The 71,025-nt window shown below is 41.8% G+C and overlaps 4 protein-coding genes across 4 annotated transcripts in view; all 4 read right to left on the reverse strand.

The window, feature by feature from the left end:
* Nucleotides 1-1,312: 1,312 nt before the first annotated feature.
* Nucleotides 1,313-3,087, reverse strand: LOC103371475 (sperm-associated antigen 6-like). Its single transcript, XM_008300810.1, has 5 exons — nt 3,063-3,087; nt 2,898-2,993; nt 2,656-2,822; nt 1,629-1,812; nt 1,313-1,533 (listed from the first exon to the last, which is right to left on the reverse strand). Exons 1-5 carry the CDS (start codon nt 3,085-3,087, stop codon nt 1,313-1,315), a joined length of 693 nt encoding a protein of 230 aa, XP_008299032.1.
* Nucleotides 3,088-5,469: 2,382 nt separating this feature from the next.
* Nucleotides 5,470-15,250, reverse strand: LOC103371470 (polycomb complex protein BMI-1-A-like). The gene is made up of 10 exons (XM_008300803.1): nt 14,898-15,250; nt 11,275-11,410; nt 10,966-11,062; nt 10,397-10,452; nt 9,725-9,772; nt 9,429-9,537; nt 8,733-8,772; nt 8,326-8,424; nt 8,100-8,180; nt 5,470-6,826 (listed from the first exon to the last, which is right to left on the reverse strand). The coding sequence occupies exons 2-10, from the start codon at nt 11,384-11,386 to the stop codon at nt 6,395-6,397; spliced, it is 1,074 nt and encodes a 357-aa protein (XP_008299025.1). The 5' UTR covers nt 11,387-11,410; nt 14,898-15,250; the 3' UTR covers nt 5,470-6,394.
* A 1,162-nt stretch (nt 15,251-16,412) lies between these two features.
* commd3 (COMM domain containing 3) lies at nt 16,413-20,592 on the reverse strand. The gene is made up of 8 exons (XM_008300802.1): nt 20,418-20,592; nt 19,483-19,594; nt 18,311-18,374; nt 18,202-18,236; nt 17,570-17,630; nt 17,431-17,487; nt 17,287-17,340; nt 16,413-16,630 (listed from the first exon to the last, which is right to left on the reverse strand). The coding sequence occupies exons 1-8, from the start codon at nt 20,554-20,556 to the stop codon at nt 16,571-16,573; spliced, it is 582 nt and encodes a 193-aa protein (XP_008299024.1). The 5' UTR covers nt 20,557-20,592; the 3' UTR covers nt 16,413-16,570.
* Nucleotides 20,593-46,504: 25,912 nt separating this feature from the next.
* Nucleotides 46,505-71,025, reverse strand: part of mllt10 (MLLT10 histone lysine methyltransferase DOT1L cofactor) — a 43,745-nt gene continuing 19,224 nt past the window's right edge. Inside the window, exons 8-20 of the mRNA XM_008300804.1 lie at nt 70,040-70,138; nt 69,428-69,764; nt 68,483-68,701; nt 67,810-68,289; nt 61,864-62,024; nt 57,966-58,083; nt 54,550-54,637; nt 53,170-53,363; nt 51,806-51,955; nt 51,370-51,425; nt 50,807-51,108; nt 49,419-49,512; nt 46,505-49,001 (exon numbers count right to left, since the gene is read on the reverse strand). Of these exons, the coding sequence (XP_008299026.1) occupies nt 48,717-49,001; nt 49,419-49,512; nt 50,807-51,108; nt 51,370-51,425; nt 51,806-51,955; nt 53,170-53,363; nt 54,550-54,637; nt 57,966-58,083; nt 61,864-62,024; nt 67,810-68,289; nt 68,483-68,701; nt 69,428-69,764; nt 70,040-70,138 (2,583 nt within the window). The 3' untranslated portion in view covers nt 46,505-48,716. The remainder of the gene's footprint in view (nt 49,002-49,418; nt 49,513-50,806; nt 51,109-51,369; nt 51,426-51,805; nt 51,956-53,169; nt 53,364-54,549; nt 54,638-57,965; nt 58,084-61,863; nt 62,025-67,809; nt 68,290-68,482; nt 68,702-69,427; nt 69,765-70,039; nt 70,139-71,025) is intronic.

Raw genomic sequence — 71,025 nt, forward strand, 5'->3', positions numbered from 1 at the left:
GATATTTGTAATGGAACACCACATTTCTAGGTGAGCAAAATCATTGGAGTAGATCCACTTAAAATAGATTAAAGTGAATCAGACTTCATGTTTAGTTGCAAATCCTCAAACCTCATCGAGCCTGTGACCCGCTCACATCACCAAACGTTTGCGTTCTTCTTTTGTGATGCTTTTACAGGCTTTCACCTCTTTTGGTTGTTGTTTGGTTTGGGGGGTTACTTGTGTATCAGATCCAGATGTAAATACAGGGAAATAAAAGCTGAAATGTTGAATTCTTGTCTCATATTCATCATTTTATGTCAAACCCAAATATTTTCAGTTTACAGCAAAAGTAAAGGACTTGGCCTCACTGTTCTAATACCTTTAGATGTTGTAATATCACTATTTTCTCCTGGTAGTTTGGTCAACCACACTTAAATTGCACTTTTTTTGGGGTTAAAAACAGAAAAAAAATCTATGCAGCCAATGTTCATATATAACAGTTGAGTTTTGAATTAAGAGTAAATAAGACAGAAGATTTTCATGAAGAGGCGTCACTTTTTGTTCAAATTTCAACGCTTTTTTTTCTCTCTCTCCTTTCTAAGACTGACAGAAACTTGACATTGGTTTGCTTTTAGGATCCATAAAACATCACCAACATTTTGTGATGCACAAAATACGCCCACTTGGCAGATTTTATTAAGTTTTACCTTTAAAAAGTTCAAATACTGTAACTGTGATTTGTACAAAAATACAAATCAGTATTTTCTAGCCTAAATTGAAGCCAAATTCTTCTTTGTGATGAAGAATAACTTTGAGTGTGTATTTTAAAATAAAATCCAGCTGAAAATATTTTTCCTCATCAGTTCAATTAATTTGTATATTCCAATTGTATCCCATGTAATTTAGACAGAAAAGAGTTAGTAAAATTTTAAATGGAAATGAGATAAATACACAAAAAATAATCCCTTTAATATACATATATTTAGAAACCGTCTCTTTTGAGTGTTTTTGTTAGAAGGAATATTTTCACAGCTCTGCTCCAGTGTGGTGTTAACATCAGTCACAGATGACACATGATGAAAACTAAATGCAGTGTAATCATGAATATTTACTCTCCCTGTCTTGGATTCTGATCATTTTTCTTTGCTTGGCAAGAAGCTTTCATAAGGGCCTTTAAACACTTGACAAAGAAAAGAGAAATAGGTTGTAAACATCATGATTCTAAGGTAATAAAATGAGGCTGGTGTGTCTGATTCATGCTGTTGCACATCACAGGCTGAGTTAAACCAGCAGCTGCTGCTTTTGAACAGACCTGACATGAAAACAGTCATCAGGCCGTCCCCACCTTGAGTTTGGCGTCTGGGTTGAGGATCATCTGCGCCAGGTGTGCGATGGCACCGGTGTCCACCACAGTCTGGGCCAACTCGGGCGTGTGTTTGGAGATGTCGCTGAGGGTGGAGGCCGCGATGCGTTTCAGGGCTATCTCAGGCTCCAGGAGACACAGCACCAGCAGGGGGACAGCACCGGCATCCACGACCGACTGAGACAGCACTGCAGGGGAACATGAGGACGAGGTGTTTAAAAAAAATATCCTATCATGCCAAGAAAACAAGAAAAATCAGAACTCGTCAGCGTGTGCTCCTTACATGCGTTGTGTCGTGCGATGTAGCCCAGAGCCCAGGTGGCAGCCTCCTTCACCCCGGGGTCAAACTCCTCCAGGCAGAGCACCAGAGCGTCCACACCCCCGCAGGCCACCACAGCCTGGGACAGCTCAGGGGAGTGTTTGGCAACCGCACGCAGCACGAACGCAGCAGCCTTCTTGTAGAACCTCTGCACACAAACACACACACTGGTCATCTCGAGAAGCCTACTAAAAAGATTGTGAGCCTTGTAGTTTACTGAACATCTCACGTACTCAAGTTTTTTTGCACCAAACGAGCAAATTTGTTTTAGAAGCTGTGAGGGTTTGTGCAGTCATAAATAAACTATGTGGCAAAACAGAGATGTGTGTGTTGTTCTGTGCCTCTAATCTAACTTGTATTTTGGGGCAATTAGATTCTAGAAAAGCCTAATTCTCAAGGTTATAGCAGTTCTAAAAAGTCATGAGGTATCACACTGATAAATGTGTTTTTAAAAAGGCTTAAAGTCTCCAGGATCCCAAACAGACCCTGTGTGTGAGGGTCAGGACCCCACTTTAAAAGCTGCAAAACTCAAACTCTGATCTTTTCCCACAGTGGAGATTTTTCACCATAAATGATTTTTTAAAATGTTCACAGTAAACACTTAATTCCTCACATATTTGACAAATTGAATAGATTTGAAGATCAAGACATGCCTCTTCAATAACGAGAAGTAAAACCTCGCCTCCTTCCTTTCTGAGCCTCTGAGTGGGCTGAGAGGGAGAGACGGGGGAGAGAAAACAAAGGCCTGGTTGCTCTCGTGGTAAAGGGCTCTTAGGTTTTCAAGTAGCCCCCAGGCGAACTGCCAACTTAGCCCAACACACATTCTCACATTGAGGCGGTGGATGGAGGAGGAGGAGGGGGGGGATGCTGACCCTGAGATCCTGCAGGGTGACAGCCTCTGACTGTCTTTTTTTCCCCCCCCATCCACACAGCAGCCTCAAGAGACGGACGGAGGAAACCCTGTCAGTGGTGAACAGTGTGTGACGCTCACATTCTGCGAGGCCAGAGACTGGACCAGCTGAGGCAGGATGTCCTCCTTCACCACGGCCTCGGCCAGGTCGTCGCTGTGGTCCGCCAGGCGACCCAGAGCCAGGGCTGCAGTCTGCTGGACGCTGGGAACCACGTCCAGCAGCAAGGGACGCAGCATGGACATGACGCCTGGAGGAAGGGGTGAGGAGAGGTGAGGATGGGGAAACACCAGACGCTCAAGCTGATTAAAATCTGACTTCTTACCTGCATTTCTGAGGATTTCTATGTTCTGTGGTCTGGCTGCCAGATCAGCTACAGTCTGCACGAACTGCATCCTGGATTTCTGGTACTGCTCAAAAACTAGTCAACACAACAGAGTGAGCTCAAAGCTGCTTATACCTGTGAATAAAAACAGCTGATAAAACTCACCTTGAACGATCTGTCGTTGACTCATCGTGGCTCTGATGGAAGAGTCCTCCTCTCAAGTGCAAATTTAATCGCTAATCCCCCAAAAATGTGTTGGTTTCACCGCAAGGATTCAACGCAGCGCTTCTGTTAGGGAGCGTTGTTGTCAAGTGTTGCTATGGCAACAGCAGGCTCGGAGATCGTCTATCCTGAAGGTGACTCACTCGGATTTTTTTTCTCGGAACCGATTCGCACCTCACAGGTGTTTTCAAAAAACGCGTTCAGAGTGAGAGCTCTGTGCGCGTTCTGATCTCTGTTTGCGCCGTTTTTTGCTAAAAGACAAACATATTGCGGTTTTTTTTTTTTTATCTTTACCGAACATAATTTAGAGGAAAGCAGAAACGAGATAATCGATTGTTTTGTTTTTCCATTTTAAAAAAAAAAAAAGGAAAAAAGCCCTATTTGTACATATTAACAGCTGTCGCGGTGAAGCTTTTAATTTGAAAAACTGTTTTAAAAATATGTTTTAATTAATCGTTCACCTCCCTCGTGTAGATAAAGTTTGACTAACTCTATTAATTATTGCTTTTATTTCCGCATCATCACAATCTGCACTTCTTTTTTTTTTTTACTCACATGTTATTTTTCACACATGTAGCTGTGCACAATAGTTTAAAACACATTTTTCTTTCTTTAACCTGCTGCTCTGTGAAATGTATGTGTGATTTAGAGCTTTAAGAGCTAAAAGAGGGGGAAAAAAAGAAGTCAGATTTCTTGTGTGTGAACGCATATTTGACCAAAAAAGCTTCTTCTGATCCTGAATTTTAAACTTTTGCTTGCCTTTGTCCTCACATGACCTGCCTGCATCAGCTCATGTTATGTCGCGAATTCCGTTCAAAAAAAAAAAATTAAAAGTGACATGAACGAAATGTCATCGTTGTCGTAAAACGTTTCTGAAATGCGATCATTCCAGACCTGATTGTTCTCTTTTTTTCTCCGCTGGCAGCCCATTGAAGTGTTAAAAATAAACAGTGGAGTAAGCAGGAGGCGACGCAGGCCTCGTAATATAGGCAATAAATCAAAGATGACATAAATGTGGTTTAATAAAGTGAGAAAAAATGACAGCAGTAAGTGCCAATGACAAAATAAAACAATAAAACCACTGAGATGACGCTGCAGCATTTAGTTTCTAAAAGATATTTAAGATAAGCAGAAGCTTTGTCAATGATTTGGCTTCTTTTTTTTGGCATAGTTTCTGCACCTGGTGGCAAGTGTCTAAAACGTTTTAAAATATATGTCAGTAAAAGAGAAAAAAAAACATCTTAAGTTTATTTCCTGTAAATAAGAAGCTTTTTTTAATTATTATTTTTCAAAGGAAATTTAAAAGCAAGATTTCACCGCAGAGAAAATGATCACATTAAATTGAAATCAGCCACTTTGTTATTCAGTTCTGGCTCCAAACACCGTTTAAATCAGCGTAATAAATACGAAATAAGCGATATATTTCGTTTCCTTTCTTCATAAAGAAATGCAGTCTGTATGATCTGTGTGACAAAATATATAAAATGCAAACCCTCGTTTGATCCGGTTCATTCTTCCATCTGTTCAGGACAGTATGATCAATGTGAGCGTTTATCCTGCTGCTGCCTCATTCACTCATTCACATTAAATCTGATTTGGTTGAGACAGCTAGATTTGATTAAAGAATCTTTTGGGTGAGTTGGGGCGATTTGTTTATTTATTTATTTTATATTTAATTTTGTTTTTTAATTAACAATGAATTAAATTTTTTAAAATAAATAAATAAATAAAATCACTTCAAAATAAAAATTCCAAAAAATGTGCTTGTCATGATTTAATCGATTACTTGTAATTTATTGGCTTATTAGTCTAGTTTAAGAATACATTTAAATCCTTTTTTTTAACGTGACGATTTAAAATCAGAACAAGACTGCACAAAGTACGCAGAGAAAGAAATTAATAATTATGTCGTATTTTGATTTTTTTTAAATAATCAAAAATAAATCAATCACTGTCTGGCTAAAAAAAGAATTTAAATGTGTATTTTTTTAATTAATATTCCATTAAAAATGCTGCATTTCCCTGCAGTAAAACGCCATTACTCATGCGCCAAATGAATCCAAAATTAAAAAATGAATGAATAAATAAATAAACAATGCTTCCGTCTTAATTGAATGCATTCAGAAGCATGATTTGATCACGGGCCAGATCTCCTCCTCCTCCTCCCCGCTCGGAGCTGGCCTCCTTAACTCAGTTATCAGCTGATTCAGACAGACATCTGGCGCTTTTGCACCGTCTGCACACCACAATCATTCCTTTATCTGTCAATGCAAAAAAAAAAAAAAAGAAAAGAAAGAAAACAGCAGAGTGACCGATGAGCTTCCACAATAAAAGAAAAGAAAATCCTCCATAAGTGTAAAATGTTTTTATTTAGATGTTTTATACTGTGCAACAGTAACAATACAATAAGTTGTCCATACAATCGAGCGATACAAATACGGAAAACAGAGACATCAAAACATCTGTCATTGAGCATGAAATGAAGCCGAACAGGAGCCCAAGTCATTCCCTCGGAACAAAAGGGGGAATAAGAGAATAACATCATCGCTGATTAAATATGCATTTTTGTTTCTATTTACACGCGGATTCTCTAAAACGGCGCATAAACACGTGGAGGATGAACGATCTCATCCACCGCAGCTACAAGAAAGTTTGTTGTTTTCCAGTAAAGTTGATTTTTTTTTCTTAATCCTCCATAGGTTTTTCCCCTGTGAAGTCAACAGCGCTATACAAACTCTTCTTTTTTTTCTTTACCTCCCACTTTCCATGCCTGGAACAAAAACTTGTCAAAAAAAAAAAAGAAGACACTTCTGTTGGCGCCGACCCTCTTTCAGAAAAGAAAAAAAGGTGCGCATGCGTGTTTCAAACTACGAAAATATCCCAACACACAGAGGATCCTGATGAAACACGTTAAAAGTCACCTTCAGTCACTTCTGTAAAATAAAGATGTAGCCTTTAAAAAAAAAAATGGGATAAATGTTTGTCCGTTTTCCAACCTTCTGGTGTTTTTTCCCCCTTCAACATCTGCTTTCATATTTAAAATAAAAAATAAAAAATAAAAACTCCCACCCGAACCTCCTCGTTCCTTTTTTTTCCGTTTGAAATGTCTCTGATTCCACTACGTTTAAACTTACAAATGATGGCATAATATTTATAACAACAAATGGAGAGAGAAAGAGAGAGAACATTGTCTACACAATGGAACTACGTTGGCATGAAAACAGTATTAGCTGAGCGGGTGTCTGGCGTTGGCGGCTCCGGTTCGAGGCCCCGCGTCATCCGGAGGAGGTCGACGAGCCGTTCAGAGAGACCTTGCGGGGTTTTCCGGCTCCGCTGCCGAACTGGGTGAAGGGCCGGCTGGGTGTCTGGGCGGTGGTGGTGGTGGTGGTGGTGGCGGCGGCGGCTGCTGCTGCTGCTGCTGGAGTCCCGTTCACGGTGCCGCCGCCGCCGCTGCTGCTGCTGCTGTTGTTGTTGTTGCCGCCGGGCGCGTGCGGAAGCTGCGGGTGCGGGGACTGCGCAGGCGTACCGGGGCTCGGCAGCGACGAGGACGTGGACGGAGCCCCGGCGGGACTTCCGGCTTTGTCGCTGGCAGAGTCGCTCTCCGGACCGGACCGGCTGGCGCTGTTCTGGCCCTCCTGCTGCGCATGGCTCACCTTCATCTTCTTACAGTTGGGTCGGACCCGGTACTTTAACGGCAACGGGCCGTTCTGCGGAGGGAAAGGGATTGAATTAAAAATGATGAGAGGCGTCTGGTCACAATAAACACAAGAGCTTCAGTAAAACTTGTTGTTGTTGTTCTTGAACAGGTTTCACAGCTCATCCAAAAGCTCTGGAAGAAACCCAAATACCCTAAAAATAAAACAAGTTTAACCTAGTCTAGATATTATTTAGATAATGTTTGACCCAGTTCAAATAAAACTAAATCAGCTCCAGACATAATGAACCTAACCCAAAATAATATTTGACAAAAATGCATTTGTTTCTTAGTCCCAAAACCTTCATGTCTGATCAAATGAAGCCTAAATTTACCATTTGTTGTAAAATAAACAGCAAAATAAAGAATACACTGTGCAAAAAACAACTCCTAAATGTCTTAGGAAATACAAAAATCAAATACATTTTCAGGTCAGCTGGATGTTTCTTATATAGGAAACTGTACAGATGAATTTATTAAATTAGAAGATTTAACCCAAATTCTCTGAGCTTTCTCCTTCCGTCAGCCTCCTGTCTGTCTGTCTTTTAAACATTTTTCTAAACTAAATGAAATAAAATGACCACACAACATTAGAGCTGCAGTGATTAATCAGATAGTTGGCAGCTATTAAATTAAATGAAAAATATATTTGATAATTGATTAAAGTCTGGGTAATTTTTGAGAGGAAAAAAAATCCTCTGATTCCAGCTTCTTAAAACTGAATGTTTTCTGACTTCCTTCCTTCCCTGACAGTAAACTGAATATCTTCCCATTGTGGACAAAACAAGACTTTTGATATCTTGGGTTTTGGGAAACACTAATTGACATTTTTCACAGTTTTCTGACATTTTATAGACCAAAGAACAAACTGATTATTTGAAAGGAAAAAAAAAAAGCAGAAATGAAATGAATCTGCAGGCTTACAAAATACAAACCTGTGTTTAACAGTCACTCTGCTTTGTAAAACTATTGAACTGAATAAAATGTAGGGTCTTTGTTGACACATTGGTGGCTTAAGGCACAAAAATAAAATTCTGTCATTTCCAGATACACATTCAAAATGTTAAGTTTCTTTCATTATTATTTGCTGGCTGATTTTTGTTATGTCAGTTTGTATTATAAATGGAACTATATTAAATGTCGCCTCCAGCTGATGAAGATGAACGCGATTATTATTGACAGTGTAGAAATGCTTGAACACATCTCATTGAATGAGCAATACAAGGACATTTAAAATTAAGGACAATTAGATAAAACACCAGAATTTGTCTGAAAAGATCTCTTACCCTTCTCCAAGTGTAGATATAAGCTATATCCATTAACGTGTAGTAATCTTTGAGCGGTTCATCTTCATACATGACTTCAACCTAGAGAGCAAAAGAACTTTAGATAGAAGAAAATCTGCGAATACATTTGCATTTAATTCAGAATTTAAAATAAAAATCATTATGTAAGATTTGAAAGATTTAAATGCTAGCGTCCATCCAGACATCAGTCCATACAGACACAGACCTGGTAGGTGTTTGGGATGTCCATTTTGCTGCGCAGAAACTTCCTCAGATGCATGACTGTCATGGCTGCTGGACACTGCAGGTACCTCTTGTTAGCCACCTGCACATCAAATTAAATATTACAAAATGATGTCTATGTATTTGAATAAAACAATACACAGTGACTAAAAAAAAAGAAAAATCATTTTCAGAGCACGTAGGTTGGTCCACCTTAAATGCAGAGAAAGAATATTTGCTTTGCAAAAACGGTGGAGCTGTTTAGCAAGAGGAAGTAAAGCAGTGTTTTGGATAAACACATGTCACAATATGCATCCGCTGGTAGGATGTTTCATGCTTTTGTGGTTGGTAACAAGACAAAAATACTGACAGCGGCACAGAAGAGAATGTGAGCAAATCAACATGTGGTACCTGATCTTTCGAATGCTTGTCCTCCACTGCTACTCCCAGTCTGCACAGAGGAGACATGGGGACAATATTAGGAACCATTCAGCTCTGTCATATTTACATATTCACCATGAGTCAAAACCAGAACAGAAAAAAAAAATCAGAATCTCAATAAAATAAACAAAATAATTTACAGATGCTTTTTTTTCCTTCCTAAAGAGTTGCAAATAGTATTTAACATGGAATCCAAAAGATCTGTCAGCATCTGTAGCATGCTTGTAAATAATAGAATACAAGGATGGAAAGCTGATATCTTGACATGATTTTACAATCAGTGATCTGTGGGTGTAACAGAGGTGATACTAAAACAAGACGACAGGAGAAAAGTCCATTTTTAAACCTGATAAAATGTGTCACACCCATGTATTATATCTTCAGGCAAATGTTTGATGCTGACAGGAAAGTAAAAGGTTCACAACACCATCATTTACACTGGGTTGGATCATTTTTTATACTTTATCACATCTTTAATATCCAGATTCTTTTGGACCACATAACATTACTTAATAACACTGCATAACCCATGTTTTTAGCCTTAATGAAAACCGACTACATTTCCTAAAAACAACCCCTGTAAATGAATTAAATGTTGTTTTCAGGTCTGCTGTGAAGGATTTAAACAGAAATATGCAGAATCAGTCATTGTTCAAAGAAGCCTACCTGCTCTGATCAAAGAACTCAATAGAGAGGCTGATGATCTCATCATCTGTGATTATTCTCTTGTCCTCGTCGGCCACCTCGCCACGATCCTCATTTGATCCGTTAGAAGCTGTAGACAGAAAAACACACACAGATGAGCTAGAGTGAATACACAAACAGGAGTCTACAAATAATAAATATTTCTGACAAAAAACAGCTTTCATCCAAAAGAAATAGAGCATTCGTTCTCCTCTCCATCGAAGTGCCAAAACAGAAATCCAATACCAGTAATATCAATCCATGCCTTTCTGACTCACCATCTACCGGGTGCTCCGCATAGAAGTCTCTCCTCCTCTTCATTTCATCTGAAGACATTCAGAAAGGCGAGTTATTATGAGTCTGCTCACTTTCATTTCTCACAAACACAACATTCTGAATGCAGCAGAGATGGTGATCAGCAATAAATCTGAACTAAATTCTTGAGTTAATTCAACACATTTCAAGTCAAATCAAGTTAATTTTATTTGTATAGTGCAGCTAACAACATATGCAGTGCTCAACATAGTAAGACCTTACAAATTTGACAACATTATCCTACATATAGAGCAAACAAGCCTTAAAACCTGTCACATAATCTGCTTATATTGGGTCAGAACTTTCTGCATTTTAGGAAAGTTTTGAAACAAGAGGCTGAGTGGAAACAAGTCATCTCAGCTCACAGCAGTGCATTTACAACAGATTTTAAACTGATAACTGGTTGATATGACGCAAAACAATGCATCATTTCTTAACATAATTATTTAGAAATATCTGCACTGTTTCCAGAGGGGTAACGAATTTATTTTTGGTCATGTTTTCTGTGTCAGGACAGTTGCTGCGGTTTTCCACCTCTGCCAAATATATGAACGAAACAAAACGTGTCAAACGAAAACCAGAGAAAGCTGAGTCAGACTGAAAATACACGTGTGACTCGACCGTGGTGCTCTTACTTTTGAAGAGGCCGGGGACCAGCTTGTACACGATGTCCTGTAAAGTTTTGTCAGACCTGAAGAGAGGATGAGAAACGTCAGTCGCATCACAAATACAGGACATTTTCAGCTGAAACTAGGAAAAAAAAAAAAAAAAGGACAGTGTAGTTGGTCGCCTGGATGAGAAGGAAAATCAGCTTAAAGTGTGTTGAGGGTAGATGTTCTGTAACATGGATTTCTAACATTTTGGCACATAATCAGACATGACAAGCTGGTATTTAAGGTTTGTTGAAATCTAAAATATATCACACAAGTGATCTAGTGTTTGAGAATTTTACATGAATGGCTGATTCAGTGGGGAAGCAAAAGGGCAAACCCAGAAAGAGACATTATTAACACTGCTGCTGAGAATTACAAATGCAGAAAAATTTATTTACTATGGATTAGAAAGAACATAAAGAAACACACACACATGTCCTATTAATTTGAGCTATCATGAGGCACAACAAAAAGGCTGAAAGAAAATATTTAAAGGAAACAGAGAGAAATTAAACTAGTTTGGCTGAAAATTCAATTTGCACAGTTCTCACCTAATGTTGAGCAGTGGCTTGGTTTTATGCACTTGTACATCACAGATGGGACAGTATTTGCTGGTTTCCAGGTAGCGCACAATGCACATCTTGCAAACTGCAAACCATAGAAGAAGGAGAAAAAAAAATCTGTCAATATCAGATGTCATCTGAAAGGATATCCTGAAGAATCTAAAGCTGCAGTCTGTTCAAATCAAAGGTGAAGGGAAGCATGCAAGAAAAACTCCTGAAGGCTTCAACCTGCTGCAGCATATTCTGCACAACTCCGAGTTCACTTTTCCAGCCTGCAATGAATAAAGCTTTGCTCACATGAGTGGAGACATTCGATGATGGTGGTGGCGTCTATGAAGTATCCTCCGCACAGGACGCACATGAGGTGAGGGTTGAGCTCGGTGATCTTTATCCTGGTCGTCCGATGCATGTTGAGGGAACGAAAACAACAATCCTGCGTGGAAAAGAGGGAACATGTCACAACAGTGCACGCAAGGGCGCAATCAGCCGCGGAGGTTTGTGTGACAGCGCAAGAGGGACCATTTGGAGGATAAAAAAAAAAAAATAAGAAAGAAAGAAGCTACTGTTTGTTTGACTGCGTTAAAGCAACACCATCTTTTATGCTAATTCGAATAAATAAGCAGAGAGGGAAAAGCTTCCCGGCGCTGGATTGAGAGGCTCCGCAGTCACCTGACCGAGGCGCAGCGAATAATCATAAATCAATCGCTTCCCCTGAGATCGATGGAGCTCTGCGCTCCTCTCCATCGCTTCAACATCGTTCAACACATGGCGACACCAGAGGAACGGCGCAGCTTTTCACAACAACAACAAGAAGAAAAGAAAAAAAGGAGGGAGACGAGCTTAGATCAAAAGGATCCAAAAAAAAAAAAGAGCCATGGCGCGGAAACATTTGGAGAGTTTACAGTTTAGAACGGCGCTTTAGTCCAGCTTTGGTTTAAACTGGAGCGCAGATGTGGAGATAGAAAGACACGGTGGAATTAAATCCAGCAGCAAAACACTGAACACAGGCAGCTGTTACTTATATTAGATTTGATTCTGTGGCCACGGCTCCGCTTTTCGGTGTCCACGGGTGTGTGGCGCCCCGGGGTGACTGCGGGTGAAAAGAGGGGAGGAGGATGATACGAGTCCCAGTCGCTGCGTCAGGTGTGCCACACAGGCTTACGGGGGGAAACCTGAGCGTTTCTATGGCAACTCCTTTTGCTTTTAGCCCACATGGCTGGTCGCCAGTGACCAGAACAGGACTGGATGTCTAAACCAAAACAACAGCACGGCGAGCTGCCGGTGAGCAGAGCGAGGAACGAGGAGGGGACCCGAGTCTCTCCGTCCCTCCGCGCACACAGACAGCCGCTGGACTGCCAGGCTGCCGACAGCACGGCTGCCATTTTGTGGAGGAAAAAAAAAAAAAAAAAAAGAGAGAAAGCCCGTATCGGTTCAACGGGCTGCGGGGTTTCCTTTCGAAAAAGGGGGCAAAAATCCAGCCCCGACGCGTTTACGTGAGCTTTTCCAGATCTTTACGGAGTGTGTGTGCGCGCGTCCGAGTCGAGCTTTATTCCGCTTCGCCTTTGCGCCGTGTGTGTGTTTTTTTTTTCATGGCGTGTGCGCGATAATCAGCACCGTGCAGCACCAACATGGCCAGACAGCAGCGACTGCGCCGAAGTTGAAGCGCACACTGGATCATAGTATTTTATTGTGCGCCATTCTCAACCGAAGCAGCGCTACGGATCATCGACACCAGATTATATACTTTGTGTTTGTGGAGGATGTTTCGGTTTAACTGAGACCGAAGCACTAAAGCTCAGTCCTCGGATGCCAAAGTAGCTCACTCTGGGTTTTTTTGTTTTTTTAAACATTTGATTGAAATTTTATGAGCGACGAAGCAAATTGATGTTGGAGAACAATGACTGTAGAAGAAGAAAACAGGCAGTTAGAGGCATCATTTGGAGGAATTTGGCAAAAAAAAAGAAAGTGCCAGTGATTAAAAGTCTATATAGCCTGGAGAGCGGACATGAGGAGGTGACCCTCTTTAAAGGCTGGATGACAGCCAGCCTTGTCCAGCTCTGGACCCACACTGTTACTTTATGGAGCCACAGTCGGCACCATGCCCGAGTCCCGGCTGGTCTCAATGGTCCAACCGACCCCTCTCTCCTGGCCGCTTCTCAGGCAGGTTTGGACAGAGCCTCCGTTCAAAGGATGCCTCACACATGGATAATGATGGATAATGTCTACATACGCCTGTTGCGCCATTAATCGATTGACCTGTGTTTGGACAACTGCTCTCCCTTCTGTCCTGTGGGAGACTTTTAAGTCAATCAGTGCACAAATCCAAATAAAGTTCATTCATTCATATTGGGAACGAATATTGCACCAAGCGATCCTGCTCCCGTTCACACCACCGAACCTTCAGGCTCCTCTTCGTTAAAAATGCGCAAAGAGGCTTAATTATGGAGTCGGTGTTGGTGACACATCATCAATTAATTCTCAGCAGCTACTGAATCTTCCATTTTCCCAATAAAGCAACATCAAATAGAGAGATTCCCCCTCGCTTCTTGAGGTGACCCTCACTTGTGCCAAACTCATTTATCCCCCCCCCTCCCCTCCACCCCAAACGAGACCACTTCCTCTTGTAAAGGTTCCCCTCCTCTTTTACATGTAGACCAACAGCAGCTGGAAATAACCCAATTAAAATCGGCGATGGGAAAAACCAAGAAGAGCTCACATTTAGAAAATGGTGATTTTAAAAAGCGACTGAAAGCTTAATGGAGTCAAAAACAAAGGGAGAAGTTTAAATCCGGTGTGTTGGATGGTTTCTCTTTACGCATCCAGTGTGTGTGTGTGGCTCCAGTGTCAGACCTGAGAGGCTGTCAACTTGCAAAAAAAAAAAAAAGAAGAAGAAGAGGGGAAAAAAAACCTCGAGTGGGGGTAAATACATTAATTTTAACCCATTACCCACACGCAGGGTCCCCAGCAGCATTCATGAGGAGAAATGATAATTTTTTTCCCTCCAGAGAGAAAGCCTGCGTCTCCTGTGTCACCAAATTCAGAGCTACGCTTCGGCTGCAAACATTTCGCAGCATAAACGTGAAAATCCTGAAATCCACGATGAGCTTAAATGTGAACAAACAAGCAGTGTGTTCCAGCCGCAGCTCGTGTGAATTTAAGTGAATTTAAGGCTCCTTGCTGAGACACAGCCACCCCTTTGTATCCTGGCCGACGTGTCACCAACGTAGATTTTTTTTAATTTCTCCCAAAAATCCCCCGTCCCTCTCAATCAGCACAATCAGACACCAAACCATAAACAGCCACAGTGTCTGTTGAACCGCGATCCACTGTTTCCAAAGCAGCCAGTCATGAAACATTTATGCACAATTGAAATGGTTCGCCTCCCTGTCACGTCCATGGGAGCGACCCAAGTTAAGTTAATAAATCCAACATGCGGTCACCCACACCGAAAACCAACACAACACCCGAATCCCAACACCCCAAACATCCCAACTCTATAATATGAAGTCGCTGCGTGGAAACACGGCCACAGAAGGACCGTTTGGAGCACTTGCTGCTGGTAACATCTCAGTCAACCCAGCCTGGTTCGCCTCAGATCTTCCACTTTACATAAATCCAAACGACGCAACGCGAGCGCTGAGCGCGATCAACTTAAACAGACAGATTCCTGAACGCCCCACGGTGCTACGGTGAGGTTCCCCGAACCCGAACGGGCGTTTAGAACCGAGCGGGGAACATGTTTTGCAGGAAAAAAGTGGTGCGCAGACACACACGGAGCTCCACGTCGGTGATCGCTGCAGCCACCGTTGAAAGCTCCACATCCACCGCTGGATCGCTACGTACAAAAAAGCACAAAAGCGCCACCTTCAAACGTCGCCTTCTGCCCCCGTTAGTTAGAGACGATATCGAAGAAGACCTACCTGGAGGCTCGGCTGGGGATCGGTGGGTCTTGAGGCGGATAGACAATGAAAGTTGGGAGGCGATCAGCAGAAAATGAATAGGAGCCGAGCCGCCATCTTGAAGCAGGCTGCAGACGCTGTCAGTGGCGGAGAGCGCACGGCGGACCGGAGCGCATTTCAGATGTGCGAATAAAACTCCGCGTTTCCTCGCCGCTTGCGCGCTGCGTGCGTATCCGATCCGCGGCTCCGGAACAGCCCAACACCTTCGGCTTCGGCTCGGTAGGGCTCCCACTTCGGCACCGATAACTTTGCCTCCAAAATATCCGCTTCGCCCCCAGTAAAATGCAGCAGTGTGTGTGTGCTCCGTGGAAACTGACACCGTCCCCAAAATGGCTTGTAGTTCGACCGCCCCGCTTTGGTCACGTGATCCCTTGCTTAAGGGTGCCTTGGAATTACTGTCGGTGTAGCTGGTTCTCCTCATCTACTACGCATGATAGAAAATAACAGAAATTACACACATAACCTGGGGAGAGGTTTGAAACTGCGGAATCTTACGAAGCTCTCGGTAGTTTTGCGCTTTGGAGTGGAGCTGAAATGGCACCAAGTGGCTGCTTAAGGGCGCATAAAAATTACTGTCGGTGTATTCTGGTGTTTCTAATGTATGACGCATGATTTAAAATAACACACATTCACCTAGTTTGAAACACTTTTCAGCAAAACAAGACGGAATATGGCCCAATATGCACATGAGGCTGGATCAAATGGCACGAGTGATCGGGGGGGTGTACAGAAAGTAGGCTACTAATGGTGCGCCCTCGTCTCTGATGTTAAAAATAACAGCAGCACACGCGCTCACACACACGTTCAGACCGTCAATTCTTTCAATATAACATCAAGTCCACCGAAGCACCAGGCAGCTGCTTTATTAATCTCTGGGTGATTGTTGCTTTCAAGACACTCGGTTAAAATCCGCCCGTGTGACAAATGGCTCTGGTGTCAAACCTTTGTCATGTCAGGCTGTCCTGACATCTGCAGAAGAAGAAGAAGAAGAAGAAGAAAAATGCGCCACAACTTCCACTTGATGAATTGGAGCCTTTATCCTTCACCCAGCGCCGCTGAAAATGAAGGCATCTCGGATGTTTATGGAATCCGAGCCGCCGTGCTGCTGCAGCTTTTTTCAACTTTTGAAGCTGAGGTGGATGCAGAAGGATTCTTAAGGGAAGGGAGCGAAATTCTTACAGAGCGATTTGGAAAAGAGTAGATATGGCTTTTTAAAAATAGGGTGGTCCAGAAAAAGCAAAGCAGCGTCTCTTGTTGCAACAAATGCGGCAGGAAACTAAATACACTGCTGTCATGCAACTATGGCAAAAATCCTATTCAGGCTTCGTCGTGTTTACAAAGCCCCCCTCTCTGACACGAACCTTCAATGTGACAAGGACGTCAAGAAGGTTTATTAAAATACTTTTCCACCAAAAAAATAAATAAATAAATAAAATCTTACAAACACTGTTTCGAACATATGAGGCTTTGGAATCATTCAAGGAACAAGGCAGCTTTATTATTTTTTTTGTTCAGCAAAGAACAGAGACAAACATGTCAATCTCAGGTACAAAACAAGTTAGAAAGAGATGCGTAACGCCGCTGGAAACGGGATGAGTTCAGTGCTTTGTAGGGGAGGAAACTGGACACCAGCATCACATCTGACTGGCTTTCTCCACACTCTTGGCAGCGTCTTTCAACTTCCCCACCAAATCCTGAAAACAAGCAAACACTGATCATTTCAATTGGAGGACAAAAAAATAAAACCGATGGAGATCACCTAAAATGTCAAATGAAAAATATATCATCGGGAGCATTACGCGTGAGAATTAGACAAAATTAGAAGGCGTTAAGTATTTGGATTCAGACTAAAAGAAGAATATTTCGTGAGTCTGATTGCATCCCACATTATTTTATCTCATCACTGGTTTAAAACTAAGCCGCCCACAGAAACTTTCTCATTTTTAAACACAACAGAGATGTTGCATGAACATTTTTATCATTTAATATTTTCATGCATCACCATCAATCCGATATCAGTCACGACATGTTCCAGTTATTTTATATTGAAGTTCTGGCTGCAGTTAGATGCCCGAATCTGCACTGTTGCGCAGATGCAGCAATGAAAATCACATTCATGCGCAAAATCTTCCCTGCAGCTCCTTCATATTGCAGACACAATAAAGCGATTTAACATATGCATTTTGTTTAGAAGTTGAAGATGGGAATTTCCCCACAGCGATCAGTTCAGTGAGTACACATTTTTTCCATTTGCTGTCCAATGAGGAGGCTGGATGTGGTGCGTAAAAGCTGCGAGATTCTAAAGGTTATCGACAAATAAGCAGCATCCCAAAAAAAAAGTCCTCCATACCTGCAGCTGCTCCATTGTGCAGGTGAAGTTGATATCTTCCGAGCATCCTTCTTTCTAACAAAAGGAACAAACAAGATCATTGTTTTTTTTTTTCTTTCATCAGATATAAAACAGAAAAGAAGAATAAAAGTGCGGCTGCGTTACCTCGCTGTTCAGTGATATCGAGTAGAAAGGCTCGTTGACCTTATCGACCTGTCCGTTCTGTCGGGGGGGAGGGACAACACGTTAGATTCACGCAACGAATCCGGCAAGAAAACAAGACAACCTGATGTGCATCTATAACCTTCATGTGGTATTGGAGACGCCATGAGACGTCGTTGATCTGAGCCGGACGCCTTCCTATGCTGAGAGAGAAAGAGAGAAAAGACAAGGTTGCTTTGGGGAAGAAGAGAAAACGAGCAAGGACGCAGGAGAGCTTTGTGTCTCCCAAGTTTTGCGCATGATTAAAATAGTGCGTGTGGTTTAGAAGGCTTTCTCTCTCTCTCCCACAAAGAGCGTTTGTTAATGGCACGTCATAAAGCAGCACTTATATTGCAATTAATCACTCTCCACAAAGACCCTCCCTGCTCATTAACAAGCTGAAGCAACAACTTGCCACCTCTTCCTCCCATTTTTGTGGATGCAGGCTCATTCTTTGAACTAGTTGAGCTCAAATATTCACTAATGCTGAGCCCAGTTTTTTAAATTTTCCCCTTGTCATCTGGTGTCCTAAAAGTACTACAATAAAAAATAAAAAATAAAATCGTCGATATCCACTTTATAGGCTAATAAATCTGCAGTGTTAAAATTTGTAACTTCATAAAAAATAAAATCTCACTGATATTCTAGTTTTTCAGTGAGAACATCATTCCAAAACTTTATCCAAATTCAAAGTAACACCACAACCATCTCCATCACATCCCATTCCAACCTTACCTTGCTAATAGATGTTCCACTTCTTTTTTATATTTCTGGAAAACAAACAACAGAGCATCAAATATTTGTGGGCAAGTTAGAAAACTATACAACATGGTTTGAAATGTACCTGATATATGCTACAGAATATCTCTATCCTCTCTGCACTGAATGTGAGCTCTTCCAGGCTGGAGCTGTGAGGGGCAAGAAAGAAGAGAACAACACTTGAATCAGCAGCTGATTTCAACAAAAATGCATCTTCTTGAGTCAGAGTTTCATATCTTGTCATCGGTATTTCAGAGGCAACCACACATTTTTGCCCTTCAACTCAAAAAGAAGCACACAAGGGAACTAATTCTTCACAGTCATTTGTAATTCCCCTTTGAATGGAGTTTTAGAATGTAGAGAACAACCAAAAATGGGGGTTTAAAGGGAGAAAACAAGAGGAAAAAGACATGCATCTGCAGAAATGTAAAGGAAGTGTAGCTGCTTTTTTTTTTTTAAATCAAATTCACACCTTCAGTACCCTTGAAGGTTCACCCTTCACATCCTGAACACACAACTATGATGGTAATCAGAATAACACCCTCTCCTCTCTAATGATACAGAAAATACGACAGAAAGGGTGAGAAGCTTTCTAAATAATTTGGAAAAAAGAAGCTAACCACTCATCCTGCTCCCACGAAAACTTCACATGACTGGACGGTTGCAAAAGTTGCGTAATAATGCCAATTTGCGCAAACTGACAGTAAGTAGGCCAACAGAACTGCAAGTGCACAAGCAGAACATCTGGGACAGAGGCTACACAGGCAGCAGAACACAACCACAGCATGCTTTATTAGAAACACCGTGACCTCCTGCTGCAGAGTTTGTTTACAGGGAGAGAAGCACATAGAGGAGGAGGTTCTAGAATTTTGTGCACTTATTCTGGTGAAAGTTTGTGCTTTTTCTGCGTCAATTAGTGTCTTTGTGAGAAGGAAAATGCAGGATTCAGACACATGGAGTTGCAATGTTTTCTTTCAGATTGCAGAATTTTAGGTGCTGTTTTTGCACTTTTTTTTTTTTTTTGCCTTTCTTGTACTTCCAGAAGAAAATAAGACAACATGTCGCATATTAAATTTATTGCTGCAATCTTGGATGGCTTCATGCTCTCTCGGGAGACGCAGCCACATACTTTTCTTACATGCAACGTAGCTAGAAACATGCTGAGCAACATGCTGTCATTCGCCTTTACATTTTTAGAAATGCCACAGCATGTGCAAGGGTCGCAGAGGAAACCATCCTCCGTCGGATGTCACCTACCTTATCGTAGACTTGTCTGCGTTTTGTTTCACCGCTTCCAGGATGAAGGTGGTGGCTGCTGTGTGAATCTGCTTCAGCAAGATCTGGTCGATCTGCTTCAGCTCGGGCTGATCTGAAATCATAAAATACAAAACATGAGGAGGAGGAGGATGCCGTCTCGGAGTTCGCTCCAACATTCCATCTCGACACAACGTTTTTGGTTTGCGTGAATAAATGATGGAGGCTTCTGCGATCCATACTTGGGGTTTCTCCAGATTGACGCGCAGAATGGAAATCAATGACGATTTGCATGTGAATGGGGCCCCTCAGCTGCATCAGCCGGGGGTCCTTTGTTTGTTTGTCTAGTGAACACTTCACTTTCTAAATAATTCTGCCATTAAAATGAGCTGGAATGCTGCAGAAGTTGGACAACGCGCGGTCATGTGGAGGCGACCAGGACGGAGCAGGAGGGAGCTTATAGCGCGTAAAGTAGCCAAGTGTGCTTACATTTTTTTTCTTTTTTAATTTTTGCATGATTTATATTTATAAGTCATGGAGAGGTGCTGTTGATGCTGGATTCACAGATCTGCGTAAAGAAGCAACCCGCGGTGGAAATAGCGTAACATCTAATGTGCAGAGCGGACTCGGTGCCAGTTTAAATGACAAAAGGTATCCCGAGTGGCCGTGTGACCGCCGCTGAATGCAAAGCAGGCAGCAGAAAAGCCTAAGATCGCCTTCACGCAGCTGATGGGCGGCTGTCTGTTCGGCTGCGTCGCCTCATTAAAGATCTTCGTAATAAAAACGCGGGGGGATCCCGGCTGTAGCGCCGCCAAGAAACCCGCAAAAAAAACAAAAAAACGTCGACGCGGCTCCGATCCACATCGAGGGAAAGGCGGAAGCACCAGCGGCGGCGCAGACAAAAGCAGCGGCGGAGAAAAGGGAGGCGGTAAGCTCACCGAGGACCGCCGGGTCTCCGTGAGAGGACAGCAGGCTCCGGTGAGACGCGTCGATCAGCGCCTGGAAGCTGCTCTGGTCGAAGGCGGAAGCGTCGGCGAGAGCCTGCAGCCCTCTCTGCACGGACTCAGACAACTCCATTTTGCAAAAAGGGTGACCCACGACACCAGACCACGTGACGGATCAGCTGATGTGGAGAGGCAGAGCGAGGAGCTGAGGCGATCAGACGGGGGGGAGAGAGAGAGAGAGCGAGAGAGAGAAGGGGGGGGGGTGGCACATGTCTCCAGATCACCGGGGATCCATGAAGAAGAGACACGCAGGGAGCAGAGATGTGATCCAAGGAGCTGCTTTATGGCTGCGATCGATCACTGTTGTTGATTTATCCGCATATGTGTGGAAAAAAAGAGGCAATTGCACCAAAAAACAAGCAAGTGGTCTCCAAAGTGGGCTCAGGGGCCAAAAAGGAGGTCACTAAAGTTATATTTAAGGACTTTTATTATGAAAGAAAATAAACGTGAAGGCGTGTAAAGTAAATGCAATTGCATCATATAAAAATAAAACTCAAAAAAAATAAATCCACATTAAAAAAACAGCTCTAGTGGAGATCTGTTAACCTCATCTGTTTAATAGTCTTTAACACAGAACAGTTTAACAGCCTTTAGTTATATGTATGCAAAGATTTCTAATCACATTTGCCAAACTTCTCTACTTCTACTTGTATCCACAGTGTAGCATGGATGGTGTTTGGATTATGGGATGTTGCCTGTCAGTGTTGCTCAGGAATCCCATAGGTGTTGGTTATATAGTTGCTTTATTACTGCTGCTGTGATTGATCACTGTTGTTGTTTTATCCTCACTACACCAGTTTGAACTAACTAGTGTACCAAAAACAAAGCAAGTGGTTTCCATGGTGGGTTCAGGGGCCAAAGAGAGGTCACTGGAAGGACTAGATCATATTGCTTCTGTATGGGGATCTTATTTTACAGAAAACACATTTTTTCTGTATTTTTATAGAATTTTCTTCCACACAAACACACACTCACAAAAAAGGACCCTCAACTGTTTTACAGAGAAGCTGAACAGCTGTTAGTGTGATTTACATTTATAGAAAGTATCCACACATAGTTCTCTATAACCAGCTTTATTCCCAGTATAACTATAACATTTGGACATTTGGTTCATGGTGTGTTACCTGTCAGTTCTGATCTCTTTTAAACTGCAACCAGTTAAAAACCAAGTAATAAAAAAAATCTCTGTAGCATGTAAAGCCCATGCAGCTCATATTATGGCCAATCATATAAAAAGATGGGATTTTATTTGAGACAGCTGAGATGTGTAAAAGAATAGGCAACTTCCTTAAATGTTGTTCAACCACTGGTCTGTCAGTTTACAACACACATGATTGAAGCATTCCCAGTCCTTCTGCACCATAACTCTGGAAGTTTAGTCTGTTTTACTGTAATGGTATCGTGCAGTATTTAAAAATATATATTATTTAAAGGCAGAATAAACCTAAATAGCATTTTTTTTTCATTACACTTGTTAAATGTAAACAGAGAAGAATAAGATAAAATCCTTTTTTTTTTTTTTTTTTTTTTACACAACCACTGTAAGCTTTTATAAATAAAAACAACACCAGCTCTTCTGCTGTGTCTTTTACAGACTATCACTCATTATTTTCCAGTTACTCCTTTCCTCAGATATCCTAATAAATAAATAAATACATCTGATTTCCTTATTGAGTTCTCCTGTTCAGTCTGTTTACTCAGATCATCTTGGATAAATTCTTTGCACAAACAAAGCACATTTGCTCTTTGACTGTTCACCACTCAGTCATAATGTCCACATCATTATTACTATTTTTATTTATTACACGTGATTCTGCTGCTGGTTTTTTCCGTGTGGGGACCTTTCCACCCAGAGTCTTGAGGCAGTCATGAGGTGAGCAGTAAATGGGTCATTTTTATACTTCCATTACGCACGCTTTAATATGCGTAATCAGTGCGTAACGCAGTCCAGAATTGGAAGTCCGGAGAAGTAACTGCAACGAAAGGAAATTCTCTTTTGCATTAAGAACCATATGGAGTGGAGGATGTACATGTGGCTGGGTGGTGCAAACGTCTCCTATAGATGATGGGACATTAGGAAAAAAAGAAAGGCAAATGTTACATAAACTGTTCAACACTTGCTGTTATTTATTCTTATTTACTCGTGTTTACAGTCTTGCAGTCATCAGCCCTTTAAAGCTTCTACAATGAACATTTTTATGGCTGTCAGCAGCAGTTAAAAGGTTAAACTCCTGGGGGGGGGGAATATACATTTCTTGTTTTTTAAATGTTGCCTGTCGTTGCTTTTATAAACTACCAGGCTAATTTTAGCCCACATCATTTTCCCTAAGTGAGATCATCGTCTGCCTGTCGTTCATTATCTCGGAATGAGGAGTTGTGCGCTCTGTTGCGCGGCCACACACGCTGCAGCTATCGGAGTGACCTCTGACTCCGCGCTTTGTCCAAAGTCCATTTTGGCTCCGGGTCGGGTTGTGAAATAGATTAGCCTTCACTCTCTCTCTCTCTCTCCCTACTGCTGCTGCTGCTGCTGCTGTGTTTTTCCTCCAGGATCTGTCTGTCTGTCTGTCATCGTGGACCCTCACTCATCAGATGACATCATCATATTTTTTTTTATGCGTAAATCTGCGTCGCGAGCTTAAAAAGCAAAGTAACCAGAATGTCTTCCACTGATGCATACTGTATGAACTCCGGTGGCTCAATATTTTTTGGGAAAATGCTGCCACATGTAACAGTTTCTTAAATACATTTAATTAAAAGCAACCCAACCTCATAAATGGACACATTCTCTATAGTTGTTTTTCTTTATTACAACTAATCTTGCCAACTATCATCCTCAGCCTGGTCTCTTTAAATTACAACTCAACAGCTGATCGTAAGTCACCGTTACTCTGTCATGATGACACATCTCTTATAATCTGCAGATAGACCTTTCTTTTTTTTTAAATTAAACTTTAAATTGCTGATCCTGGAGCATCCTTGACATTGTTGGTGAAGCTACATTCACCAAATCTATTTTTCAAAAATCTGTAAATGGTTGAAAAATGAGCTGCGTGATTTCTCCAAACGCCAAAAGGTTCCACAGTGAAGTCAAATGAACTCATAAAAAATAACTTTAAAAGTTAGAAGTGTGAGGAACTAAAGTTGAATTCTCGTCCTTTTTAGGTCAAATTGGGGAACGTTTATAGAACATTTCTTCTTTAGTGCAGAAAGCTTTGTTGTAAAAGCCCACAAAGAGGATCTGGATCTGAACTAAAAATCGATTTAGCTTTACTTTTTTCCTTTTTGTTGTTAATCCTTAGTTTCCTGAAGACCAATAAAGTCGAATAATAATTTTGTTGAAATTGTTTTCTTCCCGTCAGTGACTGTTTTTAGATAAGAGCAAACGAAAACGTCCCCTTTAAGGAGACGCAGAGGTAACATGACCTTGCAGAAATGTTTGCATTGTGAACATATTTTCAGTATCAGCATGTAAGAAGGAGAGATGTCCAGTGGTCTTATTGGTCTAACAAGAATGACTGCATGAAGGAATACAAGGCATGATGTTGTCATGATAAATTCAGTGGAGTCTGGTGGTTGCTATTTTTATTTCTACATTATATCTTTTTTTAAAAAATGTCATGGACAGAGTTTGGAGCTCAGCAAGTCAGATCAGTTTCTATAGACTCTGGGCTACATCAAGGATTTTTAATTATGTACCACCAAAGCATCATTTCAGTGTGTGGGTAGATTAATGTGACAAAAAAGGGTGTCATCATTGAGTGGCACTCTCTAGGTGTCACCAAATATGTAATAATTGTTCATGACACTGTTCAGTGTGTAACATTTTTCCAGGTGAAGGAGTTTAACAGAGCAGCCGAGTGGCCTCCTTACCTCAGGCTTCCTCTTCTCTGTACAACATCTAGAGCAGACAACGGGGACACAATTAAGCAAAAACTGCAAAGAGCTAAACTCTTGGTTCAGCTGCTACAAAAGGAGGTTACAGTAAAACTGCAAAGCACATTAAAGCAGCTCCCTGTTCATGTTTCAGGACTGAAAGCTCACAGCAGGTCAAAGGTTTTTTACAAAAATCAGCTCAGTGTGTTGTCTCATAAATTCTCTCAGTATATGGCCACATAAATAAGGCAACAGTGCTGTTTAATTGTGTTAACACTTTTTAAGAAGTTCAATAAGACTGACTCAAAACTCCAAATCTGTTCTGCATTAATGCTGCCTTTTTAAACAACCTGAGCATTCAGGATTCTGTAGAGGATTTGCTCTTCTGTTTAAACAACAAACAAATTAAGTTGTTAAAAATTGGAAGAATTAATAAAAAGCGTAGCGTAAACTTTCAGTGTCTTTTAAGCACATGAGCAGTGAACATGCAGATATTCTGCAGATGTCAGATTGAATCAGTAGAAAGTTTTGTGTGATATGTTGATATAAAACCAAAACCAAGAAGCTTGTGTTCTTTCAAACTGTTTGAACATTTGGTTTATTCATTAGCAGTAGAAGAAAGTCATTTACTCAAGCATTTTACTTCACTGGAGTTTGGAGGCACTTTACTGGAGTTTTTCTATTTTATGCTACTTTATACTTTCACTCCACTACATTTCACAGTTAAATATTTTACTCCATTCCACCCCATTTATCTGGCAGCTTTAGTTACTTTTAATCTAAAGATTTTATACAACAGTGTTTTTTAAAACCAGCACATTTTCACAGATTAAGCCAGCAGTTTCCAAATGTTTTAGCTCACATTTGAGATGTATGTGAGTCACTGACAGTTTGATCAAATGGTGATTTTTCTCTCGAAACTCATTTTGTAAATGATCCAATATCTAAAAAAAAATTAAAGATTAGAAGAAAAAGTCCAAGATGTGAAGGTAGATTTGTAGATCAGAGCTTTGCTGTTTCTTCTTTCCTCTCCCACTGATCACCTCTCAGGCTTTGCTGTTCCTGTAGATGAAACTGTAAAATAGTTCAAACTCTCTCCACCTGCAGCAGCTACAACAGCAACAAGCTGCTGACACACAATAATCTAATGCTGTCATACAACAGTAAGAGGGACCAAACCTGTACCTTTAACGCTGTACCTACATTTTGCTGCTCATACTTATTTAAGCAGGATTTTTTCTAATCCTGTACTTTTACTTTTAATGAAGCATTTCTACATCACTGAATATTTCTTACACCACTGCCCATTGGTGACTCCTTCAATCATCATTCTGTCTGAAAAGATTGCAGCTAGCAAATAATTTAAATTAAACTCTAGGCTGAGTTTCTGTGTAGTTGTAAAACAGACTATTAACATTTTCTTTCTTTTCCTTTTTTCATACTAAAAAAATCAGGAAAGCCACCTTACCTTCAAGGGTTGTCATTGGAGCAAAGGTTTGAGAGTCACTCAACTTCAGTCAACAAATGAATAAATATATTCTAAAAAAATAACTGTGGGACATCTGCTTTCAATGGATTTTTCCTTATCTAGCATATACAGTGGATGTTTATTTCTATGGGGGGAAAAAACATGTTGGAGAAATGAATGCAATGTGGCAAAACTATTTGTTCGCCTGCTCATTCTCCCTGCCCTGTTTTATTCTATTATTTATCAGCTCCAAGCGGCTGTTTTTTTTTTTTTTACCTTAATTAAAACCTAATTAGGCATGGAAGAGCATGAAACCACAACTCCCAAGAAAGTGACTCTGAGGTCAAGACCTTTGCGTAACAATGAGGCCCAGAGGAGAGAAAAAGAGCAAAGTAAATTCACTGTGATCCATATCTGGTTATGATTATATATATAAAACTAATCCCAAACATTAACACTACAGCACTTAATTATAGCCACCAGGAGAAAAGAAAAGTTGCTTTTCCTCCTCCTCAAACATCAAGTCTGTTTTACCATTTCAGCAGAAGCTTCATTTTTCCACCACAGATGAGAAACCACTGGAACCAATCTACAAAAGCTGATTTATTAAACAAACAAACAGGCGCACAAGCTGGACTTTGTATGAAGCTATTTAGAGGTAATTTTTTAAGGCAGCTGGGTATGAGGTGAAAATTTGCAGGGAAAAAAAAAAACAGATCCTAAACGTGTGCGTCGAGCTTGTGTCCACATGTGAGTGGAGAGGAAATGAACAGAAGAGGGAGATTTTGTGCAGAGTGATTCTGCCCCCTGTTGGAAACAAAATCTCCCCTATTCATCCTCGACCCCCCTCTCTCTCTCTTTCTCTCTGGCTGCACAGCCTGCTGCCTTTATAATGTATAAATTATTGTAGCAAGTTGTGGAATTGACAGCAGTAAATATATAAGTAAATAAATACAGAAAAAAATGCAGATTGCACCAGCAGGCTGACTCGTGTGAATGAGGTGAGCAAAATTATGATTGATTAATCCCTCTTATAGGAGCTGAGAGGAGAGGATGCCCTGCAGAAAGACGCAGGGGCCATATAGAATCTGTAATTAACGTCTCCTTGTTAAGCACCTCATTAACTGGGTTATATAGAGCTAATTCAATTATTGTCCTGCAGAGCCTATAGTCTCGTCGTTATTGAATCATTCTGATGCGTAATCCGTCAGATACGCCGCGGAACAGAAGTGAGGAAAGAGTCGCGGACGAGCCCCTTCTCATGATAATATGATAAAGGACAGGAGGACAGAATCACCACCCACTCGGCACCCTTCTCGTCCCCAGAGGTCAGCGTGGGGTCAGTGTCTTGCTCAAGGACACTTGGGTGCGTGCCGGCGATGCGTAAAGTGCAGTGCGGGGCGGGACTTGTGCGTAAATGTGCGTGGGGGAGAAACCAAGTTGTAGAGGATCGATGGGTTTTTTTCGCCAGTGATGGAAAACCGCAAAGGTCCGAGCTAACAAAGAGCACGCGCACACGGTCACGCGCCTTCGTGGCCGCTGGGTGGCAGTGGTGTGGTTTCTCTCTCTCTCTCTTTCTGTCCTGTGGGGAGCTTATAGAGGGAATCATCGGAGGGGAACAAAGAAAGGAGGGAGAGAGAGAGAGGGGAGGTGGATGGGTGGTGGTGGTGGTGGTGGAGGTGGGTGAGGAAAGGGGGAGTTGGGGGTGAGGAGAGGGGGGGTCTCCCTTGTGACAGGACATATATGGAAATTTGAATGGCTCACATTCACTTCTCTTTCTCTCCAGAGCGCGCACGGCTGCTCCAGTTCACCACCACACAGCCACCACCAACATCACCTAAACACCACCAGAGCCACCAGTAAAAACACAAACAAAACAAAAAAAAAAGCCTTACCAGAGCTCTGTGGTGATTTTGTGCCAGAGTAAACACAGACCAGTGCAGGCTGGAGCCTAAAAATACGCACGGTCACCCCTCTGGAGCTCAGTGTGTGTGTGACAATAAAAGCTTCTGGGGCTCAATGTGATTGCAATTATAGTCCTTTAAACCTGCCTGTCACAGAAACAACATGGCAAACCAACGTGTGGCGCACGGAGGGATATTAAATGCAAATATCATGTGACGTAAAATTCAATAACAGGGCTCGAAGTCTTTAACCTCGGGTTTACCTTTTCATATTGGTGCAACTTATTATAAAATAAATGAAAATATAGCCCAATTTTTAATAACAGCGGGCTTATATGCTAAATATAAATTAACACATAAAGCATGGGCAATGGGGGTAATTTTTAAATAAAAATAGATGAAGAAAAAAAAGAGTCAGATAGTCTCATAATTATTTAATTAGTGTCATTGCACAGATTACAAGGAGATGCAGTTTAGCACCTAACTAGATGTGGAAAAGAAGCAATAAAAGTGCAATACAATGTAAAATGTGTGTGTAAGATAGATGCAGTATGAGCATTATGAACAGAATAAAGAGGAAATGTAGTAGAGCAAGACTCCAACATGTATGAATAATAATACACAGTAACACACACAGTTCAAAAATATAATATAATATAATATGTTGTTATTTTTATTGTTACATTCATCTTAAGTCTGACAAAAGTGCTGTTTGTCCACTTTTAATACAAGTAGAGAAATCTCGCGATATTTAGAAATTTCCGCTTTTATATTTTCTAAAATACTAAACCATTCCTACCTTTAAATATTTGTACAATTATTTTTGTCTAATTTTGCGAATATTATCGTTTTCGTCGGGCTACGTAAAAAGCAGCAGAGGAGCCGGCAGGGGCAGCTGTTCCTCCTCCCGCCTGCCGGTGAAAAGCAGCCTCCTGCCGGTCTGCTGCTGCAGCAGCGGCCGCTCTCAGGAGCTCCTCTTCCCGCTCACATCCCGGTCGGCTCCCCGGCAACTGCGGCAGCGAGCCGACCGGCAAGTCACACACACACACACCGAGGAAGCAGTTTTAGACCTTATACCCTACATTTCCAGGTGAATTGCTCAATTTTGAGAAAAATAAAAGAAACACGAATGCGTGTTTATTTCGACACATTATCTCACCGTCGACCCGCCATGTTTCTCCGCCGCTGAGCCTGTGCAGCTCGGCGGGCTGCTGCTGGACCTTCCCCCGGCTCACATGTGGCTTCTGGCTGCTGCAGCAACTTAAAGCCAAACTGAGACCTTTTGTTTTTGCTTCTCACGTGTTACACAAACGCTTGTTACCGTAAAACGAGGCGCACGCCTGGTTTTGCCACATTGTTGGTGAGTTTTGGTAACTTTGCTGGTTTGGGAAGTTTTCTGTGCGAGCTGAATGGTTCATTCAAGGGCTGAGCTCGCTTCAGGCTCCTTCTAGCCGGTCCACATGATAAAGTCTGAGTCAGAGGCAGTGGGGTCTGGATCAAAGTGAGCTAAGTGAGTAATTGAACTTTGTGGTTAGAAAGGTTATAGTCTCGGTTGACATGTTGCCAGAGAGAGTTCCCCCTCCTCCTCCTCCTCTCAGCTCCCACAGGTTGATTGTTGTAGAAGTTTGCAGCACTACAGAGGAGAACAGGTTTACAACAAAAATTACTAAAATCATGCATATTCCTCCTTTCACCTGCTTTGTGCAGAAGTGTCCACTTCCCTCTCATGGATGTCTGTGTTGGGTCCAGTAGGAATGAAAAAGAGGGGGGGAGCAGGATCTGAAAGTGGTTACACAAGTTTCATTCACACTCGGTGGGAAACTCATATTTAAAATCAAGGCCAGTGTGATGGCTGCACCAGCAGTCTACATGATAACAACTGAGCATGAAAGGATTGTTGTGATAATGAGCAGATCTGTGACGCTGCTGTGAAGAGTCCGCTTTGTGATGCTTTGAAAACTGAGATGGGAAAATTCTGTCTTCAAACCCTCCATATATGTTCAAATATGAGCTTCCTTATCCCATCAGCTTTATACACATATATATAAATATATAAAGTGTGTGTATAAAATTAGTCACCACTGCCATGTATTATTTGCTAGTTCTTATTTCTCACAGAGCTCCTGAGGGACAATCCTGCTGCTGATCATATCAAAGTGTTAGAACATTTAAAAAAATAAAATATGGAAGTCACACATTGTGGAATTTATATAGACATAAAAAATAGAAAAAATATTGTGTGTCATGCAGCTGAGTCCCCTGCTGCCTTCAAAATGTGAGTTAACTGCATTTTGGTTTATGAATAAAATAACTAATAAACTGAAAAAACTAAATAAGCTAAGTGTGTTGAATGAGCAGAATTTGAGAAAATTAATTTAAGATATTAAGTTGGATTAGCCAATCACATACAGATATGCTCAATGTTTCCATTTTTTTAAGTTTAAAGTTCTTCCTTTAACTCTGAGAACTTAGAGCTTCATCTGTTGAAACCATTTCTGTCCAGAGTCCCTATAATAACAACCTGTGAGGCTGCTCCCAGTTACAGTGAGATAAATTAAAAGTCTAACTGTACAGGGAATTTAAAAGAAAAAAAAGATCTTGTTATGGTTAAACATGTTTTGATTGGTATGAAAATAAACAAGCACAAATGAATTTAACATGTATTAAAAGCAAACAGTAAGTTCCCAGAATGTTTGTTTTCTCAAACTACAACTCAGGGGAGTTTGAACCGTCTAACTTTGAATCCTGGGAATTCTGCTTATGTTGGATTTTTTCTTTTTTTCTTTTTTTTTTTTTTAAAATAAACTTAATTTAAGTTGTTGAATGAAGTCTCAGCTTCAGTTCTTCATTTTAAGTCAAAGCGCCTCAGGTCATAAAAAGTAATCTTCTAAAGTGGTCAGATTTTATTTCTTTTAATGACATTGTAAGTTCAGTTAACTAGGAATGAGCAAAACTCACATATTTAAATTAAGGGAACCCAGAAAAGAAAGACTTGACTACATTTCTTTATGATATAATATTATTCAACAAGTAAATTATTAGGCTAAAATAATTAATTAATAGCTTAAAAATTCATCAGTGAAATTTAAAAAAAGAAAAAAAGAAATGTAGTTGACAAACATGATGCCTGAGCAGTCTTGCAGAAAGCGAACAACATCCAGTCCGACAGGCAGACGTCCACTGCAGCCCGAATTAAAACGCTTTGCAATCAGGCAGGGTGAAGGACGGCCCTGAGGCTTTCAGCTTCCTTGCACATGAGGTCTTATCACAGGATCAACTTTCATGCACGCACTGACAAAGAAGGATGCCTCTTCTCTGTTTTTTTTTTTTTGGCCTATATTAGATAGAATCAGCAAAGATGGACAGGAAGTGTGGGAGCAGAGCGATGCAATGACGTTCAGCTAAAGGTAGAACGGGAATCGAACCAGAGACTGGGTGCCTGACAGTGTTTTTGCCCCTGTGGTATGCACCCCAACCACTCGCCCAGAAGGAGCTCTCTTTGTTCTTTAAAGACCAGTCTGCCCAGCTTGTCCCTCTCACTCCCTCCCAGTTTAACAAGTGAAAGATGTGAGGATTTAGGGGAATGTATTTATGCAATATAAAAAAAATAACTTGAGGAAATCCCAAAGAAGTCCACTCATACACCAGTGGAGGACAATTCGGCGCAAACATCCCTGCAGTCATCCATTTATTAAACCCGCGGTGCAGCTTCACTGTCTGGTGGGCTGCAGTGGCCAACACAATAAATAAGAAATATTTACCGTCCTGTTTCCCCTCTTTTCCCCCCTTTTTCCACAAATGCAGAGTTAATTGAAGATGGTAATCATTCACTCATTGTTTGGTGATGCAAAATGTAGCTGATGTGCGCAGAAATGTGCTCTCTGTGAGGCCACTGTTGGTTTGTGTGGAATGAATACAATGTTGGACACAAAAGGAGCACAGCAGAAAGAAAAGTGTCAATCTCCACCTGACTCAGAGCCCATTATAGGGTGAGAGAGGAGACAGAGATGTGTGTGTGTGTGTGTGTGTGTGTTTGTGCCGCTGTGTGCGAGTGGGAGAGGTAAAGAGAAAGACACCCGAAGGTGTATAAAGCGCACGCATCCATTCACTGTCATGATTAGCAGCTATTATCAACAGTCGAACTGGTTGCCAGTCAGACTGAATTATTCTGCACTGAATCGACTAGCAAGCAGTTGACCAATGACTGTTTCCTTTTACGCACAACGCTAACTCTGCTCAGTCTGATTTCATTTCCTACCTTTTCTGTCACTCCTTTCATTGATTGGCTCCTGTGCTTTCAACCAGAACTCTCTCTCTTTCTTAAAAAAATCAAATCCACCCTTCTTTATTTCTAACACCATCCTTTCCTCGCTGCTCTCCCTTTGTCCACAGCATCAGCTCATCCTTTTTAACCGAGCAAAGTCCAAATTGCATGAGTATGTACGTACTGTATGAGCGTGCATGTGTGTGTGTGTAGTCGTCGGGGCAGGGCAGCGCAAGCAGCAGTCTGATCCATACTAATGTTCATTGATAGGAAAATCAATGGTGCATTGATCCAAGACTTGGCTCTGAGAGGGGAAGGAGGGAGGAGTGAGTGAGAAGACTGGTGAAGAGCAACAGAAAGAAGACGTGGAGGACGAACGGCAGAGGAGGGACGGGATTAAGCAGATGAGCATAAATAAAAAAAAAAAGAAGCTCTGTAGGCCTCTGTGAGATGACAGAGACGAGGCTGGAGCCCCGGTGGCTGCTTGTGCCGTTGGGGGAGGTGGGTAACATTATGTGTGAACAACCTGTCGTGGCCTACTATTCTCTTTTCTCTCTCTGTCTCGTGGAACTGCTCTTGAGAGTGGATGAACAAGCCTCAAATGGAACCTGAGAAGAAAAAAAAAAAAGAGGAGAAACAGGAGAGGACAGGAGGAGGAGGAGGGGAGGGAGAAAATCAATTTTCCCAGACTGAAGCAGGCTGGTCTAATGGAGGTCTAAAAGAAGAGGAGGAGGAGAGGACATATTTTCCTCTGATTACCTCCTGTAGCCTCCCAGGCAAGCCCTCAAAGCTAGCATTGCTACGACGGCCTTGCTTGTCCGACCTTTTCGTAGGCGGTACGGAGTCTAGTTTGCTTCTTTCACTCAGCAGCAATCAGGGTTCGAGGGTGGACAGGACAGTGCAGCTTGGAGAACCATGTTTTCATGAGTGGATATTTTTCTCTTTTCTTTTAATCCCCTCCCCACAGTGGTGGAACATTTTTAAAGGCACATCAAAGCTAATTTCTTACCTTTCAATCCCCATGCTGACCCCCACAAAAGTTATGTAACCTGTTGTTACATCCTCAAGAGAGAAAATGAGCTAGATTAGATGGATAAAGGTTTCCATTTGGCTAAGATGAATCATTTCTAAAGTATAAAAGAAGGAAATTTGTCATTAGTGTCTCTGCAAAACGAAGAGAGATATCTGGAGTACTCTTTTTTTTTGCTTGTGATTCTCCGCTCAGATGGCCTCTGACCGGGTTGCTATGTTCAATTTCCTGCAACAGGCTTGATTATTATGAATTGGTGAGTGAAGTGGACATTCAATGCTATGTAGAAATTGCAGGCAGTGATTTGTTCCAGTTCTAGCTAAGTGAATTTTAAATCTTGTTTATGGCTCGGCTCATGAAGTGAAATGTGTGCACGTTGGGTTGTTTGAGAATTTGCTTGCGAAGTATAGAAAAAAGGAGCAATAAATCTAAACATTCGTGATTAGTCGGGCGACGTGATCGGTTAGGACACGTAGGCGCACGGAGAGATGCATGAGAAATGACCGTGCGGTAAACTAGTTTTGTAAAAAATGTGTAAGGCCTGCAGTGAATTTACCCTAACAAGCCATCTGAAGCTGGAGTCTAAAGGCTGTGACCTGCAAGTAGAAGCGAAAAAGAACAAAAGGGGACCAAAACAGGCACAGATGTGGCTCGGACCCCTCCAACTCTGCCACTGTACGTCTGCTTCTGTAGCTTTGTGATGTGCTCATTAAACTTGTGAATGTTCAACTGGCTATTAAACACCGTTTCAATGAACTTTTCCTTTTCTTTGGGGGCACTTACTGTACAAATACGGCGTTTCTTTCCTGGGGAAAGGAAACTAGTGAAAAAGCTGAGAAGGGTTTGAAAAGCTATTAAATGTTGCTGAAGGAGAGCTTGTAACCCTCTGTCTGTCTGTCTGTCTGTCTGTCTTTCTGTCTGTCTGTTACTGTTTTTCTGTCACTCCCTCCCTGTCTCGTTGGCTCTTTGTGTTTTTCCTGTCTCTCGGCCTGTGAGGTGAAAGTGGCTTCCATGGTAACGACACACTCTGTTTATGCCACGACGTCTCACTTCATCACAAGCTGTTGATGGCTTTGATTTGCATGTGTGCCTGTGTGTGTGTGTTCGTAGCCCCGCCGCCCACCGCCGCCGCCCCTTAATTTCTGCGAAATACCCCTTAAAACACACTCACACACCACACAGGTGTTTGTGAGACTAGTAGGACAGGTTAAAACTGCACTCCACAGACATTTCATGGATCACATTCCTCCATGAAAATAAAAGGAAATTATGTGGAAAAGCTGTTCTCTGATGTTTTTTTTTTCCCACTCTGCCAGCTTTTATGGGCATATTTCCCTTTATTGATAGCAAAAGATTAGAGTGTGATCTATGAAGAGAAGTTGTTTTTAGACACCCTAATGAATGGTTTTAAGTGCATTTCCTGAAATGAAAATCAACCGACCAAACGCGCTCCAAAGACACCAACATATGCATGCATTTATGTGCGTATTTATCTTGCGTGAAGCGCCATATGGTGTTTAACTTTTCCGAAATCTCCAGCAAAAGCCGTGGAAAGGAAATTGGCACTTTAGCTGTTAAGATTAAAAAATGTAAATTTAATCATACTCATTTCCTCGTTCTGCGAGCCGATCCTGTACACTTTACCACTTAAATTAGCAGCAGAAACAATGATTGTGACTTCTTTTCACCAAAACCAGTCGCCCCCAATTAGTGGAGTGTGTGGGGGGGAGGGAGGAGGAGGAGGAGGGTGGTGGCGGTGGTGGTGGTGTGGGAGGGTGGTGAGAGTTGAGGAGGGAGGCAGGGAGGGCCTGGTTAGCCGGACCCCCTGCAGGGCAGAAAGGGGGGAAAAATGGATTCCATACCAGGAAATCCATTAGGGCAGGGAACGGCGTGGAGCTGGCAGCACAGAGTGGCCGCCGTGTTTTTAAAAATTCCTCATTAGGTGTAATTTCTAAATTACAATCAGCATGGGCAGAATGAGAAGGCGAGGATCTGACCAACTCATCAGGATAATCAGGGTAATAGCATGATCCGGCGTGAGTGTGTGTTGGAGCATAGAGAGACGGATGGAAACCAAAGAGAGAAGGATGGAGGGTGAATTTTAATGCTGCCGTTGCTGGACACTGACTTTCGGTTGTTTTTCCGGCTTTTTCTGCTTTGTTTTTTTTTTTCAATGATTTTTTTTTTTTACAACTAACTGAGCTAGATAATTGCAGTGGGGGGTTGGGTGACTAAAGCAACAAGCTAATGGAAAGCAGGAGTCTCTGTCTCTATCAGTATCTCTCTCTCTACTTTCTCCTCCTTTCTTGCTGTGGTCTCCACCTTTTGAATGAGACAGAGACGGAAAAACTGGTGAAAGTGAAGCAAAAGGGAGGAAGAAGAGGGTTGGAGAGAGAGTCGAGGGGCCTCTGTAAGGGAGAGAGAGAGAGAGAGAGAGAGAGGAGGGGAAATGGCAGGAGGGGAGGAGGGAGGAGAAGAGGTTAATTTGCACATATTAGAGAGGGCAGGATTTTTCATTAAAAAGAGATTGAAGTTGATATATGCCTGTGCGCTCCTGACACACTGTACACTCTGATTGTGTTAAGTCCTTGACAGAACAAAGGATTGCCCCCCTCACTCTCTCTCTCTCTCTCTCTCTTTCTCCATCTATCTCTAACAGCCATTCCAGCCTGCTTGCAGCTCTGGCAGCATTTTGCAGCTTTATGGAGCTGTTTCATGGTGAATAGAAGCACAGAGTGTCATATCACCTCAGGACCCCCTCCCCTCCCGCCGTTTAATGCATATGCATACACTCACTGTCTCTCCTATGGAAATTCATCCAGGAGAGGAAAAAGCATGCATTTGTGCTACATCCCCATGTGAATCTGGTGGTCAGAGGCTCCACACTTTACTTCTCCTCCCTCAAAAGGAAGCACAAGAAGCCAACGCCTTTCTTTTTTTTATAAATATATTCATTCCTTTTCCATGCCACAGAAAGAAGTGTTAATAAAGAGGCACAGTCGCCATATTGTGACAGTACAGTTGCTCGTTTAGCTGGTGGCATTCACCCACCCCTAAAAAAAAAAGAAGTAGCTGGACACTGCCAAAGCTTCCAGTCCATTGTTCGAGGCTGACGTTCAGGTAAGCTGATCTGCCGCCGCGAGGTGCCCGAGGCGAAGTTATACCCGCTGCAGAAACAACAGAAGCAATCATAACAATTCCTGTCTTTTCTGATCTGTTGTTTAGAACACATGCAACTGGTATAAATCTTTCCCTTCTTGAGTTTTTTTTTTCCCCCCTCTTTCTTTTATCTTTTTTTTTTTTTTTCCTCAGGCCACATCTGTCATTCCACGCTGGAGGGTTATACCTGATCTTTGACCTTAGTTAGCGCAGCCCCTGAGACCTGTTTCACACCAACACACACACACACACACACACACACACATACAGACAAACCTGCACACACAGAACAGGAGATATCGATTGGTGATAGATAGAGCAGGGCTGGCCTGATAAGGAGGCCATATTTGATGTTTGTTCTCGCAGTAGAGAGAGAAGGCAGAGAGAGATTAAATCACAATGAGCAGCCTGCTCCGTCCTTGGCTTCGTCCCCACTTGAGGCTTTACAGGAGTTTAGGGGTCGAGCTTAAAGAATGACGGGTGAGGGATTGTGGACAAGGGGCGCCAGGCCTGCTTAAATCCACTGTGGTAAGAGCCATTGATTAACACGGCCTGTAATGTTATTCAAGGGTGTGTTTTTGCACAGTCCAAGGTTTTCAGCATTTCAAGCTTGTAGATGCACAACAACAACCGCGTCGCTTTTGAAGAAACTCCTTTGTTTTTCGCTCCTTGTGCTCCTTGTGCAGTGGTACAAACTGATTGACAGGCATCAATACATGCCTGTAGATTCACAATGGCTGTGTGTGCAGGTTTTTGTTGCCTTCAACACAAACACACACACACACAGACCTCATTCACCTACTGCTGCTTTGTATATCCTGTTGTTATCCATTTTCCATCTGCAAATACCTCACAATAAATAATCACGCAAACATTTAACCATTATTAAGAAGTAGGAGTATGTCTTATGTCTTATTCTTAAGAGTATGTCCTCCAGACACTGTGGTCTCAACTGACAGTTTCTGGTTAATGATAAAACTAAGTTTAAAAATATATTGGAACAAATGTGTGGTTCTATATTTCATTTGCAAAAAGAATAGAGAGAAAATAGATTATTTCTTCTTTTAAAATATATGTTGTGTAAAATTGCAGGGTTTGTGTATTTGTCTAAATTTGCAACTATTTAATCAATCTAGGCTGGACTAAATAGCTGCAAACCCATATAATGTGAAATAATTATACAAATGAACAACTGTTAAAACTCAAGCACACACCACTGACAAAAAGTCACTTTTTAAAGTACAAATACAATCTCATGAAGTCACATTTATGCTTAATATTAAAAGCTTAAGCTGCTGTCCACTTAATGTTCTCACGTTTGCTCACATTTGTTTTTGTACAGCAGTGTTAAAGCGACATTATCTTGTATTATAGGGTGTGTTATTTGTGCTTTTGTGGCCTGTGAATAGTAAATATGGGTTTATTTAAGTGTAACCAAGTTATGGTTCAAATTTGCATCAGTACTGTGGTGGGAAAATCTGATATAAAAACTGGTTCACGTGAGCGTCCGGTGAGCAAAAGTCCTGCAAAGACTTCCAAACTCTCCCCTTCTTACCTCGCTTAAATCATACTAACCGGTGATGCCTCTGTCTCATCTCTAAAATGCAGAGTTAAAGGTTTTGTCCGATTGATTATTACCTAAGCGTGGTTCAATCACAGGACACCAAATCCAGCTCTGGCAGCGCAGTGACCTAAGAGTCCCTTTTACATATGACCAGAGCCAACCCAGGATTCAAATCCCCCAGTCGAAAAAGCAGCATGTGTACGTATGAAAGGCTGTATATGTTGGCCAGTGTGCGCGCGGTCTCAAGGGCTGGGAGATTATGTCGACAAAAGGTGCACCTGGTGCTTTAGATTGAGTTTCTCTCCTCCCCTTCCTCCCTTTATCCCTCTTCCATCCCCCTCTCCTCTTCTCCTCCGGCCATTTCCAACATTACCCTGGGACTTTTAAAAGATTAGACAACAGCTTTCATAATTGTGCCACTAATGCATGTTAACAGTTTGGAACAGTATTCTCTAATGGAAAATACTACTCTTTAACGTCAAAACTACCTCCTAGCTATGGGAATACACGTTCTAGTTGTTTTAGACTCTTGTATAATTATGTGTAGTGTGTCAGAGCGGATCATGGAGCGCTCTTCCTGTGTAAGTCAGATGTAGTGGGTTAGCGATAAACAACACGTGCATGTGTTCGGTTACAAAGTCTTGTCTTTGGTATAACAATGGAACACTATGACAGTGTTATTCAAGAGAGTAAGGTTACTTGTTGATTGATATTCAGTGTTTGTTGCTGTTGAAAACTTACTTAAAGCGACAGATGTATTTAAAAGTGTTATTTAGGTGACAGCACCAAGCAGGGACTTAAAAAAAAAAACTCAATTGCAAGTAAAAGTTAAACCAAAAGTAAGGAAATACTTGGAGCAAATGGTTTTATAACATCAGATTGTTAATACTGGTGTATCAGTGTGCATGTTAGAATGACGTTATATAGAGTTAGGTGGCTTATTCCGGCTTTGCCCAACCTGAGCCTCCTCTAGTGGGTCACCAGATAAATTTGAGGGTTCAGGAGATGATTCATGAGCAAGAAAAAAAGCAAAACTAAAGTTCAAGTTTTTCTAGAGTTTTTTCCTCTAATCTTTTTATGCGCATGTGTTCAAGAGAAATACTGAACCTATTTAAACTGTTATTTAACAATATAAACCATGTTTTAGGGAGAGAAGTCTCCTTGGTGGAGCTGCTGGCTAACTACAAGTCTTATGTTTAACAAGTTTGTCGTGAGTTCTTTTCACATTTAAGTTTAATATGAAAAAAAAAAACTGGTCAGATGCATGCAGAAGAGTTGAAAATCTGATATTTCACTGACACACAGTAGAGCACAAATATAAACTGAAAAAAATAGAAAAAACTCAAGCAAACGACCTCAGAACTGTGGTCAAGTTTTGCTTCCTTCCATCACTGGAAGCTTTAAAGGATTTCACATTACATGTCCAAAGGAAACTTTGGATTTGTTGGGTTTATCTGTTTAAAATTAAATTGGCGCTATAGGAATAAAACGGAATTGAATTAAGTTGAATAGTCTCCCAGTACAACTCGCTTTACCTTGTGGGAGAGTTATAGCGTCCCATTTACAGGACTATTGGGGGTTTAGCTTCTGGTAGCTCTGAAGTCCAAACCTCCTTTGAGAAAAGTTGTTCTTGCTGAGTAATGGATCATTGCAGTGGATCGTATTCCCACATCTGTAGCGGTGAAAATGTTTATTTGTCAGGTTTAATAAAACTCACAAGCAAAGCTGTGGTTTTCATTCCTTCTATTTTAGCAGCCCCGGACTCCACAGCTGTTTTTGATGTCATATTTGTGACAAAACTTTTAAAAATCATGAACCAAGGCAGTCAGTGTACACTTCACCAGCTTCTCCTTCCTTCTGTCTCTCTGGAGGGGAAATAGAAAAAATACAAATTAGCAGGGAGACACGGTGCAGCTTCTTTGTATGTGTTTTTCTGAGTGCAGTGGAGTAGACGCGCTCGCTGGACTGACATATCAAACAGTTATCACAGCTGATGCAACAAGTCCAACACACGTCATTCTCACATCTTTTCCAGTCGTCTTACCTCGTTCAGCCTCTAAAACTCCCATAGCATGTATTTGGGAGCAAAGAAACTGAATCAGCTGTGTGTGAGTGTGTTTCTGCATCGCGTGTACAACACCCCCACCTCAGTCCTTCCTCCTCTACTTCCAAAACACACACACACACACACACACACAAGCCTTCCATCCAGCCCAAGGGTCTCCAGTCTGCATAATAAATGAGGCTTGCTGATAGGTGGAGGAACAGGGGAGGGAGTTGGTTCCCTCTCTCTCTCTCTCTCTCTCTCTCTCTCTCTTTCTCACACAAACACACATGCACACACGTCGGCCCGTACCATTATGCAGTTTGGGTGTATACCACTTAACAGCTGTTGCCGCTGGAGAAATCCCAGGCCTCTTTACATGCCTGTTGTTCGCTCATTTATCCTGATTGCAGCAGCAGCAGTTGGACTTCTCCTCAATCTCTGATGTTCAGATTTCAGTACTAGAATTTAGCCTCCAAGTCTCTACAGGGTTCTCTTCTTTCAGTGTCCTTGAGCAAGGCACTTACCCGGTGCTAGGGGCGGCACCCCTTCAAAGTGTTTGTGCAGCCTATATATATCTAAATATACGTGTGTGTGTGTGAAGACCTCCCCTGTTTGTGCAGCTCCCCCCCCTCATATTTATTAGCTAATCATAAAAACACACACATACAGGAGCAGAGGGATGAATATCAGAGGATTCGCTGTCTTGAGGTTGATCATTTGTTATGCATGTGGAAGCTTTCTGAATACTAAAATCACATTTCTCACCTGACAACAAGCACAAAAGAAGAATAATTAATAACACACCTCTCTGAAAGTCTATCTTTTTTCTTCTTCTTCTTTTTTGGGGGGGGTAATTATCATTTATGGACACTTGCACACATGGAACTCCCACAACCTGCTGCCAACACTAACCAGGGCTGGAATTATTTAATAATATAGACCCCCTCCTCCTCCTTCTCCTCCTCACATAGGCAACCATTTGAAAGTAATTATCAGTAATGATCTGCCGGTGACTGATCTATTTTTACCTGATGATCAAACCAGATCTCATCTCAGATCTATATCCCGTGACATTCATTATAACCCTACAAGATTACATTCATCTCTGCCAGCACCACCTGTCTTTGTAATGGTGTTTCATTCTTCACCCGGAGCCCATTCACACTGATGGTAAATACAGGAATTACACTGGAAATACAGTGTAGGGTGGCATCATTTATTTATTTATGTTACTCAGGTAGGATGTAAGGATTGTTTTGAATGTATTAGTGTGTGTGTGTGTGTGTGTGTGTGTGTGTGTGTGTGTGTGGTCTACAAATCACCTTTAATCCCTTTAATAGATCCTGCAGTATTTGCTATGGTTACTTAAAACACCCCTTTAAATCAGCATGTAAACTTCTAGTCTCTTGCACATAAATATATGAATAAGTTATTTTTTGTCCTACATCTTTTTACCACACTATCACAGTTAAAAGAGACAAATCGTGCTCTTAAGCCTACATGACATATAGGAGGTAGACAAAAATGCCCAATGCAAAGAAAAAAAGAAGTGTGTGTGGGGGTGTGTGTGTGTGTGTGTGAGGGGGGGCTTTTCTAAATGACTTTAATTGATTTATACATAATTTAGTGCATTTCTGTGTGGGTCATGTGGCTTCCCTGCAGTTGGCTGCTGTGGTCGATGGTCTTCAAAACAACAGACTGGAGGTCGCCATAGCAGCCATAGGAGGCTTTAGTTTCTGCAAAGACACAAACATGACAGAAAAACAACAAACACATCCTGTTAGAATATAAAAGAAATTAAGTAAAGTAGAATAAGGGTAGTAAAATCTCAGTAGAAGTTTATTGATGAATATTATTAAAAAATATTCAAAGTATATTTGGAGATATCACATCAAAAGAGTTTATTTTAAATTCCTGCCTGTTCACTTTCATTACACATTCTGCTAAATGCACTTTACACGGGCGAACAGTTGTCGTAAGAATAACGCAGTGCTGCGTGGTGATCTGTTTTTACACTATTTTTTTTTTTTTTGCAAGATTTGTTCAGAATTTGGGTGCTGCGGAAACCTCACGTGCACCACCGTGACGCGGAGCCTGAGACGAAACAAGCCGAGGAAGGCGCGCGGCGGAGCGGCCGCTGCTGCTCGCTGGAGCCGCGCTCCGCCGCGGAGCTGCATTTCCCCTTCCAAAGGGGAAAAGCAGAGCAGAGCACAGAAAACCACCCAGTCCAATCCCCCTTCCCTTTACCGCGGAATTAATGTGCTCATTAGCGCGACGTGAAGTTATCCTCTTCGCTTTTTTTTCCCGTTTTTTTTTTTTTTTTTTGAAAGTCCTTTCTCCTTTGCCGGTATCCGCCGGCAGCGGGAGGAGGACGGATCTGTGGCCGCGCAGCGCTGCGCTCAGAGCGGGCAGCAGAGCGGAGCAGGAGCCGCTGAGTCCCGGGGAGAGTCGCTGCTGCACGGAGAGGCGAAGAGGGACTGCTGAGCCCTGACAAGCTGCTCTTCTCCATGCTGGGTCCACATTTAGCCTCTAGACAAGCAATTTAGTTAATTTCATATTATCTGAACTTTTTTTTTTTTTTTTTTTAATTTTTTTACATTAGCCCAAATCTAAAGTAGATTTTTAACAATATTTTATGTTACTTTATGTTAAAAGTGCTGACAGTTACAGGTTACCAGACTGGCACTTTAAAGATATGCTTTAAGAAATATGTTAACAGAGGATTTTAGTATTTATATTATTTACTTTTTAATTTATTTATTTTTTTGCAATTTGGCTTTGGACAGGACAAAGATGAACAAATGGTCACATAGATAGATAGATAGATAGATAGATAGATAGATAGATAGATAGATAGATAGATAGACAGATAGCACCTATTCCTCCTATGCATAAACATCTTCATCATCCAAAAAGCCCAAACATTTATATTTAACATTTGCTCCTCATAGCCTATCACCTTCCACTGACTGACTCAGTTTAATGGGTTTTAATTTTGAAAATCGTTGCTGCACAAGAAGTTTGTAGAATATATTATTTCCCAGTTGCTCTAATTTTATTCACTGTGTAATCATTTAATATATATGTGGGGGTTTTTTTTGTAATTGTTTCCCAGCAGCTGCAGTTCTGTGTGCACCATCTATAGGGCTGCTTGTGTATTTAGTGTAAATGGTGGCTGTACATTCTGACTCAAACAACACACACACACACACACACACACATCCATATCAAGGGAGGCTCCAAAGCTAGAGACCAAAAGGCTAAATGGTGCATCGCTCATTTCCCCATTTGCTGTCACTTATCCAGGTTTGTGATCACCCCTCAGTCACTGCATGTTGTGTGTAGCTGTTGTGGCATCAATAAGGAAAACTCTGTGAGGTGTTATTCAGCTGGAAGGCAGAAAGAGAGAGAGAGAGAGAGAGAGGATGCAGAGAGGAGTGTATATAAATATATATGCATGTGTGTGTGTGTGTGTGTGTGTGTGCCAGGGGGGTGACAGAGGAGTGTCACTTAGCAGAAGAATACGAGCTGTCTGAGAATGAAGAGGGATGAGGCCGAATCCTGCTGCTTCCCTTCTCCACCATTATCCTACAGGAGAGAGACCTGTAGAGGGGGGGCGGGGGCATGCACACACACACACACACACACACACACACACACACACACACTGGGAATCTCCTCAGCTGTTCCCTTCTTCACTCTCCTCACAGCCTTCTCCTTCCTCCTCCTCTTCCTCCTGCCCTGACGGCCCTAAACACCTCTGTTTGCCGGATCTGGTTCCACTCGGCACCGGATCAGGGCCCCTGGCAGCTGACTGCAGGTTTCTGGCCAGGATTAAGCCTCCTAATGGCAGCCACTCTGTGATGATTTACACTGCATTACTGTACACACCAGCGGCCGCCTCCTCCTGCTAATGGTTTATTACACCGGAGCCTCTCTCAGCTTTATTGCTCTTTGCTCTCTCTCTCTCTCTCTCTCTCTCTCCCTCTTTTGAGGCTGAGGTCTAATTAAATAATTTAACTGAATTACCAAACATGCGCCGAAACCTGTGCAGGAATCACTCGTGGTACTTGGTGAGCTTGTTTTATGGTTTTGCACTCTTTTTTTTTTTTTCTTTTTGTTTTGCTTGGCTGCAGTGTGAGGATGAGGAAGGTGACAGTAAGGAAAACTGTAAGTATGTGAGAATTTATGCTATATATATATAGTTTGTTATTATTATTTTGGGGGGAATTGGCATTATTACTTACATCACATTCATGCCACTAAAGCACACTGAATTGACCTGAACTACTTGTGAAAACACTGCAGGTCCAAACGTCTCAGAATACAGCTTAGTGTTGATGTGTTGTTATTTTAAGCCAAGATACTTTTTTTTTTTTCTTCTTCCAGTCAATAAAAAAGCACTGAGTCATTCAGTTTATGTTAAAAATGTGCTTGTTTTCATTGCGGGGCCATTAATTCGACATGTTAGCCTTGCAGTTGTGTGGATTAGTTATTTTAGAAGTTTGTGGCTCTAATTGGTTTGTGGAAACATTTAATGCAAAACTCTTTAAACACAAACAGAGAAAAAAATTTAGGGCAATCCTACTATTTTTTTCCAAGATTTCTGGAAAAGTCATAATTTTATTTCTGCTGTTTGAGTTTCTATATTCTTTTGAGACAATTAAAAAATAAAAACCCTACTTACATTTTGTAACATAAATTTTCTGATGTAGTAAAATGTATGTAGTCTATTTTATTCAATTTTTTTCAGGGCAATAAAAATAAATCAAAGTCCAGCTACACTCTCCATGGCTTTACTCTGCTTCAAAATTAATGTTATATTATCTGAAGAGTGTAACCAGCCTGGATGGTTATTGTGCCTTATTTGGAAGAGAGAAAAAAAAGGGACATTACACAGATTAAAGTAGAAACTGAAACTTAGTGCTCAGTCAGAGTCAGGTATCTGTGTTACTGCACAGCATTCCTCAGTGACAGGAGCTCAGTCGGCCTCTGAAGCCGCAGATATCTGCCCTACATTTGTCTAATCATCCAGGGCTTAACCCTCCTGCTGGCCTGCTATCTGAGAGAGAGGGAGACAGAGTGGGAGAGATCTCCTGTCTCCTAACACCAGGGCTTAGCAATGTTTTGACTTTGTGATCAGGCACCTGGTCGGGCAGCACACAGGGGTCCTCCATCAGCTGTTAAGCCCCCACCTCCCCGGAGAGCGAGAGGGGTTTCTGAGGGGAGTGTGATCGATGATGGACACGGCGGCTCTGCCCTGTGAGGCAGGGTGCTGCTATTACCGGGAGAGTGGAGGGGAGGCAGCCCTGATGGGGGGAGGCTTGTATAAAAGAGAGGGTCCTGGGTGGTGGTGGTGGTGGAGGTGAGGGAGAGAGGGAGGGAGGGAGGAGGAAGAGGAGGGGGGGTCCGTGCTGTTTAAACAGCCTGGCTTTGATTGACAGGGCTGATAGCGAGTGAAAGGGAGGGGGTGAGGGATATTTGGTGGGGGGAGGAAGCAAGTGCCTGGGTAAAGAGGGGAGAAAAGGGGGGGGTGTTGTATGTGTTGTGTTGAATGCAGGTTAGAGTGTGTGTGTGTGTGTGTGCATGGGGGGGTATTTTTGAGGGGAGCAGGGGTGCAGGAGGAAAGTGAGCTTTTAATTACCAGGGCAGAAGCAGATGTAGCAGAATGGTGCCCCCCCACCACCACCTCTACAACACACACACACACACACACACACACACACACACACTAGTGTGTCTTGGCAGCTGGAAGTCATCAGCTTTAGTGTGTGTGTGCGCATATTTGTTAGGACAGGAGCCTTGAAGCACATTGTTTAAATTTAAAGATGTTCAGTTTCTATTGGCACCTCTGAGCTTGATGATTATTCATTTTTCTCCCCCCTTCCCTCCCTTCCCTTCCTCCTCACTGAATGAATCACATCCCGCTGCTGCTGCCACCTCTTCCATAATTTTCTGTGTAATTAATTGCACAGAATATAAACCAGGTGAACCGTTTCACTCGTGTCACCGTACAGTACATTCAGAAAAATACGAGTTAGCTTTCAAGGGTGACTTATAACTGCACAAAACCCACATTTGAGCAGAAGTGTTTTAATAAACGTGTTTCTCTAAATCCCACCTCATAGGATATCTTAACATACCTTTAATCAGTTGAATACGTAGTTTATTCAATAGTTATTTACTTGTAATAACTTACATATTTGGCATAAATTGAAGCATGGACTGATAAAATGTGGCACTACCTATATAGATTTTTTTTAGGTCGTGTACACCAGTTTTAAAATAGAAGTCCTTTTTAACACAAGGACAGATGAAAATTAACTTTCAATGCTATTTTTAGCTCATTTACAGTTCTGGTCTTCTGCTCATTAATGTGCATTATCCCTGTCGAATTAATAATTATATAAATGTATAGTGCATATACCCATAAGTCTGTTTAAAGCTGCAAATTAAAATGGAGTTAAGATGAATGTCAGCATTGTTAGTACCCAAACCAAATTCACACCTTCTGCCAGTAAATAAAACAGCATCATTTTACAATAGAATTTGTCTTAAATCATGATGGTGCAATATTGTGATAAAAATATCGCAATAACGCATCAGGATTTTTACTATCAGATCAGTTGTAAGGAGTAAACTGTAAAGACAAGTTTTAACAAGTCATGTGTGTTTCTACAGAACTCTTCGATACAAACACTGAACGCTTTGGTGACTTTCTCCAGAGTGTTTCTTTATTTCTGTGTTTTGAAATACAATGTTTGATTTTCTTTCCTCCCGCCCCCCCATTATTTTCCACTTGTACAAAATTGATCCAAACAAATGTGTGCACAGATGAAAAACGTGGTGCCCAGAGTATAAAATGACTTTTCATTGAGAAAATGGTGCAAAACTTAAAAAAGAAACACAATGTCCCTGCACATATAAAAATAAATTAATACTTTTGTGTGTCCAGTCACTGTCAACCTTACTGTCTGGTCCTAAAGATTCACACACACAAACTGAGGCTTCATTGGCTTTCCTTCACACCAGCACGGCCAATCACAATCACTTATGTACACCAACGGCCAATGAGAAAGGTCTATGTACACTTAACGAGGTAAAAACTGTGCCACTGAATGCCCCCTGACACACTTTGTCCCCCCCTACAAACAGCTATGTACAGCCACACCCCCTCCCCAATCAGCCAACTATTAAGTAGCTTCTAGCTTTTAAACACATGACACAGAGTAGAAGTCATTTAAAAGGGTTTACAGCAAGATTAGACTGTATGGAGAGAAAAACAAGACAAAAAAAAAAACTTTACACAGTAGTACAAAACGATGTTAAATTGCAAAACCAGCGGGCTTTTAAAATATATCATCTTATGCCCATTACACAAAAACTCCAGATAAATAAAAAGCACAACCCAAAGTTGGCTTTGATATTAGAGAATGCAGCAGAATAAAATTTCCTAGTTTTATTAAAGAGACGGCACATCCAGCCTGACAGGCCGAGTGTTTTTGTAATCTGTTGCCTTAGCAACACAGCTTAATTACCAGTAGCGTTGTGAAAAATTGGGCTGAGTGACAGGGACTAAAAGGAAAACAAAATCCCGCCTTCCCCCCTTGGCCTCAGGCACTTGGGTTTTGGACCCTGATTGGCCAGTCCTGACTGTTGTGGGTTTTTAAGTGGCCGCTGCTGCCGGCCTTTTAGGTCCTGATAGGCTGATCCTGCTCGAGAGGTAGGTGCAGCAGGGGGCTCAATCAAGAAGATGAAATGTAATGACTTCCACTCACTGACAACCAACTGCATGATTCCTTTTTTTTTGTGAGTCTGTGCCGTGTGGATTAAACGCGACCTTCTGAACATTCACTGGGCCGTTTTGTCTTCTCTTTTGTTACATTTTACTTCCCTGAGTGAGCCCCCTGTATCTGGCCCGGAGAACAGACAGTCAAAAAAGCAAGGCTTCTGTGGTGACCGTGCGAGGCTTGGCTCACTGACATTAATGGATCAACACAAACGGAGTGAAAGAGACACGGGGAGAGAGGCAGCAGCGAGAACATGTGGGATATTCTCACAAGTCTCACCCAATATTCCCTTTGGGACTGCAGCGAGACAGATGTCAAACATACATCTGCTACCGTTAAGTCCTATGGTGGGGAATTGTATTTTTTTTATATTCATGTATTGCTGCTATTGTTCTTTTTGTGTTTGTAGTTCTGTGTGTGTGCCAGCTTGTGTGCTAAGTGCACAACTCTGGTTAGCTGAGGGCCCTGAGAGAGTGAAACAGCAGAGAGACCAGACCATGACAGAAACAAGAGGGAAAAACAAGAACAAGAAGCAGAATAAAGAAAGAACATTGAAAGAAAAATAATTAAAGAATAAGTTTCTGGGAAGCTGACCTGTTGGTCAATTTACCAGTTAAGAGAAGAGAACCAATGCATCACTTGTCCTCTGGTGCTACATACTGACACTAATATACACTCAGCTGCTACAAATAACATTAAATAAAAATCACAAAGTAGACAAAAGACAAAACAAGAACCCGAAGCAGCACTAAAGCTTAAAAACTAAAGTTGGACTGAAATAAATAGCAACAAATTTACACAAAATGTGATGTCAAGATCGCAACCTGAAAAAGTTGCAAAAAATAAACCAGGGCAGGCCAACTAGAGTGAGTTAGTGACCGTAAAATAAAACAAAACAACTTGCTAAATTCCTATTTTTGTCTTCGGCTACGACTTGCCGCGCTGTGTGCTCACGTTTCAGCGCACATCACTGGAAACAACATTCTACCAGGAACATGGATTTCTCTCCTGCCAATGTTCTCATCACTGAACTACAAAGTTGACCAACAGGCTGATCCCAAAAAACTCTGCATATTTATTTTAAAAAGGGAGAAAAAAAAATAAAAAAAATCAAAAACAAAAGAGCATATGCCGTCATGTCTTCTCCTGCCCTGCGACGCCCACGGCTTTCTCAGCTAGCCGAGGCTTCTGCGCCCCTGAGCCGTGTGTGTCAGCGTGTGCGTGCTGCAGCGCCAGGAAGGGGTTGGCGGTGATGGTGCCTTGGCCCTGGCTCTGGGCGCCGGGCAGCAGGTTGTTGATGGGCAGCTGAGCGGTGGAGAGCGGGATGGAGGGAATCTGGGCAGAGGAGGAGAGGGACTGCAGCTGCTGGAGGTCCTGCTGCTGCTGCATCAGTTGGTAGAGCAACACCTGCTGCTGTTCCTGGGGGGAGAGAGAGAGAGGGAGGGGAGGAAGCAAAAAGCAGATGAGGAGGGGTGAGAGGAAAAAACACAGAGGAAGAGGAGAGAGAAAGAGGAAATTGCGGGGGGGAAAAAAGAGGATTAAGTGGATGATTTTAGACAAGAAGAAGGGAGGCGAGAAGGAGGGGAAAGAAGGGACAGAGTTGAGAGAAAAGTGATAGGAGGGAGGATGATGAGGGAGAAAGAGAAGAGAAAAAGAAAAGTGTGGCGCAGAGAGGAAGAAGTAAAAAAAAAAAAGAGTTAATAAGCTTGGTGATTTAGACCATTGTCCCAAGGAAAATTGTAGCTCAGTGTCTTTGTGTGTGTTTAACTGTGTGTGATGGTGAGTAATCACATGTTCGCTTCTGTCTGTGTGTGTGTGTGTGTGTGTGTGTCGTACCGCAGAGGGCTGTGAGGACAGCAGCTGCTGGAGCTGATGCTGCTGCTGCAGGAGGAATCTGTGCTGCTCAGACAGCAGCCCGAGTCGCGCAGCGCTGAGGAGAAAAAAACACAATAAACACTCGACAGTTGAACACACAGTTTAAAAAAAATTTGAAGTTTACACTGAGGAGACTGACGGAAACTAAAGAAAATCAAATCATAAATTGTCCTTTAAAAAAAAAAAAAAAAAAAAAGCATTTCACATTCAGATAAACTAACATTTTAACTTTCTAAAAAGCAACAAAAAGGGGATCACAGGACATCACACACATGCATTTCTGAAACATTTCTCTAAAATCTCTGACACACACGTAGAAAACAGAGCTACAGGTTACTGCCATGTTCTACCGACTTCCATCTCACCTGTTCTTACTAGTGGCTGAGCTGCTGCAATCCAACACGGAGGCAAAAAAGAAACAAAAAGGAGAAGAGGCAAGTTCACACACACGTACATCTCGTGAAATAAAGAGACGCCAGACAAAAGCCATTCTGGTGTTTAAGATGTGGTTAAGTGAAAGAAGGCAGAAAATCGTCTTGAAAATGTAAAGCGACTGAGACACATCTGGAGGCCTTTAACCCTCTGAACTCCAAGCAGTTTCTGGGTATATTTTTGCTCCTGTCATATTTTTATTCACTGTGGACTCATTTTTCACTCCAATATAAAGTCCTGCACCTCTGTGGAAACAGCACAACCGTGGTTACAAGATGAGAGAATGCTCAAAACTCTTTCGTGCACTGTTACAAAGTTAAAAAATCATTAAAAAAAAAAAAGAAGAAGACATTTCTTTGATGCAAAAATTGAAAAAACCTGAACTCAACATGTTTCTAAGAGCCCACAGGTGTTACCAATACTGGAAGAAACGGTGACTCTACATGAGATTTTACTACTTACATTTTGAATTTGTTTCCATACTTGTCTCTGTTCAGTTCAGCCTAATTCAATCAAAAGGTCCCAAAATTTTTGTCATGTTTGTTGCAGCTGAGTCAGTAATTGCTTCTCGGCTGCGCCATGAAGTGCAGAATGTTTTTGGTTGTTCGTTGGGACGAATCCAAAATGAACATTTAGTTTAAGTCAGAAAGGATTTACAGTATCTGGCTCTAATAAAGAGTGTAATTTTGGTAATTAAAAAACAACAACAACAACAACAATGTGTCTTTTAAACTAGCTGGTGGATTTTGGGACTCACAGAGTTAATCCCCTGACAGTCAGCTGATTTGCTGAAGTGACACTTCATGATGTTATTATAATCACAGGCATTAAAAAGTATTCAGCATGCCGATGTTAATGTTTAGTTAATCTGAAAAGGACACCCAATGTATTTCAGGATGAAGGCAGTCGTCGTGTACCTGTTGTTGACGGGCAACGTGACGCCTGTAGCGGCTCCTGTAGTGTGAGTGTGGGGGCTGGCGGTGCCGGCTGGCGTCTGGATCACACCGTTCAGCGCCCCGACGATTCCCCCCATGCCCAGCGCGCTCCCCGCACCCAGAGCGCCCATCAGGCCCGCCACACCGCCCAGCCCGGCCGGGGCCGCCCCCACTGCGGCCACTCCGTTGATCTGTGGCTGAGGTGGGCTCTGGGAGACGGAGGGAGGCGTGGAGAGAGAAGAGGTGGAGCCACTACTGCTGTGACCGCCACATGACGCACTGTCCTGAGGGACAGACAGAGACAGATAAAGACCATTAGTGACAACTCTTGCGTTCATAATCTATTTCCCACATTCTCTTCATTACAAATGTGAAGCCATTACTGTAGTTTGCCTAATTTACCATGTAATATTAAATCACGAATGATGCTCGTTTCAATTAACCTTAGCCAATTCAGTTGTGACATTTAGAACATGTTACTGTGCTGTCATGTGATGCAGTACACGGCTCTGAGGTGCTATTATCTGTTGGGTTTCAGTCTTTACCTGAGCTGCCACAGGTAAAGATGAGTCAGTGGCTCCCATCTGGGCTCCTTTCATATCTACAACACAATTGAACACAGGTTTAGATGTCTCTAAACATAGTCTGTGTCAACGTATGTAGTCTACAGCTGTTGACAGAAAAGAAGTGAATAATGCCCATCCAGGTTCTGAGAGCTTTCTGACACATTCAGATTGAAATAATGAAATACACAGCGAAGCAGCGAATCTTTCCATTTTGACAACCTGGAACCACAGAGGAGCTTTTAGTTGTAGATGTAGTGGTTAATTGGTTAGCAAAGTTGTTGCTTGATAATTTTCACAAATCGGGGAAATTGTTGCAGCTTTTGTATTAATTTGTGTGTCTTTATGTTTTGGGTGCATTTTAGTGATTTATTTATTCATTTTTTTTCCACTTCTAAGTGTGTGTGTGTGCATATACCAGAAGAGGCTGTGGAGGGGGTAAAAGGCACTGATAGCTGAGCGCTGAGAAGCTGCAGTCGTTCTTTCTTCATGGTCAGAGTTTTTATCTGCTCCTCCAGCCTCCGGTTCTCCTCCTGCAGCTGGTGGAGGGACTTCAGCATTCCCACGACTGAGAGAAAGAGACAGATAAGAAGAAGAATACTGACTGATTCATCAGAGTGGCAGCAATTTCATAAAAAAACATTCTGTATTCGCTCTGCTATGAATTTTCAATTTACTGCGCTCCAGTAATGTGTAAGAAAAACAACACAACAGGATTTTCCTACTTACACCTACAGTTTATGATCATGATGGAGAATACCAATATCCTGACTGTTTTGAAAAGCTACACCTTCCTTAAGGCAACATCAGCTGCTCTACCTCCTTACACCTCCCGTTCAAATACCCAGAGATTGATTAGACAGATAGACTCAACAGGGAGGTCAGGTTCAGCTACAGTGACCCTACTTGGCTGTGCAGACTCAATTCAGTGCTCAAAGACAACTCAGGGAAGAGAAGAAGGGTGCAGGAACTTAAACCTGACTCATCCGGTTGGAGGACGGCCCTCCCAACAACTACGCCGCCATCCCTTTTTCATTTTCACTTTATTGATCCCTGCAGGGATGTTCAGATTGGCAGATAACTGACAGAGATCGACAGATGCAGCAATAACAGATAAAGTGAGAAAGTGACCGCAAAGAGGGAGGGCTGCTGGGAGGCAGAGAGGCGGCGGATCAATTGATAGGAAGACGGAAATGGGGCAAAAAGGCGAAGATGGTGAATATGATTGTGTGTGAGAGGCAGTGTATCTCAAATCTCAGCATTATTTTTGTTGATGCATTAAGTCTTTTATCACACAGTTCTCAAAGTAATCAAAATGTTGTTAATTCTAGACTAATGTAGTTCTAGCTCTAGTGTAGCCGCTTGCATTCTGAAAACGTTTAATACTAGTTTTTTGGTTCATTGACAATGCACGAAAAAAAAAAATACAGCTTGTCAGTGATAGAACGATACAATCCTGGGCTTACATCTACCGTTGTTTCTGGTGCCTTCACTGTCATACAAACATCATGTCAACTGTCACTCACTGTCGACTTTAAGAACTTGTGCCATCTACCTTAATATCTACTACATTTTTTAAAAGTAGTGTAGTTGTTTTCAGTAGTTTTTTTTTTTTTTTAAAATCTTCAAATCTTTAAATCTTGGTTTGTTAGATAACTTATTTCTAGGGGTTAAATCTGTATTGTTTTGGCTACAGAACAGAGAACAGTCAATCAAAAACAACACAAAAGAAATGATTTTAAATGACATCCAGCGTGTGTGTGTGTGTGTGTGTCCTCTCACCGTCCCCCTGCGCTCCCTGCTGCAGCAGGAAGCTCTGCCCTTCGTTCCACTGCCTCTCCAGGAGCTGCTCGATGCTGGTGGCCACCGGGGGCAGCGTCTCCGCGCCGCCTCCCCCCGCCCCTAGCAACCCCAGCCCCGGCCCTGGCAACGACCCCGAAGAGTCATAGCGGATCTGCAGGCCACCAATGGGAGAGCTGAATGGAGGGAAAGAGAGAGAGAGTCGGAGAGAGAGAGAGAGAGAGAGAGAGAGAGCATGGATAGAAAAGAGGAGATAGAGAGGTCAATAGGGAGATTAACGACCTAACATAAACGTCAGACAAACATAGACACTGCTGGCTATAAAACTACATCAATTTGTTGTTACAGTGGCCTCTAATGAAAAGGGGCCAGGCTTTCTGTCTGCGTGTGAGAGCGAGGAAAAAGACTGGGAGAGAGAGGAAGAAAGAGGACACGCAACAGAGAGACGGAAAGAAAGAGGGGAAATGCACTTTCTTGATGCGATAAATCTTGGGGTGTGCTGAGACAATCTGTTGAGTGTGACAGAGGGGAAACAAGGGACAGCAAGGGAGAGTTGAGAGGACAGAAAGAGAGGTGCTTGTGTAGTGAAAAAGTAGAAAAACTGACAGTAGTGGCGAGATTTTTCCACTTTTAATTCACCTGGCAAATATAAAACACACTTGGGTTTTGGGGGCATTAAGCAAAAAACTTGAGTTGGAATTCCAAAACATTATTTTATTTACTATATTCAAATTCAGATACTGAGTTAATAAATTTTAAAAATCTTCAAGGCGCAACTGTCAGTTTACTTTTCAAATTTTAACAATATTTTATTTTGAAATTAAAAGCCAGCAATTCTCACATTATGTATCGCAAATGTACGACAACAAATAACTTGAGTGCAGTATCAAGACGTGACCAACCTTATTAAGTGAAATCACCTATTCCACAAAGTAGCAGAAACAAACAAAAATGTATCTGTATGATCAATATTCCCATCCTGAAAGATCCGTACAAATATTCCCAAATGGAGGCGACACAGTAAATCACCAGACTGTCCTTCCGTGTGTGATTAGACCAAGAAAAAAAAAAAATCTAACTTGAAGGATGGTTACCACCTTCAAAAACACAAGTTATCGTTGGCTGAGAGAGCAAGAATTGCCTGTAGGGGTGAGAGCGAAAGAGCGAGTGTGCATGTGTGTGTGCGAGGAGTGAGAGGAAGAGAGGGGAGACGATGGGGCCAGCGGAGGGAAAAGCAGAAAAAAAAAAAAAAAGAGGGGTGGGGGGTGGGTGAAGGAGGGGTGAGGAGGGTGAGTGAGGAATGTAAATGGTGAGGGAGGGGTGTGTGTGTGTGCGTGAAGGATAGAGTGTGTGTGTGCTCACCGCGGGGTGGTCTTGGGAGAAGCTCTTATGGAGAAGCCCTGAGCTCCGACGCCGCCGCCGCTGCTGCCGCCGTCTCCCACCTCCTGATCTGCACGCACAAACACATGCACACACAGAAAATCAATTGGACATCTAAGAACACGTCCGCGCTGAGCCGGCCAGAGCTGGAGACGGTTATCTGTGTGAAATGTCGGGCGGCCGCGCCAGCGTTTTCAGATCACTTCTCAAACAGAATCTCTGTTTAATACAGCAGCTGCAACAGTTAATCGATTAAATAGTTAATTGTCAACTCATAATATAACCACCAATTATTTGATATTCAATTTTTGAGGAAAAAAAAAATGGTCGAAGTTCTCGGAATCTAGTGTCTTACATTTGAATATTTTCTGGTTTCTTTACCCTTTTAAAACAATAAACTACAGATCTTTGGGAAGACAGTTGGTGTCGTTATCTACGAGAAACACATCAGCATATTATAAACAAAATCAATGTATCAAGCAAATAAATTGCACCTTAATCGACAATAAAAATCATAGCTAGTTGCAGCCTTTGTAGGTAATTAACAAAACTGTCAAATATCCAGAACATCCAGTCAAACCTTAGTTTTTCTGACCTCCTGCTCAACATGATCACCTATATTTAAATACAGCCAAACTCACAGTGCAGTTGCTCTTAAATACTAATTCTCATTTCCATTTCAACAGAACAAATTCATTGCTTAATTGTGGCTTGTAAACAGTGCGATCAATACTTCCTGCACTGTGATGTTACTCAAATCAATCGTCAGATGTAATTATCATAAAAGTTGCATGACATAACAAATAAAGATGAGCCTTAAATAATTGAAACTGAGATGTTGCAGTCAAGCAGTAAAATAAATCCAGCCTTACTACAGCTTTATAGGAAGAGCCACTATACTGAGAGGGTTAAAAGTGACATAAGACGTCTTTTTAACCCTCATGTTCTGCTCACTATGCTGGAGACTGGAGCCCTCTTCAAAAGCTCAAACATCATTCATCAAATTGCTTTATCAGCTTGATACTTCAGGACATTTTCTATTGTTATGACAATTTCTTATAAACAGAGTTTTTAACCGATGACATGTTTCAGAAATCCTTCAGAATTCATGTTGACCCCAGCTGTAAAACATGGTTAAATATAACGGACGTCCATCAGCTGACAGCGCGCTCACACAAATCGCTCCAAAAGAGAGAGAGAGTCAGAGTTTTAAAACACATTGGTTATATTAAAAAAATGGTTTGTGCAGCATTTAAAGGAAAATACTCGCTGATTTTGAAATTATTGTTATTTTGTGACAGCAGTGGGGTCTGTGGAATCCCAAATATTTTTATTTATTTTATTTTTTTTAACGAAACACATGCGTAAACTATTCCACGCTTACATTATTTTCAAAAGCTCAGTTGTCCTCATGCACACTTAAACACGACTGTTATTTTAGATTTGTCCAATTATTTTCAAGACTTCTGGGTGATAAAAACAAGTGTGGATAGACGGACGACGGGGAGACATTTTTTTTTTTGCAAGTTTTTCTGTTTTCTCTCGGACCTAGATGAGTTGCACTGTAATACTTCTGGCTCTGCAACCTCCGAAGCTCTCTCTCTTTCTTTGTATCTCTTTCACACACGAGCCTTCATTCAAACTGCATGTGCTTTCCTCTCTCCCTCTCTACCTTCTGTGAGAGTCCCTCTCTCTCCTCCCTCTGGGCCCCTGGCCAGACGCTTCTTTTCATTTTCCTCAGTGAGAGTAATGAATCACACATGCACACACACTTTTGCATTTACACACTCGCGCAAACTCCCCTCTACTTAAGACAGTCAATCCCAGCTTTTACCCCCACCAGGTCACCACTCTAGTCCCTCGCTCCCTTCTTTTTCAAGTCCTTTTTCTGTCGTAACCCTTTCCGTCCTGGCACCTCCCTCCAGACACTCAAAAGCAAAGAGAGACGGCTGCCAAAGTAAACAGGCTACATGCATACAAACACACACACACACCTTGCACGTTTGCGCTCACATGACCCTTACTAGCTGACAAACACAACTTCACGCTTGCGTTGCCGCACACACGTGCTGTACATGATATGGTGAGGAAATGTCCACCTTCATCAGGGCTGCTTAATGATTATTTTCATTCCTGATTGAAGCAAAAATTATCACCACGTTTATCAACTAAAAAGATAATCTACATCTTTTAAAAAATCAATTAACTGTTTCAGTTAGTTTCAGGCCAACATGCTAAAAAAATACCTTTTTCTTTAAAGACAATATAAAGTCAGCACAGACACAACAGCAATATTGAGCAGAGAGAAATCAGATTGTCAGAAAATATGGTTGATCATTGAAGAAAATAACTGTCAGATTAACTGATAATGACACTGATCCTAAAGATATTAAGTTCATCACACAGTGAAAATGAAACAGAGAAAAGAGGACAAACCTAATGTCTGAGAAGCTGGAAACAGATAACATGAGACTTAATATGTTAATATGAGATAATATACTAATATATAAATATAAAGCATCATTTCAAATAATTAATTACTACACTGGTTATTCCCATGTCAGAGTCACACACATCTGATGTTGTGGTCAATAAAATAAATCGGATATGAAATCTAATATGTTTGTCATTGATGTTCAAAAAAAAAAAAAAAAAAGAAAAAAAGTTTACACTATCATGTGACAGTTTGTTTCCACTGCAATTAAACTTCTTCAGGAATTATACAAAGCTTGCTTGTGTCTCCACACAGAACCTGCCTAGTCTCAGTCTGTTGCACACACACACACACACACTGGACACACACACACACACACACACACAGCCCTGTGGCCCCCTGTCATTCAGCCTGATTAGTGAGCTGACCTGCAGGTCAAAGTGGATCTGGCTCTGATGACTGCTGACCGGCAGCAGGAACTACTTCCTCCTCTTCTTTATTCTCTCTCCTCTACTCTCCCCTCCTCTCTGGTGAACCAGATGTCTTACATCAGGATTCTCTTGATTACCAAAAGCCAATTCTTAGTCCCTCATCAGCCCTTCAGCACTGGACAGACAGCAACAAACCACATCTACTTTTTTTTGGACAGCTGGAGCTTCTGAAGACTCCTCACATCATGCTCAGCTTCATTTTTTTTTTTTTTTACACCATTACCTTCTATTTTCTCTCTCTGACTGGGTACAGCGCTGTGTTTAACGTGTAGATTTTATGCATTTTATGGAGTGGGGAGCGACTGAGCTGTGTAACCGGAGCTAAGTGGGAGGGGCTTCAGAATATCACTGACCCCTGACCTCTGTGAGCGATCAGGGGGGCGTGACCTATCCATTATCTCCCTCTCTTTCTCGCTCTCACACACACACACACTTTTGTCACACACACATCCACATTAGTTATGTTGCCGTACCTGCTGGTGAGGCCTCGGACTGGGCGATGAGTGCTGCCATGGTGGAGTTGGGGTTCAACCTGTTACCGAACATGTGGGGGGGAGCCAGGTTGAAGACTGAGCCTGGTAGGCCGCTCACCTGAGGACAGAGGCACAAAGAAGTATGAGCTACAGGAAGCCATGTTGGACTGCGATCACTTCACGAGCAGTTTTTCAAGAAAAAGTCTCTAGTACAGCAGCTATAAGGTCATTTGCATCTTAACTGCGTGGCTATCAGGACGCCCCCAACAGGCAGGTTTTAAATGTGAGGAAATCAAGATCAAGTGATGCATCATGAAGAACACAGTAGAAACATCCCTGTGGAATTAAAAGAACAATTTAAAACAAAAATCTCGACTAAATCTTAACTAAATTTTGCCTTAAAAGATAGGATTTCATTATTATTATATTTTAATTACATTACGGATTTTTTCCGCAGTTAATTTCTTGATTTATAAATTAACTGTTTAGTACATAAAATGTCACACTATAACAGCTAGTTATGATTTTCCAACGCAAAACAGAGTTTAAAAAAGCAAACTGTCAATTTTTTTCTGGATAAATAGCACAAAGAATTCTAATCTAAATTGCTGTATTTGTGTATTTTCAGAGGATTTAAAGTAAAACATACATTTCTATAAAAAAAACAGCAATTCTTAAAAAGCAGCAAAGCAATGTGATCCATGCATGAGCGGGAATTTTGTGTTAGTAAACCGACATTTAAATTACTTGTTACACCAGTTGTTTCTTTGATCTGATATTTTGCAGTCCCCAGTGTTTATTTTGTCTTTAACACATTTTGTGACAATGTGCGAGTGTTAATACAGAATTAAGCCCAAAGCTGACAAACAATCCGATCAATTTGGTTCGAGACTTTAAGTTCATTGGTCTCTACTGCCGACTCCCTACTGTCACAAAGCATCTGTGTGTGCCAGCGAAGCTTATTTGGAAAAACAAAAAATAATATCCGTGTGTTGACTGACAACACTTCGCCATCATTTTATGCACACGAAAACAACAGTATATTATGAATCCACAGCTCATTATTCTGTTATACACACGGGGCTCACAGTGCCTCAGCACCCCGACAGTACGCTGACATGCTGACAAAGTGTTTCTGATGCATAGAGTTTAATCCAATTAAAGCATTTCCCAAATAAGGACCGTGGACTGAAGGGTGGGGTGGAAGGAGGATAGCGAGGGTGGAGCATCAGGAGGGGGATCTAGTCTATCTAAAGGAACAAAATGGCTGACTGTTTTGATTGCTGAAGGGTAAAAGAAAACGCTACAAGAAAAGCATGCGACTCTGGAGAGAACTGATCAATGTCAACGTAAAGTTCTGCAACTCTGAACTTCCTTGTCAGGCTGAAATGTGTGGAAAGACAAATAAAATACTATTTGATTTAACTGATGGTTAGAGACGTTTTAAGGTTTACTTTGGGGAGAGCTAATTAGAAACTAAAAAAAAAAAAAAGTGTGACGAGCAGAAAACAGAAAATGCTGGAAAAAATAAATCAACACCAACAATAATACCACAATATTAAACAAACAAGGCTTTAGCAATTAAATGCAAGCCCTGGAGTTACCAGTTTTTCTATCCTACGGCTCTGGGAGAGGCTAAAATATATATTTTTAAATTTAGGGCATTCTCTGGGAAAAAAAAGGAAAGAAGCCATAATCTCCTATTACAAATTCACAGGCAAGTAAATGTGGAAAACATGCTGCAAATTCCCACCCCTGTTAAATGTTAAATTCACAGAAGAAACCTGTTCCCTCTGTCCATTTTCTCCCCCCCTTCTTTCTACACTCTCTGTCCTCCTCCCCCCTGGTCCTCCTCCTCCTTTCAGTGCCATAATCCTGCCCCCTTTCCCATCAACATTCATTTTTCATTTACATTCATTTTTCATTAAAGTCTCTCTCGCACTCCCTTTCTCTGTCCTGGGCTGATAGCCAATAACAGTAGGCCAAGAGTCTGCTAGCAGACTGAAAATAGCAAATGGTCTCTGTCATTCACACACACACACACACACACACACACACACACAGACACACAGGGGGAAGCCTGTTGTTGGCATCCTTCTGTAGTTGTGTAATTTTTGCAGACTTGATTCAAAGTGTATGAGCGTTTGTCCCAGATGCCCAGAGGCATGCATCACACTTTACAAACTAACACACATGGTTTAAACAACCTGAAAAGGAAAAAAAAAAAAACTATTTAAGTCACCCTTACTTTGTATTTTCTCTCTCTCTCTCTCTCTCACACACACTCACACACAAACAAACCCACACAGCTACAGCTCAAGCTCCTCTATACATGCTGAAAACAGGCGTGATATCCTGTGCTTCCCTGGGCCTCCCGTCCTCTATAATATGTGCTGAACAGAGAGGAGCAGGGCGAGATGAAGGCCAGGCCAGCACGGATTCAAGGCATGAGCGCAAAACCCCCTATACACACACACACACACACACACACACACACACACACACACACACACTAACAGAGTCGCGGCGACCCCTCCCTCCCACCATCTATCTCTCCATCCCTACTGTGGTGCTTGTCAGATGTCATTACATCACAGGACAACGGAGGGGGAAAAAAGAGAAATGGATGGGGACAGAGCGAAGGAAGGTCGAGGGTGAGAGAAAGAGTGTGTGTGAGAAAGAAAAGCAAAAGAGAGGTGGTAAGTGGACGCAGGAGGAAAAATGGAGTTGGGTGGACAGAGACAGAACGCAGTCTTTGGGGAGGTTTTGAAAGGACGGACACTAGGGTCACAGTGAGGATGAGTTTTTATTTTCTCTAAAGGAGGATAGGTGCTTTGATAACTGGAGGAGGCTGAGCTGATCATGTCAGAATCAATGGCCTTCAAACTGGATATAAGGCTATTTAAGCCCCACCAAATTTAACTATTATTACAAGAAAAGCAGTGAAATTGAGGTGTTGGATAATTCATTCAAAGTCTATAACTGGTGAGGTTTAGATGGGAATGTATTTAAAATTTAACTGGCTTTATTTCCATTCCACTATTTCATGTCTTTTAAAAATATGCAGACATTTCAAGAAAGGACTGATTTTCTTTAAATGTGTAGCCTTGATTCTGGACCATTTCCTGACATAATGTATAGTGAATGAGTGCTTTCCCAACTTGGCCCAGAGGTGGTCTTTCACTTTTCTTCACATAAAGTGACATGATGGAAATCGTAACAGTGCCTGCCTTTTACAATCATACATAATCTGGGCAGTTTTTCCAGCATTTAATTATAGTGGAGCCTGAATGTCTATTTTTTTTATTATTATTTTTTTTTATAAAAGAAAAACTATAATTTTCTACTATTAACCTTGGTGTCATATTTCTGTTTAAATCCCTAAAGAGCCCTTTACATTGTCATTAATTAAAATGCATCACTTATTATTATTATACAGACCTTGCTCACTAATGTTAGTAGAACTGAATCAGGCAGGAAAAATCACAGATGTTTCAACTGAATGTCGAGAGAACAAAAAAAAATAAAGACTTATTTTTGTGCTCTGAATAAACGACCCTCTACAGGTGCACCGAACCATCAGCTATAGAAGAAGTTGCTGAGAAAACACAATCCACGCAAGGTCAGGACACACAGATTTCACACATAATTAACATGCGGCGGATTAATAATAGTGCTGAGAGATTTGGTGCGGGAGACGTTTAATTAGTGCGCTTTGGCTTATTTGTGTTCCCACAGTTTTATCTGCACTTCAGCTCAAAGATGCCAGAGCTGTGGGTGAATTGACAGATGCAGAGGGTGTTGAATAAAGGAAGAGTGTGTGTGTGCCGGTGAAGGTACGCGAGACGGAGTGTGTGTCGTGGCGTGTATTTTCATGCATGTCAAAGTTTGGACTCACGTGTGTGGAGGCTGTGCTGTTTAGCGGCGCGGTGGCAGTGAATGGAGAGGGAGGGGCTAGCGAAGGCGTGGGCTGCTGTTGCTGTGACAACTCAGAGCTGGCTCCGCCCATGGCGACAGCGCCGGTCCCTGATGATGACCCATCGGCAACAGAGAAAACACCTGTGGAGGGATAACAGACATGTCCTCTATTACATTTAAATAACACAATAAAAAAAAAAACTTTATTTAGAAAAACTGTGTTTGACAGTCGACACCTCAGTGACTAGATTAACAGCAAATGTAAGAGAGGCAAAGGTGTAAATAAAAATAATTACAGCTGAATTCCCTTTTGCTGTTTCAATGTCAGGGTCGTGCTATTGTGCATGTTGACTCACTGTCATGCTGTCGAAGCTTACAGAGACACTTGAATAGAGCAGAGTGTTCATTTACGAGATTAGGAAAACCTGCATTTTGTCTTCTATGACTTTTTTGGGAACATGTGAGACAGCACTTGTTGTTGCTTGTTGTCTTACCCTGATATTTAACTATAGTTAGGCACCTATTAATTTGATGACAGCATGTCTTTGTTTTTCTTTTCTTTTTTTTTTAAAATTGTATCCAGAGCAAATAGCTTCTTCCAGTGAAATAACAGAAACACTGATCATCTAAGAGATATAAATAGGGGAACTGCTGTATTAGAGCATGACTCATTTTAAACAAGCAGGACATTTCCTGACATTTACAAATTTAGAGTGTGATTAGTAAAACCAGCAAATGCAATGGGTGGTTAAGCGTGCAGGCTTGTCTGAATGTGCAGTCGGATAATGTAGCTTCTTTAAAAATCCTAATAATATATTTAAAACTAACAGAAATCTACACAGTACAAATGTTTGACAAATTCCCACAGACTGAAGACGGCAGAAAGAGGAGAAAAGACAATATTATCTCGATTTATTGACTGTGCTCTGTCTTGTACGTAAAAAACACAACATCTAAGTCTGCATATTAAAAATGATGAATATTACAAAAATCTAAATTATAAATATATTTCAGCCAAACACACATATTGCTCTATTTTCACACACCCACACATGCTCCACTCTCTTATCTCTTTGCTCTCTCTCTCTCTCTTTCCATCTCTCCTTCCTCCCCTCACACACCCCTGTGCTCGCCCACTAACCAGGGATAAGCCCTGCCCCTGCCCCCCTTTGACCCCAGCAGTGGAGGGGGGAGAGAGGGCCCCTCAGCCCCACAAAAGCCTGAATGGCTCAGGGCAGCACGCATTCACTGGGGGAACAAGAGATCTTTGTGCCAGGAGGGGAGGGGTGGAGGGAGGGGAGGCAGGGAGAGAGAGAGATACGAACACTACATGGGCCTACATACTATTTATAACGCTTTGTAATATGCACCAGAAAAATTGATACCCAAAGCAGGGCTGCTGAGGCTCAGGGGGGCATGTGCTCCTGAAAGATTCTGAGCAGCTGGATTAGAGGCCAAACCAACAATTTATCAGAGTTTAGCTAATGCGATTGATGAAACGGGTTACACACTAAAGGGTGTGCTAGAAACATGAGAAAAATACAGGTTAATTTTCATTCACATTATCAGTAAATATATAACAACACAGGAGGTATTTAAAACGTCCCCAAAACTGAACGCCGTATATGACGAGTCACACTCTATGTATGCAGCGTCCAGGGCTTCATAAGAAATGTGTGTATGTTAATTTTTTATCTCGCGTTTTATTTTATTTTCCCAAACTAGACAACCGAAATAACGACATATTATTTTCTGACTTGTTTTTGCAAGCAGGAAATAACACAAAATATTATTGGCATTTATAAACAAATATGTACATCGGTTATACTTTGTAAAGTTTACATATATTATTTTTATGCCACTCATTTATTCCGAACCATTTTCACTCTTAAACAGTAAATAAAAACATTCTTGCTCCAAATCTGGCAATTCTCAGGGTCCCACTGAAAAGCAGGATAATATTCTCAGATTCAAGAATTCTCATACCACTGAATCAACTTTTTTTTTTCTTTTTTAAACAAATTTAAGAAACTGAAAAATGTGTAATGGTTCCATTGACAACAGGCTGTTTTTCATAGTGAGGAGCTGTTATTGTAAAAATGTACTATATGATCTCAGTCATTACAGCCACATCTGGCAAAAGTATTTGAAAATATTACAAATGTTCTCACTTATGTTATTTTATTTCTGCTTTTGATAGCAATTAAAACTTCTTCTATAATCACAAAAGAAGACAAAGAACAAAAAAAAAAAAACCCTTCTCCCCCCAAACACACACACACACACAGAGACACACACACACCTCTAACACACAAGGCTGCGCTTGTATAACTTATAACCTATTTGTGTGATCAATATTGTTAAGCCCCCGAAGCACAGCTACCTCCATCGCCCAACTTTCCTGTTCCTTTTCCCTTCCTGCTCAGTACGCCTGTAAGCTTAAAAAATATCCACCTTGATTAGTTCAAGCTGGATTTATCTCAAGAGGAAATCTATGTTGTCTACTGAGGGAAGGTTAAGTCCAGTCTAAAAAAAAACCACACAAAACAAGTGCACAGCATAATATTCTCTTATTAAACTGCTGCTCCAAATCCAGTTTTAAAAGAAAATTTCCGTCTAAGTAAAAACATGATGCTGAACACTGGAGCCTTGTTGCTCGCTTCTTTGAAAAACTGCCATTTATTCGTGGCTTAAAAAATGGACAGTAGAAACAAACAGAGTTTTATCGCAGCAACAGAACGAAAACATTGTTAATCAGAGAATTTTCTACCGGCGAGAACAGAAATGTATTTAGAGCTAAACTGTCAATGCAAGTGTGTGTGTGTGCTTGTCTTTGTCTCAGTGTATCACAAAATGTAAGTGGGTTTGTTGTACACTGATAAAGCCACGTCAGTTACAGAGTCAACGACAGCTTGGGCAGACAACCAAACTCAGTAGTCTCAGTAATTATGAGCAAATAGATAGGAGGGAAAAAACAAAAAAACACATTCAGTTTTAAAGTTGAGGGGTGACTAAGCTAATGTAAATTTCAGTGATAATATTCTTTTATATCATACAGTAATTTGGTATAGTTTACGTATGTTTACTACATAAACATACTTTTTAAAATGTAAATAAAGCAGTTTTTAAATTTTCAAATATGCTGTTTGTTGGAGGTTTTCTGAATATCGTGTATGCGTTTGTTAAGTCAATTTAACTTTATTTATACAGCCCAATATCATAGTGTGTGTGTGTGTATGTGTGTGTGTGTGTGTGTGTGTGTTTTCTCCAGCATCAAGCATTTAACAATCTTTGTTTTGGCTGAATTCCCTTTTTCCCCCAGAAGTGTTTAAAGCTTTATCCACCACCGTGTTCACACTGCAAAAATATGGAAATTGTAAATCAAATAATACATTTTATTGTGCCACAAAATATTCTCATTTGCAAAGCTTTAAATAATTTCTTCTAATAGAAAAATGTATTTTACCAACATAGGAAAATGTGTTTTATCCACAGACTTAATTATTATTGAAATAAAGGAAAAATTGCAGGGTTCATATTTTACTAATAAGCTGAATTTGGTATTTAAATTAGAACCTGATCACAGAATATTCCCCTCGTTTTCACACTTTTCCCCTCACGTTGTTTTGCAGAAGTGAGACCAAGCTAGTGATAATTACGAAGCCGTTCACTGGGAAAAAGTCTCACACTTAAATATAAGATCACATAAATGAGCTACTAAAGACACAAATAAACATTTGGTTGTCTTGTCTGGTTTCTCACCTCTTTATACTCATACACTCCTGCTGGCCTGAATAAATTCATCTCCACCCAACATCTTTCCTCCCCCCACATACACACCAAACCTTCTGCGCTCAACTAGCTCGTCCGTCCCATCAGTGACCCCGCTGCCATCAAACATTAACCTAGCCAAAATCTAACCTCTTGCTTCTCCCCACCCACCAACACATATCTATCAGGCTAACTATCTATCCATCAGCACGGTGGAGGCAGCAGACAGGATAGAGGGGGGGTGGGGGGGTGGAGATAAACGCCAAGATCCTCCCCATTACTGCCCTGCATTAACCCTTAGCTAAATATTTACAGTAAGACCAAGAACACATGATTCTCTTTCGCTCTCTTACAAACACATATGATGCACAGCCATACATAACCACCACTGTTTGCCCCATTTTCTTTCGCCAGTTGTGGTAAGAAAATGCCTCAACTGCTTCAGGGAAAAGCCCAAGCACCAGAAACTGAGATGGACGTGGAATCACAAACAAAATTATCCTTAACCGCCACTGCTGCAAAAAATTACATTCTGAAAATAAACACAACCGGTTCTCAGGTTTGACTCTCAAACTCATAATCAAAACCAATAAAATATAAAATGTCCACTAAACACACCTTGGAATGTGCGACAGAAGATCAATATTTACTGGGAGAGACGGACACCTTGTGCCTTAGCACACTTGGCAATAAATTTGAGGCTTTAAATGGATACAATGGTTCTGACTTGACAGGCAGCCAAGTGTGTTGTATTTCATGTTGTTTTAATATGATGTAACACGATGTTAAAAGCAACGTACATAAAAGAAAAAAAAATTCTGTCAAAAGGAGTCAAATAGCAAATTTCTGAAATGGCTGAAATAAAGATTTAACACCACAGCAACGGCATAAAATGTTTGTGAAACAACACTACACTACCAATAAATGACAGGATTCCTACATATAAATAAGGACAGCCATACCATAAAATACCTAGCAACCCATTTTCTCATGAGAATCAATTTATCGTTCCAACCCGAGTTATCAATCGCATCATTTTTCATATTTTACAAACAACACTGTTTTAAGGAAAAAAAAACATAATTACTACGGAGTCTTTGCATTCAGTAGATGCTCCAGTCCATCCCATCTGGTGCTGAGCGATATCGTCTATTATTAATTATAGCTTTTGAAGGTTTAGAATAAATGTAATTTAACAAGATGTAATCAATCACCTGAAATTAATATCCCTATTGAAAATGTATTAATATTTGAAGCATTAGCAGTCATCAAAAACACGCCGAGACAAAGAGCTACAAGCAACAGCTGATACGACTGACCAGTGATGGATATGAGCTTGATCAGTGCATCTGTGAAATTTCCTTCATTTACAATAAGCATGCACACATTATGCTTCACACGTACCATCTTTGCGTGCATCTGTAACGATGCAAACATGCTTATACCTCCAACTGCATAAAGCATCAACAGGTGAGCATGTACAGATTTGAGGAATGAGCAGAATGCAGGTAAGTGAGAGCAGCTGAGAGCAGGAGGGAGAAACAAAGGGGTGATGATTCTGGAAGAAAGGGGAGATGTGGGATGTGTGGGCTGTACTGAGCCATTTCCATCAGCAGAGGGGAACTCCAAAGCATAAAGACAGTTGCCAAGCAACTGAACACGATGAAAAAACATACACACCACTTCCACGTGTGTGAGCAAATAACACATAGACCCACACTCTCAAACACACACGCGTGTACGAGGAGCCAATTACAAAGGTGGGTCAATTCCTTGCCTTTTGTGTTTGGTAATGTTAATAATACGTTGTACAGAGGCTATCCACAAACATTTTCTGTTTAATTTATCAGCTTTTAGTGATGAATAGCAAGTCAGGAGCTGGATGTGAAGAAAAAGAAGTGCTACAATGCCACCACATATGAGCTACTTCTCTTTTGATCACTGTGATGAAACTATGGTGTGCACACCGGGGTCTAACAGGTCATAATTGGCTGATAAATCATGAATTTAACCAGCTGGGTTTTTCCATTTCAGCTGCCTGACAGACAAAGGCATCTGAGACAGTATTTCTTACAGTGAGACCTGTGAGACTTCCCGACCTCACTGTTGTGAAACCCTGCTGTGTTTTGTGTTACGTTGCTTTTGTCCCTCTTACCTGACCCAGTGGTTGTGGAGCTGCTGTTGCTTTGCAAACTCCCATTCCTGAGGAGTGACGGGGACTTCTGAATCCCACTGCTGACGCCCATGACCCCCAGCCCCCTCTCCCCTCCTCCCCCAACTCCGACGCCTAATCCACTGCTGGAAACTAAGCCTGGCCGGCCCGAGAGCGTCGAGGATGAAGAGGAGGAAGGGGAAGCGGTGGAGGAGGAGGTGTTGGCTGTGGAAGAGGTGGGGAGAGTTAGGGAAGGAGCTGGCTCCGAAGGCTTCACATCTGTGGTAAAGCAAGGTCCAAATCTGTTTCGCCAGTTGCCCTTCTTTTTCTTCTTCACCCCATCTTCCCCGCCTCCTGCGGTTGCTGCAGCGATCCCCAGTCCTGTGCTGGAGGGCTGAGGCCGTTTGTAGCCGGTGGACCCAACAAGGCTTGTCGTCTCGCTTGCTGTGTGACTGTGAGAATTCTCATACAGTTTTCCACCCACTGCAAAATGAAGAAGAGCGGGATTTAATATTTAAGCATAAAGTCTGCAACATCTTAGTATTTTGCTAGGATTAATTAGCTTTTTTCAGTAGTTTTTGTCAATAAAATGATGACGATGTGAAGATTTAGCACAACTGTTTACAAAAATTCATCTTAGCCACATTGTAAATGATACAAAAAAAAAGCTTTGCACCTGCAGAAGCCGAGGTAGCGGACATAAGAGAACCAAAGAGAGTTGTAGTTCCCTCTGAAGCGCCGCCCTCTGAGCTTGGCTTCACAAGACAGCTGCTAAAAGACGGTGGGGATGAGAAGGTAGTTCCACCCCCCGGACGCAACGATGAATCTGAGAAACTTAGGAAGTCTGAAGAGGAAGGAGCAGAGGGAGTCTTGCTGGCACTGGTCAACAGGAGGCCTGAGAGAAAGACAGAACAAGTGAAAAAACTGTCAATGACAAACAGAGAAAAGAGAAGACAGATAGAGAGGACTGACCAGAGAGATGAGAAATCAACAGAGGATGAAAGAATTAACAAAGAAAAGAGACATTGCAGCTGGAAAAGTTTCCATACTACTCGCTATCATCATGGGAGGCAGCAGAAACAAGATAACCAAAATAAGCATTTTATCTGCCCTTGTGCTCTTAATCAGTCCTCCCTAATCATGCAGCCCTCCCATATATCAGAGGAAGTGCCACCCCAACGGATGGATGCTCAAACATATACACAATTTCTCTGCTTGACACACACAAACAAACACACACCTGACAAGGGCTTCAAGGTTTTAATAGTACAAAACACAGGAGCTCAATGTGAACACTGACTCCTTTCAGGTCGTGACCTCCCCACATGTTCTTTCTGCCTGTGTTTGTGTGTGTTGGTCTCTCCCAGACAGGGCCCCAGATTACGGGAGCCAGAGGCCAGTCGAGACAAAACTGTTATCACAGCCACACACAAAAGGCCGGTGCTGTCAATGACGTAGCACGTAGACACACACACGTGCAAAACACACAAAACACACGAATGCATATTTGTTTTTTTGTTTTTTTGGTGGGTGGGCAGAGCAGTAACACCAGATAATTTGTCATTTTTCTAACTGTACAGTTTATGCAGGAAAATTAACATATTTGCAGCCATCAATTCACCTTGATGGAAAGGCCCGGTGGAAGCAGAGGCAGATGTGGAGGAAGTTGCCATGGTGACCACAGCGGAGGGGAGGGGTTTCCCTGAAGAGGTGAGAGATTTGCGGCCGCCCCTCGGTCCCACAGCGTGACCTCCGCCGCTGTTCTTCTTGTTCTTCACCTCAGATGCCGCCTTCCCGGTGTCTGCCGCCAAGCCGTCTTTGGAGCCGCTGCCGGAGTGAGCAGACGACACTTCCTGGAAGTTGGCGTTGGTGAAACGGGCCGTTCCGTCGTCCAATCGCTTCTGCGAGGATGCTGGTAGAGATGTAACGCCTCCTCCAGGGTTGCCGCTGTTGTAGGTCTGGAGGAGGAAGGCAAAAACAGTGGGAGAACAATGAAAAAAGTGAAGATCGAACGGGGGGAAAAAAGGACAGGAACCATGAGAAACACAGGAGCAGGGAAGCGAGATTATCAAAACAACGGCAACTGAAAAAGGTAGGACCAAAAATAGATGATAGGTCAACGGGAGGACAGGATGTGTGAGGGATACAAAAGATCAACAAAGTATATCAAGAAAAATCAACCAGCTACTTCTACTCTAATTTATCAAAACAAAGGAGTGAGGAGTGCCCTCACCTTTTCTGGGACCATGATGTTTGGAAGGACAAGGGAGGGTGACATGTCCATGGAGGTTTTCTTGTGTTTTGGTTTGTGCCTGTCCCGCTCCTTGTGTTTCTGAACATGGAGAGCGTAAAAAGAAAAACAGATGAGTAAAGCTGCTCAACACATGAGTGAAGGGAGTAGAGTAATAAAGACAGACAAAGAAAGAAAAAAATATTGTCTTTCAGTCCTTTGGATATTATAAGCACTGGGGAAAAAAAATGAATATAGAGACGTTTTGGACAATACACTCAAGTGTCTGGGGAAGATAACAGCCACAGAGATGTCAAAAATAAAAGACACTAAGGTATGAGTTATTAGGATATGAGCACACAAGAGGAGAGTGTGTGTGTGTGTGTGTGTGTGTGTGTGTGTCTGGTTGAGAGAAAGAAAGAGTACTGCATTTCAAAGGCTCAATCTGAGATGAAAGCCTGGAGAGCCACAAAAACAAAGAGAGTGATGGGAGAGAGATAAAAAAGGAGGCAGGAGGGAACAGGAATTTAGCATGCTGCGGTACAGAGCAGAGTGCGCCTAAGTGCCTTGTGTTGAAGCGCGCAAGGTCTCGTCGTTTCATCCAATCATATCCTTCTTCTCGGACCATCAGAGCTCAATTTACACCCTCGCAAACAGGCACGCCGCCACCCTCCTCTCGCACCCCTGAGGTGGCGACTGGGTGCCAGCGCATTTACACCTCACGTGCACGCCCCGCACCCTGACACCTCCCTGCACGAGCGTATAAGCAGACAGGTGCCCGTACGCTCACACACACACTTTATACATGGACAATCGCGTGCATGCGGTCGCATGCGTGCGCGCACACACACCCGTGGAGATAGGTGGTGAAAATATGCAGCGATCCTGAGAGCCGACATGGGACTCAACACGCTTGTGATGCTCAGTGTCATGACAACTCTGAAACACCAGAAACCGCCCATCCCCCCCCCTTCTTCACCCCCCCCTCA

This window comes from Stegastes partitus, unplaced genomic scaffold (genome assembly GCF_000690725.1).
Source record: "Stegastes partitus isolate 25-593 unplaced genomic scaffold, Stegastes_partitus-1.0.2 Scaffold1593, whole genome shotgun sequence".
NCBI lineage: Eukaryota > Metazoa > Chordata > Actinopteri > Pomacentridae > Stegastes > Stegastes partitus.

Excerpts from the sequence above, each read along its gene's own strand:
- commd3 (XM_008300802.1), bottom strand. The coding sequence starts at position 20,556 with ATGGAGTTGTCTGAGTCCGTGCAGAGAGGGCTGCAGGCTCTCGCCGAC. Across the intron at positions 18,375-19,482 it reads GCAGACAAGTCTACGATAAG|CTCCAGCCTGGAAGAGCTCA; the intron begins GTAGGTGACATC and ends TGCCCCTCACAG. Across the intron at positions 17,488-17,569 it reads GTCTCCAATACCACATGAAG|AACGGACAGGTCGATAAGGT; the intron begins GTTATAGATGCA and ends CCCCCCCGACAG.
- LOC103371475 (XM_008300810.1), bottom strand. The coding sequence starts at position 3,087 with ATGAGTCAACGACAGATCGTTCAAG. Across the intron at positions 1,813-2,655 it reads AGTCTCTGGCCTCGCAGAAT|AGGTTCTACAAGAAGGCTGC; the intron begins GTGAGCGTCACA and ends GTTTGTGTGCAG. Across the intron at positions 1,534-1,628 it reads CATCGCACGACACAACGCAT|TGCTGTCTCAGTCGGTCGTG; the intron begins GTAAGGAGCACA and ends GTTCCCCTGCAG.
- LOC103371470 (XM_008300803.1), bottom strand. The coding sequence starts at position 11,386 with ATGCATCGGACGACCAGGATAAAGATCACCGAGCTCAACCCTCACCTC. Across the intron at positions 10,453-10,965 it reads AAGCCACTGCTCAACATTAG|GTCTGACAAAACTTTACAGG; the intron begins GTGAGAACTGTG and ends TCCTCTCTTCAG. Across the intron at positions 9,538-9,724 it reads TGCGGAGCACCCGGTAGATG|CTTCTAACGGATCAAATGAG; the intron begins GTGAGTCAGAAA and ends TTCTGTCTACAG.